Below are 72089 nucleotides of genomic sequence, written 5' to 3'. Positions count from 1 at the left end.
ATAAGTTATACAATATTATATTTATGATGGTTTGTTGGTCCAGAATTTGAAGGAATCTATACCTCAGAAGATTAGCTCAGATTCTCTTAGAAGTGGCAAAGTTGGATAGTGCTCGGAAAGAGATTTCTAATGGTATGTCGAATTCTGGAAATGGCCTTCTAGATCAGGAATTACAACCAATTGAAGTTTGCAGAAAAAAAGGTTATTTCATTAAGGACTTAGTCAAAGTCTAGCCAAGTCAGTAGGTGGGTCTAGTTGGGACCATCTGAGGCTATGCCACACAATAGAGTTTGGTAGGAGAACAAAGCCCCAACCCCTGGCCCTGACCTATGTGGCAAATAGTGTAGGTAGACAACTGGAAAAGGTGGTATATGGGCATGGTAGCGGCGAAGATCTTTTTGGTTTGTCGGTGAAAAGTCCCACTTGATATCCAAGCCCGGCAGATGGACCCTAGAAATTTTAAAGGGGCATATAAGATGAGCATCAGAATGGAAGCGTAAGGTGGATGTGGACCTAGCAGCAATAGGGAATGTTTTGATTAGCTAGCGATGGAGCCCACCCTACACGTAGGCCTAAAGGGAGTACACCGAAAATTTTAAAGTGATGCAAAGGTGAAGGGTTGGGATCATAAATAGTTAGGCAATGAAATAATAGGTGAAGACATAAAATCTTGAGTCTAGTGGTTTTTCCCTTAGAAATTTAATGAAGGAATTAGCTGCAAAATAGAAGGATTGCGACCCTTTTCTCCCTCCTCATAGCAGACATGTGGTGACATCATATTGGTTGGTGATGATGTCAGCATGATGTAAGTACAGGAGACACATGGCAGGAAGATTCAACCTTTTTGGTTGGCCTAATGGGCCAAATCAAGGTGACACATGTCACCAATCCAAAAGTGACACGTGGCATTTATGATGTTAGCATGACATCATCCTATTGGCAGGAGCCCAAAATATCTTGGAGCAAGGCACAAAGGGACCGAATGGCTGACTAAGTGTTGGGCTAACAAGGCAGCCGTTAAAGCCAACTCAACTTGGAAATCAGTTGATTGGTTGATGTGAGCTCAGGGTGGACCCCACACTACATGTCATTCCACACGGCTCGTCTCAGAGGCAAATAAGGGTGCATAAGCGAAAATAGCGAGCATACATGGCCTTGGCCCAATGTAATAGGGAACATAGCCAATGAGAAGAGGCATTGGGTAGTCCCACTAGAAACATAAGCCCTCAAGGTTTACCCCAGAGGAAACAAACAAGCGTCGGGAAATATCAACGGGGTAATAAAGCTGGGGGAGAGATTTTTCCGACATTTAACGGTCCCTTCAAATGAGAGAAGGCGCGTCCAGGTCACAGTTTTGTGAAGGTTTTGCTTATTATTGTTGCCATGAGACTTCGAGCCAAATACAAAGAAAAAGGTGTTGAGACAAGAAGGTTTGAGGCTATGGCTAGCCCATGAGTTGGTCCTATGGGTGCCATGTCACAAAGGATGTAGAGATTTATTTCATGGTGTTTAAGCCCTCAGAGCTATACTTCAAGTAAGTTCCCAGGAGCTAGTCTGCAATGGTTTTGTGACATTGTTGCATGATATTGAGACCAAGGGCCTCTTGGTGAAAAGAAAGAAAAAGAAGGAGGGATGAATTGACAGCTTTAGGATAAGACCTCCATTTTCGGTAGGTGTGCCAAATGTGGCATTGCACCATATTCATGGATAACAGAGCTTGAATGGGTCGACAGCTAGATCTGTAAAGTAGTGGCAATGGAATAATTAGTGTTAATGAGCCATAATGGGAAATTGTCCAGAACATGAAAATGAGGTTGCAAGAACCACGGTGCACAAAAAAAATTAATGAGCCTGGTTCAAATTAAACAAGACATGCTTAGTCTTTCTTGTACACCATGAAAAATTAAATGGAAAATATTGTTGGGTGTATAAGAATTGAATATAGATAAAATGAAGCATGCCTGAGCTACAAGGCTTACTTTGTGATCAATTAATAAGCATGGAGAGCCTTGTTGAAGCATGCAATCTGATAGAGAATTGATTCTTAGTATGAAAAACTCTTAGAGCCCATTATGTGATTAATGTTGTAGTAGTGTCCAATTTGACTGAGATTCAATTCTCAAAATGAAGTAACACACAGGTGCCCATTATCAGGTTTAATGTTTTTGCAGTGGCCATGTTTATGGACGTAACAACAGGATGGAGAGCCATGCTGAGAGTAGCTTTTGGAAAGAGTCGCTGATAGCTAAGATAGCATCATTCTTTAAGTAATAGAGAAAGAAAAAACCTGGATTACAACTGTACAGATGGGGATGTAGCATTTTTGTGAGTCATAGTATTGAGAGAAGTGTGAAAAGAGAGGGGTGTTGCATGTGTGTGAGTGAGCAGAAGGGAGATTGGGGCTGAGAGCTAACTTTCATACAGAGAAATTGAGGGTTGAGATCAGACCTGTTTGAGCAGTGAAGTGTGTATTGCAAAGAAGGACAGCAGAGCAGAGGGGAAGGTATTGTGTGGAGAATATAATGGGTTTTTATATTTATGGGCATTTGTATAGGCCTCTGTTTTTAGTTTGAAAATTGTATGAAAATTATAACAGGTGGCTAAAGCAGGTTGTGTCCTGCATTCATAAGAGGTTGGTTCCTCTTGGCAAGTATTGGATTGCTATCTGAAATGGGGTTGGGTCCTCCTGTGAGTGGGTTATCACAAACAAATTGATGTAATTAAGTAGGAGCTTAAATTACATCATAATTAAAAACATATTGGTGGTTTTCTCCCTTTGGGTTTCCACATATAAATACATATGTTGATATGTGCATGGTGCTCAATTGATGCATTCTATGTTCATGTGAATGGTTTACATTGCTGTATATGTATTGTATTAAGAATAATCACATAATTAATTTCCAAGAGTGAAAGGAAATTAAGAATTGAGTTTAAAGTTTAAGAACCTCAGTAATTATTGATTCACCTACCTCTCTGAGTAATCCCTTATTCCAACAGATAATGGATATCTTGGAGAGAGAAAGGTCTTGGGAAAAGGGTATTGAAACATGGGAAACTTAAGGAAGTTTTCAATTAGACTAAGAGATGAGGAGGATTAGATAATATGGTCTTTAAATCCTACAAGGGATTATGAGCCTAGAATAGTATAGAAAGTTCTTGAAGTTGAGTGTAGTTTTTAATCCTCTACAAAAATTACATGCAAAACAATTCTTAAAATAAAAAAATATACAATGGCAAGAACATAAAATATACACAAATATTTTCTCCTGGGACTAAAACCAAGAAACCAGATTGATTTTTAATTATGTTCATTTCAATGTTACAATACATTATATACATGTGGAAGCATTCATAAACCCTAATCCATTAACCTTGGATTAGAGAATAATCATAGTTCCCTTGGTCGAATCTAGAAAATACCATGGGAAAAAACCCATAATGCCCAAAACCATGAGCAAAACCATGGGTAGGTCCACCCACCATCCTTAGGTCTACCCCCCATCCTTGGGTTCACCCAACTATTATTGGGTCCACATAAAAAAAATATTGGGGCGCTTCCCTAAACCCTGTGGAGGGGGAATACTACCCCCCTGCAAACCCCCCAACAACCCCTGCGACGCTCCCACTATGCCTAACGCAACGTAACAACACCTGGGGATAGTCGTGGAAAGAATATAACACATACCCAACATTGAGGGCAATGACAAATCACAAATTTGTAAGTGAAAATATATATAGAAATGTAAATGCCCAATGAAATCCAAAATATTAATGTGGCTATTTTTGACCAAAAATGTGCTAGCTTTTGACATTCTATAGAACAAAATCTTTGAGGGCCCACGATGGTGTCATCTTATTACATCTTGCTCTTTTACCAAGCAAGGTTTCCTAGAGATAAAAGGGTTGATTGGCCTTAAAAATGCCTGGAGAGAAAATAACATAGAGGAAGACTTCAAAGAGTTTTGTTAAACAAGGACATTGAGAGGTACAAATCTCTTGCTCTAAATATTTCTTAGAGAGTTTGGTTCAGCAAGGATTCCAAAATATTTATGGAAATGGATACATTACCTTTGAAATACATATTCAGAGTTTAAACATTTACTGAGTATGGGGAAATTTAACCTACAGAACAAATTGCTAAAGAAATTATTAACAAGAAGATTCCATGGGATTTCTTTGATAGCACCTCTCAAGGAACCCTCCATAGAGGAGGGGTTGGTGGGGATTTGAGTCTTTCCTCCAACCATTACATCTATTTCAACCTAAGAATAGGACATCAACAAAAAAAAAGTGGATTAATGGCATTTAAATTGGTGTTATGCTGCCATAGGTAAATTGAGTTAATCAAGTTATTCAAATTCAAGTTTTAGGAGATTTTATTGGAACCTTGGGTTCCTTGTAATCTCATCTTATTGGAATATGGTTTACCAAGTCCAAATTTGAATTTCAAATCCACTCTTCATGAAAAATTATAATTATGTGGTCTTGTCATTATTAGTTTGGCTCATGTCTAAACCTACTTATAGATGGTCCTTTTGATCAGTCTACCAACAATTGTGATATATTGATTTTCACCCATATGGATCATATCCTTTATGCTTCAATGCAATGGTTTCTTTAGAGCCATCATTGTAATTAGATTATTTATTCTTCTTTGCTATTATTTACCTATCCCAACATGGTATTAGGGTTTTTAGGTTTGTGATTCATATTTTTAAAAGGAGAGAGATAAAGAGAATATGAGTGAGTTCCAAATCAGTGCTTTGATATTTTTTAAATATCATAGTATGTGTGTGCCTTGATTAGTCATCAATCTGGTTTTCATACTCCATGTGCTAATTCATTGATGGAGATCTACTACTCATCAAATTGCCTCTAAGGAAAAACCTATAGTAAGTTGTTCCGAGAATGATTCCCTAGTTCCTTTCCATGATCGGGATTTGTCAAACTGCCTCTAACACATGATTCTCTTTTTACTAGATTGTAACTTGATTGATGGCTGACTTATGCATTGGAATAGTTGACCTTCTTTATTTTTTTGACTAGACATTTTCTCGTTGCGTTGTGCCTTAAAATGTTATGGTTGCTTTGCATTGGAAGTGATTGAGAACATATTTCAATTTCTAGTCTTATCCTCTAGCATAAGCTTGACATGGTATGAGCCAATTAGCGTTACAACAATGAAACAAGTGTATCGACTAAATATTACTTGAACAGAGTTGCGATTGAGTTTTTACATGTCCAAAATTGTGCATCAACTAAGTTTATTTGTTGGATCAAATGACTTGTCAAATGTGCTATAATACTCAATTGAATCCGAGCATACATGCTAGTCCACCATTTGAGGTTTTTGACATAGGCATTGGCTATTCTATTGATACACGAGAATTAATAAATGGCTAATTTGCAATTCAACTAGTGGCTCGATTAAGATTTGACTAAATTTTGGTTCATTGATCGCTTATTTTGATTGAGATTGAACAAGTGTGATATGCACAACTTTCAATATATCATATCTATGTCATATTGTCTTCAACTAGATGGAAAGGAATATCTAAATTAGGCATATGGTTGATTGGGACTAGAATAATCGACTAGTGAGTCTAATGACTAATGATTGATTAATTAATATGGCTCAATGCCATCTTACTTTGTTGTTTATGGATTCCTATGACCATATGTCAAAATTGGTAGTCGACCATAATTCCCTTGTTAACAATCATATACTTGAGTTGACAAATTTTTTACCATTGACAGGAGGAGTCTACTCTGGATCCATCAACTGGGTAGCTAACTTACATGTGCCACTCAATTATTGTTCTTTGTCATGTTTCAGGTGACTTATATATGTTTTAGTTGATTAGATGACCTATGCATTAACTCTATTTTGGGATTTTCTTCCATTGAATGGTGTGTGGATAGTTGGCTTACCATGTGCTCGATTGCAACTATCTTCAACAAGTGTTTTCTATATTCGACTAATTGACTTAAGATTTGACTAGAATTTCAATTTGGTTGATTTTTTGATACCATATGTGTTTTGATGTTTTGGTTTATTAATATGGGTAAACTATTGCAATAAATTCATGAGAAAAAGGCTATTTATTAGCTTCATTAAGAGGCTAGTACCTTGAATCTTGTTGTTGCTCTATTACAGACATAGAATGGAGGACTAGAAAATTGGTTCAAAACTAAAGTTGTTTTGTTCAAAATTGTTATCATCGAAAAATATAAGATATTTTTTATCTTGGACATCATCATGGAAACATTTTTCGAAAATTTTCCAGATGAATTTGAGGAAAAGGATGACCTTGTTGATGATATGGAGGAAGAGGTTAACACTCTTCATCATGAAGATATCAATGGATTGAAGGAGGAAATTTGGAGGCTTGAGTAGACCAAATCCCAACTAACTGATGAGACTTCTCATATTTAAGATTCAGTTGATTAGCTTAGCAAAAAAAACACTCCCTTTAGGAAGATACCAATAATTTTTTTTATGAGTATCAAGCTTTAAAATAAAATCATGACTCCTAGTTGCTACAATTAACTCGGAACAATAATATTGTTTAGGGATTATTTTTTCACAGACAAAACCTTGAATAATAAATTCATTGCCTACATAGTGTTGAGAATACACTATCAAGTTTTCAAACTCACCTAATGATTATATTGTTGCTTGCATAGTTGTTTGTAAGAAAATTAATGTTGATGTTTTTGTTTCATCTCATGGTTTATTGGGCACTAAAAATGTTTTTTATGCTAGCTTTGAAAAACTCGTTATAGGTATTAGGTCTGATCTAAATATTAGTGGGGATTATAGTCTAAATTTGGATGTATAAGTCATAAAGTAATATTTTTATGTAAAATTGAACTTAATATATATGTAATTAACAAAATAAAACCTAATTAAAGTTTACTCCATCAACAAGAAACCTATAATATGGAAAAAGAAAGAGAGTGAAGGTGGGGAAGGAGAGGTTCCAAAATTAGCCTCATTGCATGTAATGATTTTTCTTAATGGAATCCTTCCTCTCCAATTCTCTCTCTCTTTTCATATTTTTTATGACTTATTTAGTTCTTATATTTTTATCAATGTTCTTGTGATTAGTTTCATGGTAGATATGTATGTTTTCTCTCTCCTCTCTTGGAATTTGTTGACGGTGTTGGAAATCCATCAACCAAGGAGGTCTCCTTGATGTGAATTCCTAATTATACCTCACACTATTTGGACTAGGAGCCCCATATCGAGTATCAACCTGACCACCATAACTCTAAGGTTTTCCTTGGCTGCAATGAATCACATAAGAGAATATGCACATAACCTTTGAAATCAATAAGTAGTTGACACCGTGAAACACCAATTGCAATGTGTAAAAGGAGACTTTCAAGAGAGGAAGGTAAAGAGTGAGTATGTAGAAGGAAAGTAATAATACTATCCTAAGAGAGGTACATGAGAGTAAGGAAAGATTCGTTAGTTATCTAGAAAAATAGTTCACATAGACACAACGAACATTAAAGAAAATACAACAGACATTCAACAAGATAAGTACTAAAGCTAATGAAGTAGTTCAATTTCCTTAGTACATGTGAACAAAACATATAGCACAAACATCTAAAGAATAGTCTTACAATATTCATGATACATGCATGAAAATGTGTTGGCTCAATGACCTTCTGATTATTGAGCAAAATATCCAAGTACACAGTTACAATGGTGAGACAATAGCTCCAATAGTGGAACATCAAGTCACTTCGTTCTTCTCCAAGGAATGGTCTTCTCTCCTATGCCAAGCTAGAGAATCCATGGCTAGCTCTCCAAAGGCTAAGCCTCCAAAAGCCCTTTGCTTGAGTTATGTGGTTTCTTTTATAACAAGAGGAATGAAATTTCATATCTTCTATGACTCTTGAGTTACCCTCATGACCCTTGGACCCCTAATGTGCCCTTTGGACTTATATATGACTTTTGGACTTTTCCTAAAGACTCTTTTGTCCATATATGACTATGTGACTTTTCACATTCCACATGTGATTCTTGGACTTCCATATATTACATTTTTACCTTTACTTTTGGTAATTACATCATTACATCCACAAATGATGTGGAAAGAGACATGGACAAACATGAAATTGTGATGACACTTGCATAAGTCACAACTTGAAAGTGATGAAATGGATTGCATGTTGAGATGGAAATTCCAAGCTGTTCTTTTGTTGCTTTGTATTTAATCTTCATGAGAGGTTTGTTCGGCACTTCATCTTCATGAAAGATCTTATTTTCTCTTCATCTTCACCCTCTAAGGGGTTGAATGATATGGAGTCTTCATGTGGTCATGATCTTTGATCTTTTTTCGTAAACTAGTGTCCCTCCATCTCCTTGCTTAATGAATTCTTCATGGTTCCCGCTTCAAAAGTGCCTTCTAGCATAGTCTCTTTCTCCTCCATTTTGACCATCATCTTGTCATGTCAAAGTATATTACCTGAAGATGAAATTTACTCATGACAAGACAAGATCAACCCATAAATATCCTAGTCTAACCATTTTATGAAAGCCATTGAATGACCTGGAACTGGGTACTGAACAGGGAAGAAGGCTCATGGATTACGTAGTGCACAATTGCAGAGGTCAGGAGTGAGTAAGTGATGCTTGTGACTATGCAATTCACAATACTGGAGGCTCGAGAGATAACACTACGCAATTGAGGGTCACATTGAGGTAGGCTTTCCCACTGTAACTACACAATGTGTAGTTCATGAGAGAGATAGGGTTAGAGGATTGCGCAGTTGTGCGGTTCAGGAAAGAATGGAGACAAGCTATTTCTTGCAACTACGCAATATGAAAAAGGAGACTAGATGAAAGTAATGATTGCACAATTATAGAGGTCAGGAGGTAGTTCTTGTGAACTGTGATTGTGCAATGTGTAGTCCTTGGAGGCAGTAAATGTGCATTGTGCATTTTCAGGAGGCAGGGATGCAAGGCTTGAGGCTTGCAACTACGTAATATGCAATTCAAGGGGGTAGAGTGAGCTTAGGTTGGTTGGGCATGAAACTTTCTAGAATTTGACTAAGTGTGGGATTAGTGAGGTAGAGATGAAACCAAGGTTGGACTTGAACATGATCACACACTCAACAAAATCGATGACACAATATTAAACAATCAACACTCAGAATCAAAATGATCCCCTTAATGTCATGACAAAGCAACATTCTCCTCCAAGTGCGACACTTAAGATATACTTTGCGATGACAATGACAACACTAGTACGACAATGCATACAAATTTTGGAATGAGTCTAATACATATATACATGATAGATAGGGCCCATTGGTATCGAATTTTATTCTTGAAATGAACCATAACTCCACTTTTACAATGTGCGACACTTCCCATGCCAAAAGATGTCACTTGCGAAAGTAAGAGAAAAGTGAAAATGAAACTTTCCCAAGATTAAAAAAAGTGAAAGAGACACATGCCAAAGCAAAGATAACATGAAAATGATACTTATTAAAGTGACTAGAAGAAAAATGAAAGTTAATGTGAAAGCGACACTTGCAAAAGCAAAGGTGCGTCAGTCTAGCGACAATTGAGAAAACTCACCGAAATATAGGTACTATTGCAATTGAAGTAAGGAATACTGTCAATGGAGGGTGTGAACTAACTATCGATATGTATTTCATAGTACACTATGCTTATAGATTGCATAGTCATTATCACTAGTGATTGTGAAAGCCTTACCTTCAAGAGTTACGCAATGCCTATCTAAGCTTGCATCGAAAGAAGTGTTTTTGTGAATTAATTGAAGACAAAACATGTGTAAACAAGTGAATTTGAAACTTAGAAGAAGACTTAATACTTTACAGAAAATTAGATGACCATGAAGTGACCATTGAACGACTGATCGTAAGATCATCAGCAGGCTCCAAAATTCAGGTGTAAGCAAAATTTTGGAGGGTGTTTGTCACAACGAAAACACTTGGCCACACACTAGTAGAACTCCAGCTTCTTTGTTTAGGTATTATCTTAAAGTGCAAGGTCTCAGTCTTTCAAGAACTATTGATTCACTGTACGAATTACCTTGGCTTTCTCATTTGACCCGGTTATGGATATAGTCTCCTCTATTCCTTTTTTCGACTAAACACATTTACAAAGCTTCCCAAATCATAATTGTTTCGATCTAGGAGAGGGCAATATATTTGTGAGTTTAAAATGATCATCGTATGAGTTTTCATATTTGGTGTTGCTTCGCTGCTAGTAGGCCTGGACAATACCTCGATAGAGTCACTACATGAACACAAGCATTGCTTCGCTGTCAGTGAGCTTGAACAATACCATGCCGAAGTTACTTTCTTCACCTCTCTACGCAAGAAGCCTTTCTTTTTTTCACCATTTATTTATTTTATTATAGAATTGTGCTTAGGCACTTATTTATTTTTATCGGAGTGGAAGAGGGGTCCTGACTTAATGAGAGTAGAAGAGGTTTTTCCTTCAAAGAAGGATATATATATATATATATATATATATATATATATATATATATATATATATATATGTATGTATGTATATATATGTGTATATATATATGTATATATATATATATGTATATATATATATATACATATATATATACATATATATACATATATATATATATATATATATATATACATATATATATACATATATATACATATATATATATATATACATACATATATATATATATATATATATATAGATATATACCTTTGATATAGATTTGCTCACTATTTATTTTTCCCTTTCCCTTCTCTACTTGATTGGATCGATAGGGAGAACACCATTTAATTACAACACCGATTCAAGGAATGAATATCCTGGAATAGATATGGGCTTTATGGTTTGACCAAAGGCTTTCTATTGGATCATATTTCCATTCAGACTTCATTGAATTTAAAGATATGTAAACCCAAGATAGAGAAGAGGATAAAAAATAAGCCAAGCATTGTTTGTCGTCACAATTTCCCTTTTCAAACTTTGCCACATTGTACTTTGAACCAACCAGAGACATCTTTCATGCAAATCCTTATTAAGCAAAACATGAAAGAAAATAAAAAAGAAAGAAAAAAGACCCAAAAGGCAACTAAATGGAGGCTAAACATAAAGCAACCTATAGACAAAAGTAAGAAAACAAAAGAAATACAAAGACTAGATGGAGAGAAAATGTAGGACAAGTGCAAAACGGGAAACTAGAATACAACTAGACCTACTCCTAACCTAACCACCTAGAAAGTCGGAGTCAAGTGTAATGACATTTCCAATGTAACCATCATAACTGCTCCTGACCTGCAAACACAAAGGTACCAAAAATTAAAATCGACATATAATGGTGTGCAAAATAGAAGATAAGAACTTGAATAGCTTAATATCGTAGGTCTTGCCGAAAGGTAGAAAGAGGTGTCATAACAACTAACCTTAACCATCCCGCAACCTTACCTTTTCGATGAGAGCAATAATCATACAAGCCTCAAAGAATTCTTGTGAATGTATCTTCATCAGTGTTTTCCTTCATAGAAAGCATCAAGAAAGATTAAAACTTATTATTATGGGCTTATTAAGTATGATGCTTCCATCTTGTCATAGATTGGATCATGAAATTCAAAAAAATCCTTTTGAAACCCCTGAAATTCTTGAGAGAATGAACTTTCAATTAGCGCACTCAAATTATAAGGAGAATCGATAAGATCAACTGATGTAGAACAACTATCATCAGGTGTACTAATGGAAAAATGATTCATCAAGTGATAGTTGTTAGGACCAGTGTTATGACCAGATTGATGAATTAGCATATGAGATTCTCCATTCTCCATTGGTTTCCTTTGTGTCCAATTCCATACCAAACTAGTAATACAAAATCTTGAGGAATTAGAAACAATTGTTGGCCTTGTAAATCTGGGAAGCCAATTGAAATAACATGTTGACAAAAGGTTAGAAGGGTATGTCAAATCAAATCTAGAATCCATATTAGCATGGTGGTTTTGATTCACTAAAATATTCAAGACTTAAATGTCGCTCAAAAGGATTGATTGGGCTAGAACAATAATGATTAGTTTAATAACATTCATGATGAAGATTAGGAGCTAATTATTTACCAAAGCACTTAACAGGTATGAATCCTTCGTCCAATGACGATCTTTATAATGATAATCAAAATGATAGGCTTTATAGATTTGTGCATTCATGGAAGATATACATTCCAAACCTGAAATCATTACAATATATTTGCATGGGGATGAATCAACTAATACATAATATTTTATCTAATCAAAACCAAATCTTGAAAGTTAGAAAAACTATATCCGAAATACCGAAAATCTTTCAAGAAAGAGTTTGTATCCAGTGAAACAATACGAAGGAAATAATTTTGCAAGGAAATCTAGATGTGACACGGTTTGAGAATCTCACTAGGATTGCGAGAACCTAACATAACCATCGATGAAAGTTGAAGTGTCACAAATTCCTAACAAGTTCCATAACTTTGAAAATAATGATAACTACATTTTCATAAGTGAGTCACATTGCAAATTGCATGTTGAAAATTACTATCAGTTAAATTATTAGGATCATTATTACCCAGATGGCATCTATCTACAAAACTGGTTTGATCATATTCTACAACCTCAACAAATAGGTTTCTTAAGTCATAAGATAATTCTAATTTTAAATCTAGATATGTATGAATTAGAGAAATCTCATGAGCAACTTGATTTAAAGAGTTGCCCAAATGCAAAACACAATATTACAAGTAATGGCATGGATGCTCAATGATTTCATTGCTTTCTTCTCCTTCCTGGATAAACTTTCTACCTTGTGTCAATTGATAATTATGAAAATTAGGTTGTAGATTCAAAGAGCATGGAATATTTTCATTCCAAGCCATAAGACACAAGGAACAATGAGCTAAAGAAGAAGTTTCCATAAGAAAATATTCTTTGACCAAAGCATATTCAAGGTCTACATCTTTCGAAACAAAATCTTCTTGAGAAATTGAAATATCAGTTGATACACTTGGGAATTTATCTTCATATACATCAATTGGATTGCCATCATCATAATGTTGGTTTCCCAAGACTTTAGCTAGATTAGGAAAATTAACTTCATTTGATTTATTGCCGAGATTAGTGGATTCTAAATTAATTGAGAATGAAGGAACATTATCTTGACATAGAGGACTTTGAAAAAGAGAAGAAACACTGAAATAATCCTCACCTTTTTCTCCTCCATTTGCGAAATGTGACTACCTTGCACTTGATCACAACTTCGATTTGGAAGAGATTGATCAAGTAGTTCAAGGGACAAGGGATCATGAGAAATATATGATAGAGGATGACAGGTATTCAAATTAGAGTTAGCACTAAATTTATGAGTGTTAATATCTTCTTCAAAATTAGAGATATTAATCTTCACCTTAGGCTTCATAAACCATTCCAAGGTTTCCTCCATCAAGTCTGATTCATTGAAAGTAGATGAAGATTGAAGAGACAGATCAACAATTTGATTTTCATATTTCCCAACTTTGACATCACAAGGAGGCACCCACATCAAGACTGAAAAAGGAGGAGGAAAAGGAATAAAAGGAATAGTAGGTTCCTCCTCTAAAGCTATAGGTGTCTCATGATTTACAAAAGTTGGGGAAGCAAAAACATCAGTGGGTTTACATTCACCATGAAAAGAGACATGAACCAAATGCTCAAACTTTTGTTTAAATAAATCCCAATCCATATCTTATTTAGGAATTCCATAACATAGGTGAAGGAATTGATTAGATAAATTCTCAATTGATTCATCAGGGCTCATTCTTAGTTGATTAATCCTTTTAAGGACATCCTAATAGTCATACTTATTGAAGGCTTAATGAAGCTCCTTGATGATTTTTTCAAAAGAATGAATGGAAGCAGGTGGTAGGGAAAGACACCATCGGTTAATTTGACCTTCAAACATGAGGAAGAAAAGAACACAAGCCACATCTTCACACTCGATTTCATAATGTTCACAAAAATTAAGAAAAAAAGATGCATGCTCGACTATGGATGTATCACCCTCACCATCAAACTTGAATTGAGACAAGTCATAAAGAAGTTCATTGAGGATAATTTTTTACCATTGGATCTATTGGAAAAACACCTTAGAAGTATGATTTGGGGATTAGCCATCTAAGATAAGAGATTCAAAATAGACTCAATAGGCATAGTGTGTCATATGACCTCCTTCTAACGCCAATTATTGATGGTGTTGGAAATCCATAAAAAAAGGGCGACTACCTAATGTGAAGTCCCAATTATACCTCACATTGTTTGTAGTAGGAAACCCATCCTGAGCATCAACCTAACCACCATAAGTCTAAGATTTTCCTTGGATGCAATGAATCATATAAGAGAGTATGCACACAACCTTTTAAATTAGCAAGTAAGTTGACACTATGAAACACCAATTGTAATGTGTAAAAAGAGACTTTCATGAGAGGGAGGTAAAGAGTGATTTTGTATAAGGAAAGAAATAGTAATATCCTAAGAGAGCCACATGAGATAAAGAAAAGATTCATTAGTTATCTAGCGAAATAGTTCACATAGACACAACGAACATTAAAGCAATGCACATTCAACAAGATAAATACCAAAGCCAATGAAGTACTTCAATTTCCTTATTACATGTGAACAAAACATATGGTACAAATATATAAAGAACAGTCTTACAATATTCACGATACATTCATGAAAATGTGTTGGCTCATCAATCTTCTAGTTATTGAGCGAAAGATCCAAGTACACAGTTACAATAGTGCGACACTAGCTCCAATAGTGGAATATTAAGTCACTTCTTGTTTCTCCAAGGAATGATTTTATCTCCTATGCCAAGCTATAGAATCCAAGGCTAGCTCTCCAAAGGCTAAGCCTCCAAAATCCCTTTTCTTAAGTTATGAGGTTTCTTTTATAACAAGAGGAATGAACTTTCATATCCCCTGTGACTCTTGAGTTACCCTCATGACTCAAGACTTCTAATGTGCTCTTTGGATATATATGACTTTTTGACTTTTCCTAAAGACTCTTTTGTCCATATATGACTAAGTGACTTTTCACATTCCAAATGAAACTCTTAGAATTCCACATATTACATTTTGTCCTTCCCTTTCGGTAATTACATCATTACATCCACAAATGACGTGGCATGATACATGGACAAAAATGACATTGTTATGACACTTGCATATGTCACAACTTAACAATGATGACATGGAAGTCATGATGAGATGGCAATCCTAAGATGTTCTTTTGTTGCTTTGTCTTTAATATTTGTGAGAGGTCTATTTGGTACTTCATCTTCATGAAATCTTTGCATTGCTCTTCATCTTCACCCTCGAAGGGGCTGAATGATATGGAGTCTTCATGTGGCGTTGATATTTGGTCTTCTATCATAAACTAGTGTCCCGACATCTCCTTTCTTGATGACTTCTTAATAGTTCCTGCTTCACAAGTGTCTTCTAGCATAGTGTCTTTCTCCTCCTTTTTGAGCATCATCTTGTCATGTCAAAGTACAATACCTACAAATGAAATTTACTCATGGCAAGATGAGATCAGCCCAAAAATATTGTAGTCTAACTTTCTTTATGAAAACCACTGGGTGACATAGAACTAAGTACTGAATAGGGAGGAAGGCTAAGGGATTACACAATGTGCATTTTTAGAGGTCGGGAGTGAGGGAGTAATGCTTGACACTTGTGACTGCACAATGTGTAGTATCAGAGGCCCAGGAGACAAGACTGCACAGTTGAGAGTCACAGTGAGGGAGGCTTGACCACTATAACTATAAAATGTGAATTTTAGGAGAGAGAGATGGCCATAGGATTACGTAGTTGCACATTTTAGGAAGTCAGGGAAACTGATTGTTGCTTGCAACTACGCAATGTCTAGAAGGAAATTGGATGGGAGGTAGGATCGCATAGTTCTGGAGGTCAAGAGGTAGTTCTTTGACACTATGATTGCATAATGTGTAGTCCTTGGAGGCAATAACTATTCATTTCACAATTTTAAGAGGCAGGGATGCGTGCTTGAGGCTTGCAACTATGCAATGTGTAGTTCAAGGGGCAGAGTGAGCTCATGTTGGTCAGGCATGAAATTTTAAAAAAATTGACTAAGTGTGGGATCAATGAGGGAGAGATGAAACCAAGGTTGGACTTAAACATGATCACACACTCAGCATAATCGACAACACAACATTAAACACTCAACACTTAGAATCAACATGATCCCCTTAATTTGACAACAAAGTAACATTCTCCTCCAACTGCGACATTTAAGATATATTTTGCGACGAAAGTGACGACACTAGTACGACAATGCATAACAATTTGGGAATGAGTTTAATACATGTCTACATGACAGATATGATCCATTCGTATCAAATTTTCCTCTTGAAATGAACCATAAATCCACTTCTACAACATGTGACACTTCCCATGCCAAAAGACGACACTTGTGAAAGTAAGAGAAAAGTGCAAACAAAACTTGAAAAATCTTAAAGAAAGTGAAAGTGACACATGCCAGAGTGAATATAACATGAAAATGACACTTATTAAAGTGAATGAAAGAAAAAAATAGTTGTGATTGTGAAAGGGACACTTGCGCAAACAAAGGTGCACCAGAGCGAAAGTTGAGAAAACCCATTGAAATAGAAGTACAATTGCAATAAAATTAAGGATTATTTCCAAAGGAGGGTGCACAGTAACTATCGATACATATTGTGCAGTATATTGTGCTTAAGGATTGTGCAGTCATTGTCCCAAGAGACAAGACTGTGCAGTTGAGGGTCATAGTGAGGTAGGCTTTCCCACTGTAACCGCACAATGTGAATTTTAGGAGAGAGAGAGGGCCATAGGATTGTGTAGTTGCATATTTTAAGAAGTTAGGGAAACTGATTGTTGCTTGCAACTACACAATCTCCAAAAGGAGATTGGATGGGAGGTGGGATTGCGTAGTTATAGAGGTCAGGAGGTAGTTCTTTAGCACTTTGACTGCATAATGTGCAACCCTTTGAGGAAATAACTATGCATTTCACATTTTTAAGAGGTGGGTATGCATGCTTGAAGCTTGCAACTGTGAAATGCGTAGTTCAAGAGGGCAAAGTGAGCTCATGTTGGTTGGACATGAAACTTTCCAAAATTTGACTAAATGTGGGATCAATGAGGTAGAGATGAAACCAAAGTTGGACTTAAACATGATCACACACTCAACATAATCGATGACACAACATTAAACACTCAACACTCAGAATCAACATGATCCCCTTAGTGTGATGACAAAGTAACATTCTCCTCCAATTGCTACATTTAAGATATATTTTGCGATGACAGTGGAGACACGACTACGACAGTTCATGACAATTTTGGAATGAGTTTAATACATGTATACATGATAGGTATGATCCATGGGTATCAAATTTTCTTCTTGAAATGAACCATAACTCCACTTTTACAACATTTGACACTTCCCATGCTAAAAGATGACACTTATGAAAGTAAGAGAAAAGTGCAAACAGAACTCGCAAAAGCTTAAAGAAAGTGAAAGCAACAAATACCAGAGTGAATATAACATGAAAATGACACTTATTAAAGTGAATGCAAGAAAAACAACTGTTGCGAATGTGAAAATGACACTTGTGAAAACAATGGTGCACCAGAGCGACAATTGAGAAAACTCATTGAAATACAGGTACAATTGCAATCAAAGTGAGGAATATTTCTAATGAAAGGTGCACACTAAATATCGATATGTATTATGTAATGCATTGGGCTTAAGGATTATGCAATCGCTATCACTAGTGATTGTCCAAGCCTTACCTTCAAGAGTTGCGCAATGCCTATCAAAGCTTGCATCGAAAGAAGTGTGTTTGTGAATTCATCGAAGACAAAACATGTGTGAACAAGTGACTTTGACACTTAGAATAAGACTTAATACTTTACAAAACATTAGATGACCATGAAGTGACCATGGATCGACAGATCGCAAAATCCTCAGTAGGCTCCAAAATTCAAGTGTAAGCAAAATTTTGGAGGGTGTTTGTCACAACAACAACAACATTCAAGCCTTCTGGAGCTTAGCCCCGAAGGTCCAGATCATTAGTATTATAGTAGGTTACCACTCCATGGGATCCATGCTTAGAAGCATATTTTGCCGCAATATCCAAACCTCTTTTGGCACCTTTGGAGTCCATTTGTTGAGCCATACACTGTGATTATCATAGTTGGTCCACAAGAATTGTAGGGTTTTCTACCCTTGAACCTTCATTCACCACCATAGGAGCATCTTTACATGGATTCACTACATCCATTGGTCTGCAACATGGAGGTTCCATGACTTCTACTCCAACCCATGTTTCTCTACAAACCATTGACATACCTTGAGGCCCTCTGCATTTAGTGTTCTCATATTCATTTTTATTGCATATTTATACAACCATGCCATAACATAAAAAATATGTATGTAAAATATAAAAGCTTAGGCAACCCCATTTCAACCATTTCTTAGATTTCCCACAATGGTATAGCCACCATAGAAGCACAATAATGGATGGAACACATGACAAAAATATCTAGTGTAATTCATGCAAGTGCCACAACCTTTAGAGAGCATTTCACAGGGTGCACAATAGATCAATTTAACACATTTTTTGTTATCTTAACTGGGGCTTTTGACGGAAATGGATTTTGTTACCAAGTTGGAGAGATATCAACAATTCAATTCACACATGTCTATAAATCAACACCACCATGTGTAACTTGAGTTTCAAGAATGGTTTTTTCACTCCAAAAATCATTATAGAGCACACATTTTATATCAATGGAAAAGTCTATTTTTAATCTCAAATGGGTCTTCAATGGAATTGGATTTCATCACCTATAACAAAATTTATCAACAAAGTTGCAAAAAGAGGTCCATTGCTAGAAAAAGTTAAAGAAAAACCAAGGTTATGGCTCATCCATAAACCCAAGGTTATGTGCAGACTAGACAAAACCCCTCTCCAAGCTTGACATTTCCAATTCAATTATGGTCATCTAGAAAACCCACGACTATGTGTTAACCACAAAAAACCATCCTCTTCATTGGCTCATAGCATATTGTAATCATGATGGTGCATTAAACATAATGGGGCCCCTCTTTTTATAACACAGGTGAATGATGGGGACCATTGATCTAAATCTTAGGGAGGGCTTATAGTATAAGTTCAAATGTATAAGTCATAAAGTTATATTTTTATGTAAAATGGAACTTGATACATACGTAATGATGGAGAAAAACCTAATCAAAGTTGACACCATCAACAAGAAACCTTATAAGAAGACAATAGGAAGAGAGTGGAGGTCTTGAAGGAGAAGTAGAAAATTTGGCTTCATTGCATGTAATGGTTTTTCTTAATGGAATCCTTCATCTCTAATTCTCTTTCTCTCTTTTCATATTTTTTTAATGTATTCATTTCTTGCATTTTTATCAATGTTCTTGTGATTAGTTACATGGTAAATCTATATTTTTTCTCTCCTCCTCTCTTGGCATTCAAGTATTCTATATCTTAGGCCCCAAGATGTAGATCCTCCTCATTAATTGCATATGATCTTCTTCAGTCCAGGAATTTTCTTTTTTATTGTAGGTGCATTTCAAACTAAGTTGATGGGAGAGTATTCCCTTACTAACTCTGTTGAGTAGATTGATGAGATGGCTAAAAATGTCTTTGTAGATGACATTTTTGTTGATATATAAGGCTCTACTCATGTTAGTGCACTAGGATTTGAGGCTTCATAACAAAAATCTCTACTATATCATCACTCTCATAAGAATCAAGGGAATTTACTTGGGAATCAAAATTCTTGGAAACTTGGTAATAATTCTTTCAGATATTTGCAGATAAGAAGTGAAAGAAAGAACTATGGGATAGCGTTGATTATCAGAATAGACTGCGGTTGGAGTGATGAATGGTGATGAAATAAGTTTCAAAAATGCATGAGGAATTCATGTCATTATGTATCATTAACTATATAGTCATACAATTCTCCTCTCAATTGTTGTTGGTTGTCTTAGCAGTGCATAATTGAGGATTGACCAAAGATAATAGTCGACTGAGTTTTGACAACGATGTTTGCCAACTGAGCTTCATTTGGTGTTTTGTTATTGCTTCCCATTTTTGTGGAGGTTTGATGATCATAGATACTATGTTTATGGAAAGATATTGTTTTTGACACTTTGTTGTCTAGTTGGCTAATCAATTAGATTGTGATATCTTGTTGTCTAGTCAACTCATCAACCAGGACTATGTATTGAAAAACGACTAGGAAAGTTGTTTTATTGGATTGGATGTTTGCATTCATAATATTTCAATGCCTAAGTTTGATCATCTGTGGTGGAAGTGTTTTCCAACTCCTTCTAGAAGCATTTCCATGTCATGCTTGATCGTTTTGTAGTTTTTACAAATTAAGGTGCAGAATGCTATGCAATTTCTTTTCCCTCCAAATTGAGTTTATAGGGGGTGTTGGAACCTTCTGTTCCTTGTAACCTCATATTGTCAAAATATTGTTAACCATGTTCAAATTCAAATTTCAAATCCACTCTTCATGGACAGTTACAACGATGTGGGCCAATGGTTGTTGGGTTCGCCCATGTTGAAACTTACTTATAGGTGACCCTTTTGATTGGTATATGAAGCATTGTGAGATCATGATTCATGTTATTATGGGCCATGCCATTTGTAATTTATTACAATGGTGTCTTTAAATACCATTATTGCACTCAAATTCTCTATGCTATTATATTATTATTTACTTGTCCCAATATATTCACTTAGTGTTATTGAATGGACGAAATGAGAATTCACCTAGAAAAAAATCACTCTAGAACCTTTGTTTCTTGACATTATAAACATTCAACAAGCTTTCATTCATATCTCTTTTGCACATGTTTAGATGGAAAAGAACAAGTGGATAATTTATCCAAAGGAGGTGTTGAGGTAGAAAAGGAACCTAAAAGTAGGAATTAATCAAATAGTAAGTGTATTAACATAGAAATTAATCAGATAAAAGTATGAATGATCTTTGATATGGGTAAGCAACATAATAATAATAATAATAATAATAATAATAATAAAGACATAGTAATGGAACCTAGAAGTAGGAATTAATCAAATAGTAAGTGTGTTAACGTAGAAATTAATTAGATAAATGTATTAATGATCTTTGATATGGGTAAGCAACATAATAATAATAATAATAATAATAATAAGTAATAGAACCTAAAAATAGGAATTAATCAAATAGTAAGTGTATCAACATAGAAATTAATTAGATAAAAGTATGAATGATCTTTGATATGGGTAAGCAACAATTTTTTTTAGCACGAAAAAAAGCTTTATGATTGTATTATATGCATCCAACAAAAAAGTACAGCAATTCATATGGGGACCATCAGATATGGCTGTATAGAGGATCATAACCACATGGAGAGAATGGATTTAAGGAGCCATATCAGATCTGGAAAAGATATGACGTATAAAGAAATATTGCTAGTAGCACCTATGCATAGAATGTTAGTTCAATTGTTGGTCCCATATGCCAAAGATATTTATGGAACAAAAAACAACATAGGAGTCAAAAGCTTAGGAAAAATAGATAGTCGTATCAGATAGAGATCACAATATAGAAAATTATGTACCCGGCATGGTAAAGTCTTGGATCTGATGAGAGATGTTGTCCACTGTTAATTGCATCCTCCATATACCCTGTGGAGATGTTAGACCCTGTTTTGATAAAGCATCTGCCCTCTAGTTTTTATCCCTGGCAATGTGGGAAATAGTGCAGTTCTTCCTAGTGCTCCACATAGCCACAACCATGTTCAGCCATACTGAGAGGTGTATATTTGTTATGATATGTTTAGACTGTATGTGATCAATGATGACTTTCGAATCTCCAAATATATGAAGCTTTTGTATTCCAAGGAAGTCACATATAGATAGGAGTCTAGCCAGGGCCATGATTTCTGCTTTATTGTTAGATCCAGCTCCACCATTCCAATGGATGTCATAAACTAGACCTTCCTCTATGATAAAGGAAACACCGCAAGCGCATGTGCCATGTTGAGCAGCTCCATCAAAATAGGCAGATGGATATACAGTGGCATCCTTGACCTGTGTCTGCCTTCCATGTCTGACTTTGGATTGGCGAGGTCGTCCAATCGTGTTATACATGCGAAGGATAGATTCAAAAACTGTTGATAGCGGATCCCTTATGGAATTGAAAATTATCCTATTGCGCCACTTCCATATGGCCCAGATAGTTAACAATGGAATGGGCCTCCACTCGATATACCTATTACTCCATCCTATGAAAGCCCCTGCGATTGAAGGAGCACTGACGATGGCGGAACCAAAATGGGCAGCTATACCAAAAAAAAAAAATGGAAATTCAAGACATAGTAATGGATGGAATCTAAACATGGAGAGGCCATACTAAGTAAATTGAACATAGAGATTGCTTCTCTTAATTATTTGGAAAGAACATATATTTGTAATTAAAAAAAGCAAGCACCGGTTATTTAAATATGATTGTAGTCAATCCATTAAACTCCCAATTCTAAAACATCTTTCCCATTTTTACAAATTCCATGAAAGTTCACATTATTTTGCATAGACAACGTCTCATTCGTAAATCATCATTATGATATGTCGTAATTTTAATGTTTGAGTCAGGGTGCAAAGATTGAATATTAAATGATAATTAAATGTTGCCTAGGAAATAATACGGAGTTGTCTATAATGCGACTTTTTGGAGATTCCAGTGACGGAATCCGGCAGAAGAAAATGAGGTTAAATCTTGATTTGTTGCAGTTAAAATGGTTTTTTAACTACATATTTGGATTCAGCACCCTCGAAAACCCCTAGGACGCTTTCATTGTGCAGAAACTAGCTATCAAACTTGCGATTCTAATAATTTCCTGCCGCATTTCGACCGGAAAAACCCGCCGGAAAGGCTTTCAAAAAGTCGCGTTATAGACAACTGCAAATAATACGGGTGTATAATTTTTTTTTCCATTATATATGAGTAAAAATTGTCTGATTCATCTTGGTGTAAAACCATTTCAACAAAAAAATTTAAATATTTAGAAAACTAATTTATTTTTGAAAAATTAAATTTTAATACTACATGCAATCCTATAATACTTCGACAGAGCCGGCCTGGGAGTTGAGTTCTCATTGTAGAGGCCACTTGTGTCTTCAACTCTGCCCAGAGGCATGGTATCATTTTATCTCTGAGAGACTCGTATCAGTATTGATACCCAAAATAAGCTGAGTGCTTGTCTCCTTTATTAGAAACCTAAATGCTCATTACGATGATAAAGTGTGCAATGAACAGGCTCCTCGATATGTTTATAATATGGATAGTTTTTATTAAGTTGTAATGGGTGTAATTAACCATATGGATAGTTTTTTTAAAAATTTTGTAATTAATATTGTAAATTAGAATGTCTTTCGGATTAGTCACATTATTAAGATTTGGTTGACATTTCGAACCAACTAATATGGTTTATCCTTAGGACAAAGATTCTATTCTATGCAATTAACAGGTTCTTGGATATGTTGATAATATGGATAGTTTCCATCAAGTTCTAAGTTAAAATGTTATGAGAGGTGAATTTGACATTTAATTGTTGATGCAAACCTAAAGCCAAATGTTTACTAAGGGAGTTAGTTTCCAAAGTTAAGATTTAATTATTGAATGCATTTTTTATAGTTTTAGAGAGAATGCGAATTATTGTAAATAGGAGAAGGTTTGAGAGTATTTTGGAAGAGTTGAGAGAATTATGGGTTTGTTGGATATTATCTAGGGATAACGGATTAGATGAGAGTTTTTATGGATCATAAGGGATATTTTGGGAGTTAGTTTAGGATCTAGAACCTACTTGGGTTCATATCCACTTGTATAGATCTAGGGGAGCCCGTGAGGCATGCAAGAAGTGTGTGAGAGTGAGGAATGAGAGGCCAATGAGTAGGCCAATAGTTTTCTTGTAAATATTTTATTTATTAATTAATTATTTCTAAGATTTTATGTACATACATAATGTGTGGTTTTCAAACTTATGTTTTGTGTGTATTTTTAAGTTGCAGGCCTTATGGCTTGTGGCGTCAACTATAAGTTTAAATTTATTGGAAAGGATTAAGGTTGAGAATAAATTGTGAGGATAAACATTATTAATAGATCATCTAAATTTGATAGAGCTTTTTACCATCTTGATGACAATGCTCATAATATTGAAATAATCATTTTTCCATTCAAGATTTAAATTAGCTCCCATATAATTCTAAAAACAATCATACAAATGTCTATTCTATTCCCTTGCAAAGAGGAGTATTCTTCTATTAAATTTTGCACACTAAAAGGGTAAAATTATTTATAGTTGTCTCAAATTGAAACCAGATGAACACTTTGTTGTTTGAGGACTATTCCTTTGTAGCATAAAATACTTCTCACCAGATGTTTTTTTTTTTTAAATGAGGGGGTAAGTCCCTCTTTAGAAGCTATATTAACCCAGAACGCAATATTTACATATATACAGAGTCAAGATGAGTACAATAGCTGCATAACAGCTCAATCATGTATCGTGAGTCGACCTTGGGTGGGGAGGCTATTAACTGGCCGTCCCATCCACGCGGGATGTTGCAATCTCAAGTGCTTGGGGTGTGTACAAAGGATTTATTATCCAATTCCATATAGCAATATATGATTTCTTAGCTGTTGACGAAGGAATCTGTAACCTTTTTCTTAAAGAAGAAATAAATCTTAATTACTAGGTTATTTATTTGTTTTTTTTTTGATGGTGGAAGTGGGTATTTATTTTTTTGGAAATTAATGTTTTGAACAAAAAATGATTTATTAATGATTTTTTTCTTAAGTAGTTCTTATTTTCAAGTTTTTGATTGAGTCTTCAAATTTGAACACTTCAAGGAATAGTTTATAAATTATCGATATATTTTAACTAGTTAATTGTTAAATATTATTTTTAATATTATAATAAAAATAAGATTTTAAAATTTTATTTTAATTAGGTTAGAATTTCAAAATAGACTTATTTGTTAAATTTGATCATTTTCAAATGGCAGTTGTCTTTAGTTACACTTTTTGGAAGCTTTTCCGGTGGGTTTTTACCGTCAAATTTCTCTAAAATCCGGCATCAATTTATTGAAATCCCAAGGTTGATAGGTAATTTCTGCACAATCAAAGCGTCCTAGGGGTTTTTCACGGTGCTGAATCCAAATATGCAGTTAAAAAACCATTTTAAATAATACAAATCAAGATTTAACCTCAATTTTTTCCGCCTGATTCCGTCACCAAAATCTCCAAAAAATCTCACTAAAAAAACCTGAAATTTTTGCAAAATTTTAAATCATGTTTAATAATATTTAATAGACAAATCACCCATAACAAACAATTTGCCCATCAAATTCCATTCTTAACCTTAACCAAATCCAAATTCACTTTTTATCCTAAAAGGATTATGCCATGTCAGCGAAAAATTAGAGTTTACACTTTCAATTCTTGACTACCGACTGTTCAATCAAAGTCAACCGGTTACTACACAGAAACTGTTCATTGATATGATTTTCATCTCTCCAGAACATAAAAAGCTTCTGAAAAGGAAACTTCAGCGTTCCCCATATCAAACGTTTTGACCGTTAGATAGCATACAGTGTTTCCACGGTTCTTTCTAGATAGCCGAGATTGCGACGCCTGGGACTTTGAGCCTCAGAAGTCTCCAATGGGCAGGCATATTCCTGCAATCCGACACGGAATCCATTACATTATAATCGACTTTCTACTCATAATGTCTGCAACTGCAAAGCAGGTGTGCGCCGTCGTCACCACTGAAAAACATTCTACCGTCACGCTTTGATTGCTGAGAAACTTCCACAAATTGTGTTCACGTTTCTACCTTTCCTGAATCGTTATATTTACCCATTTAGTGGTTAGAACCAATGGATAAGTCTTACGGGATTAGATAAGATGAGCTTTCAAAAAGACTAAAACCCCAGTTTCTCAATATAATTTTATGTCGACCGTCATGAAGTCATCCATTATAATTTTATTTCGGCTGTCATGAATTCATTCCAGAAGATTCATGGAGAGCGGTTGAGAGAAAATACTTTTGCAGTTTTTAATATAGTTTTCGTAGTTTCATAGTTTGATCCATGTAGAGTGGTGGAATGAAATTTTTTTTTAAGACCATATGAACTTAAAGTATAATAGTTTATATTGCTTATTGGGGTTTTTAATGGTGTTGCATTTATTTCTACCATTAAAAGTATGATTAAACACTCCTATCATATTTTTTGAAAAGAAAAAAAACAGAGATTTTTGACCATCCGAGTGAAATCTCGGAAATTTAAACCTATTTATATATAACTGCATTTGTGAAAATATATATATATATAACTGTATTTATAAAAAATTCTATAAATTCATGGTGAGAAAGATAAAGGATCTCGGTAAACATTTGGCTTTTGGAAAGGCAACAAATTTACAAGGACAACAGTAGCTCAAAAATTTCAACCTATTTATATATAACTCCATTCATAAAAATATCTCTAAAATCACATTGAGAAAGATGAAAGGAATTTTTCCATGACATATCTCTGGCAAACCGTTTGGTTTCTGGAAAGGCAACAAATTTACAGAGACAGGGGTAGCTCAAGGACTACATTCAATAAAAACCAGAAATTTAGGATCTATGACTATAAAAGTGGATTTTTTTTTTTCAATCGATTAATTTTTTTTATTCATATGAAATTTTCTCATCAATTTTTTATTTGGATAATGAGTTGTATTAGTATAAATGGTGCCATGTCTTCCTTCTTCAAGCCAATAGAGTGGGGTGCCTTTTATCACCCTTCTCTTTCTTCTCATTGTATAAGGACTTAGTGGATCCTTAAAGGAAACCTCAAGGTATAAATGTGGGCAACTTCTGTAATGTCAGTCATCTACTTTTTGTTGACAGCATCCTCATGTTTTGTGAGGGCTCTAAAAGAATGACTGCGAAACTTAATGAGATCATTGATTTCTTTTATTCCCCAACTAGTATGTAGATAAACTTTATCAAATCAATGATCTCTTTCTAGGGTCTCTTAGTGGTAGTAAAAACTCAAATTTCATAGTTGAATCCTTACGATATAGTTGATCTAGGTGATGGAATGAAATATTTAGGATTTCATTCGAAAGTTAACATTTATAAAAAAGGTCACTAGCATTGGTCGATAGAAAAGGTGGATAAAAATATAAATATTCAATGGAGTTATTGGATTTCTAGAGGATGTAGACTAGTATTGGTTAAAGAGGTCCTCAAGCTATCCCAGTCTATTGGATGTCTCTCACTCGGATGCCAAAAGATGTATTGGAAATAATCAAGCAATTATGGAGACATATGGAAGAAAGCAATGGTGTTGCCTCTAGGTAAAAATATTATGGTTTCAAAATCACAAGGGGGATAGAGCCTCAAGAACATATTTGTATTCTTGAAGGATATAGTTGCAAAGAATGTTTGCACACTTGTTCAAGGCTTTGGGTAAGAAAGCATCGTAAAAAGATCCCAAAACATTTCATTTCTACGAAAAGTAATTGTCTCAACATTCCCTTTAATTGGCAATTGGTTGGTATAGTCAATAGAGAAGGGAGATGAGATTTAATTAGAATTACAACCTTGGATAAAAATCAAGGATTATGTTGTCACTGCAATCAACACCCTCCAAAATTTTGCTCACACTTGAATTTTGGAGCCAACTCAGGATTTTACAATTTTTAGCTCTAACCATGATCGTTTAATGTTTTGCAAAGAATTCAAGTCTTCTTCCTAGTTTCAAATTGTCGAGTCACTCACACACACATAGCCAATGTTCGATGGGTTTAAAAGCGTGATTCCTTTATGCTATATTGAACAAACATAGCACTATCCATCAAGACAATGTTTGTGTGATGTTCAACTCATGTCGAAAGTCATTGCACACTTTTATTGACAGCTCCCCTCACTTCGTTTCATTTATACTTCTATTTTAGTGAGTTTCCTCGACTGTCGTCTTTTGTGCATTTCGCGTTCACAAGTGTTGCTTTCTCATTCGCGACTGTCGCTTTTGCTTATTTTCGGTTGTTCGATCTGGCATGTGTTGCTTTCAAGGTCGTTCACATTTTGCAAGTGCCATCTTATGTTTTCCTCATGTCGCAAGTGTCGCTTTTGTGATTCTCACTCATGCATGTGTCACACTTTTGCACATGACCAAAGTTAGTTTTGGCACACTCTTCTGCATTAGATGGTCTTATATATCATTAGAACATGTGCTAGACACATTCCTACAACTTAGCACTCCTTTTCACCATAGTTGGCACAATCCTTGTAACTTGTGTTTTAAGTGTTGTAATGTGTCATTTCAACTGTCGCACTTAGACATAAGTGTCCCTCTGTTGTTGTCTTGAGGTGTGATTGTCATTCATGAGTCCTGTGTAGTCTACTAGCTTGTATTGATGGTTTTATGTGTGTGATCCAAGTTTGAGCCATGTCTAAATGCATTTCCCTCTTTTACTCTATCGATCCCACACTTCATCATTTTAGAGCCCTTCTTAGTCCTTTAACCCAATGAAAGTTGTGAAGCGTTTAGCCCTCTTATTGAGTGTGAATCTCAACCTATCCATAGGCCTCAATTATGTAATATTACTCCCAAAGGTTGGTGCAATAAGTCCCTCTCAAGATTACCCCAAATTTATTACATATTATGATCCTCCCAAGGGAAGTAACTTAACACTTCTTGCTCATACTGACTCACTACATTGAATTTTGGTGAATTTTTCCATACATAGCACGTAGAGCACTCCTAGCTAGAAGCATGGACCTCTTTTTATAACACGGGTGAATGATGGGGACCATTGATCTAAATCTTAGGGAGGGCTTATAGTATAAGTTCAAATGCATAAGTCATAAAGTTATATTTTTATGTAAAATGGAACTTGATACATACGTAATGATGGAGAAAAACCTAATCAAAGTTGACACCATCAACAAGAAAACTTATAAGAAGATAATAGGAAGAGAGTGGAGGTCTTGAAGGAGAAGTAGAAAAATTGGCTTCATTGCATGTGATGGTTTTTCTTAATGGAATCCTTCATCTCTAATTATCTTTCTTTCTTTTCATATTTTTTTCATGTATTCATTTCTTGCATTTTTATCAATGTTCTTGTGATTAGTTACATGGTAAATCTATATTTTTTCTCTCCTCCTCTCTTGGCATTCAAGTATTCTATATCTTAGCCCCCAAGATGTAGATCCTCCTCATTAATTACATATGATCTTCTTTAGTCCAGGAATTTTCTTTTTTATTGTAGGTGCATTTCAAACTAAGTTGATGGGAGAGTATTCCATTACTAACTCTGTTGAGTAGATTGATGAGATGGCTAAAAATGTCTTTGTAGATGACATTTTTGTTGATATATAAGGCTCTACTCATGTTAGTGCACTAGGATTTGAGGCTTCATAACAAAAATATCTACTATATCGTCACTCTCATAAGAATCAAGGGAATTTACTTGGGAATCAAAATTATTGGAAACTTGGTAGTTATGCTTTCAGATATTTGCAGAGAAGAAGTGAAAGAAAGAACTATGGGATAGTGTTGATTATCAGGATACACTGCGGTTGAAGTGATGAATGGTGATGAAATAAGTTTCAAAAATGCATGAGGAATTCATGTCATTATGTATCATTGACTATATAGTCATACAATTCTCCTCTCAATTGTTGTTGATTGTCTTAGCAGTGCTTAATTGAGGATCGACCAAAGATAATAGTCGACTGAGTTTTGACAACGATGTTTGTCAACTGAGCATCATTGGGTGTTTTGTTATTGCTTCCCATTTTTGTGGAGGTTTGATGATCATAGATACTATGTTTATGGAAAGATATTGTTTTTAACACTTTTTTGTCTAGTTGGCTAATCAATTAGATTGTGATATCTTGTTGTCTAGTAAACTCATCAACCAGGACTATGTATTGAAAAGTGACCAGGAAAGTTGTTTTATTGGATTGGATGTTTGCATTCATAATATTTCAATGCTTGACTTTGATCATTTGTGGTGGAAGTGTTTTCCAAACTCCTTCTAGAAGTATTTCCATGTCATGCTTGATCGTTTTGTAGTTTGTACAAATTAAGGTGCAGAATGCTATGCAATTTATTTTCCCTCCAAATTGAGTTTACAAGGGGTGTTGGAAACTTCTGTTCCTTGTAACCTCATCTTGTCAAAATATTGTTAACCATGTCCAAATTCAAATTTCAGATCCACTCTTCATGGACAGTTACAATGATGTGGGCCCATGGTTGTTGGCTTCGCCCATGTTGAAACTTACTTATAGGTGACCCTTTTGATTAGTATATGAAGCATTGTGAGATCATGATTCATGTTATTATGGGCCATGCCATTTGTAATTTATTACAATGGTGTCTTTAAACACCATTATTGCACTCAAATTCTCTATGCTCTTCTATTATTATTTACTTGTCCCAGTATATTCACTTAGTGTTATTGAATGGACGAAATGAGAATTCACCTAGAAAAAAATCACTCTAGAACCTTTGTTTCTTGACATTATAAACATTCAACAAGCTTTCATTCATATCTCTTTTGCACATGTTTAGATGGAAAAGAACAAGCGAATAATTTATCCAAAGGAGGCGTTGAGGTAGAAAAGGAACTTAAAAGTAGGAATTAATCAAATAGTAAGTGTGTTAACATAGAAATTAATTAGATAAAAGTATGAATGGACTGTGATATGGGTAAGCAACATCATCATAATAATAATAATAATAATAATAAGAAAAAGAAGAAGAAGATAATAGAACCTAAAAATAGGAATTAATCAAATAGTAAATGTATTAACATAGAAATTAATTAGATAAAAGTATGAATGATCTTTGATATGGGCAAGCAACATATACCCAAAAATAAAAAAATAATGGAAATTCAAGACATAGTAATGGATGGAATCTAAACATGGAGAGACCATACTAAGTAAATTGAACATAGAGATTGCTTCTATATCATGTAGTCAGGTAAAATAGAGCAAAGATTATCTTTCAATTTAAACATTCTCTTAATTATTTGGAAAGAACATATATTTGTATTTACAAAAAAGCAAGCACCGGTTATTTAAATATGATTGTAGTCAATCCATTAAACTCCCAATTCTAAAACATCTTTTCCATTTTTACAAATTCCATGAAAGTTCACATTATTTTGCATAGACAACGTCTCATTCGTAAATCATCATGATATGTCGTAATTTGAATGTTTGAGTCAGGGAAAAGATTGAATATTAAATGATAATTAAATGTTGCCTAGGAAATAATACGGGTGTATAATTTTTCTTTTCATTATATATAAGTAAAAATTGTCCGATTCATCTTGGTGTAAAACCAATTCAGCCAAAAACAAAAAATTTAAATATTTAGAAAACTAATTTATTTTTGAAAAATTAAATTTTAATACTACATGCAATCCTATAATACTTCGACAGAGCCGGCCTGGGAGTTGAGTTCTCATTGTAGAGGCCACTTGTGTCTTCAACTCTGCCCAGAGGCATGGTAACATTTTATCTCTGAGAGACTCGTATCAGTATTGATACCCAAAATAAGCTGAGTGTTTGTTCCAATCCTTTATTAGAAACCTAAATGCTCATTACTATGATAAAGTGTGCAATGAAGAGGCTCCTCGATATGTTTATAATATGGATAGTTTCTACTAAGTTGTAATGGGTGTAATTAATATGTTTCTGGATAAGTTTATATTAAAATTTGGTAATTAATATTGTAAATGAGAATGTTTTTCGGATTAATCACATTATTAAGATTTGGTTGACATTTCGAACCAACTAATATGGTTTATCCTCAGGACAAAGGTTCTATTCTGTGCAATTAACAGGTTCTTGGATATGTTGATAATATGGATAGTTTCCATCAAGTTCTAAGTTGAAATGTTGTTGTTGTTGCTTTTTTTTTTTTTTTCGTTAAAACTATTCTATTATATACATAAACAGAAAACAGTTACATCATTTCAAGACAGAAAGAACTAGTTGCCTTTAATGGCAGCTTGGAACAGCTGAGACTGCAATGTCTGAGGACTTAACCAGACCAAAAATAAACCAGCCCTCGCAGGGGCGCCAGCTGAACATCAGAGAAATCCCGCGCAGGGGAGACAGACACTTCCCAACCATAGAAAAAAGATCCCGGTACCCAAGACCCAAACATAGACAGTATGCCATCATAACATAAACATAAAGACCAAAACATGATCAAAACAGCGAGAGAGGCTGAGAGTCCTAACAGATGTGCCGCAGAGACCTGGAATGAAGGCGCCACTATTCATCTGGTTCCTCCTCAACCACCTGGCACCACCCGTATTCCTCCACCTCCGCTGCAGAGGGAGCAGTTTCCATGTTGACGTCTTCGCCTTTGCTGATCATCGCCTCCTGAGCCAGAGGGCGATTTGAGACATTCTCTGGTTCTGCCACAGGCGTCTTCATGACTTTCTCTGAGCCGTCAGCTGGCTGCTTCCCCCAGTTGTCTTGAGTATCGCCACCATCCAGGGAGTCTTCGATGAAGAGAATCGACACATGGGCACTGATTCGAGGGCAGTTCAGAGAACTGTTGAAATTAAAAATGGCAGAGCCAAAGGCGGGCGAGGAAGCAGAGTCTCGAGCGCTTGAGTCCAAGAATTGACTAGACTGAAGGGGGTTGGCTTCTAGGGTACGATGGCAATTGCAATGGCAGCAATGGGGATAGGTAACATCTACAGGAGGGCGTGAAGACCCTCCACGGGAGGTGCCTCGACGGCTGAGCATTCGCTGTGGAGGCCTGACCATAATTGCAGGGTCCAGATGGATAATGCGCAGTGCAAAATTGAGTATCAAACCAGTCCCGGGGAAACCACAAACAGACGGCGAATTGGCCCAGAAGGAGAGACAGCCTCTTGGAGCTGCTCGCAGCTCCAGAGGTTGCATAAACATACCCTGAGGAAGAACCATGAACAGACCATGAACCGACGCAGTGAGACCCAACCCACCATTGCTTTTATCATAACTGCCTCCACCTCGAAACCCGTCCGCCATTACTGCAGCCTCCATGCGAGCCGAAGAGCCGGACAGAGCATTTAAGCTCTTCTGGAAAATATCGAACATATCACTCCCGCGCGGCCGAAGACAGGCCTGCACCCATGTGTTTTCCTTGCGACGGCGCATGGCTGGCATGTGGCCGCAATTAAACGCACGTCCCATCCAAGCTATCACCCGCATCCGGGGGAGCCGCATCTCTTTGGACCAGACGAGTGCATTCCTGTGCCTGATCATGATTTGATATAATATCCAGTTTTCCTGTGAGTAGAGTATTCTCATTTTCCACCCCTATATTGGCCAGGAGGTCAGCGACCTTGTTGCCTTCCCTTTTTATGTGATTGAAGGTGATGGCCCTGTTACTGTGGAGCGCTTGTTCTATGGCTTCCAGTCTCTCTTCGAGCCTCCAACTGGTGGCTATTTTCCTTGCATGAGATCCATTTAAGAGATGCTTGGCCATATTTATAAGGATCTGGGAGTCTCCTTCCACTTCCAGGGGTTGGAAGTTGTGTTTCCATGCGAGAAGGAGTCCTTGCCAGAGTCCCTCTAACTCAGCCGAGTTATTGGTATCCCACCCAATGTTCCCAAAGTATAACAGCAGGGGTGTGCCCTCGTGATTCCTTAAAATTCCTCCAAAGCCTGCATTTCCAGGATTTCCTTTTGAGGCACCATCAAAGTTGAGCTTGAAGGTATGCTTTGGAGGGGCAGTCTAGGAGATTTTTTTTAGGTTGCTGCCATTAGAAGGGCCTTTATTGTGACATCCCTTGGGAAGATGCACTTGCCAGTTTTCTAAAATGGCTTTTTCATTTTCTAGAGCTGGGAAGTCCTCCTCAGTCCATGAGCGAAGCATCAGCGTCTCTTTGAGATTCCCACAAAGCTTACTCCAGATACTATCTATCGGGGAGCACTGATCTTTGAATATGTGTTTGTTCCTTTCCTTCCATATGCTCCATAGGAGGAGCCCGGGGATTATGTTCCATAAATGGTTGAGAATTTCACTTTTGTAAGGATTTTGTTGCCAATGACGTAAAGAGTTGGTGATGTCGTCCTCAAGTCTGCATCTTCTTTGACATCTGAAGCTTGCCTTTTCCCATAGCTGATTGGCTAAGGGGCAAGAGTCCAGGAGGTGTTGGAGAGTTTCCTCATGAGAATTGCAATTAAAACAAATGGAGGGGCCATGAAAATTTCTGCGTCTGAGTTTATCCCATGTGAGGATTCTCTGATGTCCTACCAACCAAAGGAAGTAGGAGACTTTGGGCCAAGATCCGAACCCCCAGATTTTGCTCCAAATTGGGTCAGGGGGAGCAGGGTTATTGCTTATGATTTTGTAGGCCTCGATTGTGGTGAAGGCGCCTTTAGGCTGGTACCCCCATCGAAGAATGTCTCTGCCTTCGTCATGTCTGATGCTTCTTTTGTGAAGCTTCCTTTCCAGCTCCTCAACGATTTGGTGATTTTCATTTGTGATTAACTGGTTACCCTGTTTCCATTTCCTGAAGCCTTGCTCTGTCTCCTGAGTCCAATATTGCCGAATCTTTTCTTGCTGCTGCTCCTCCCCAATGAAGTTCGGAGGTGGGTTAAGAATGCGGCTGAGCTGTGGCATTTGGTTCCAGGCATCTGTCCAGAATCGTGCAGTTCTGCCATTTCTTACTTCCCAAAAACTATGCTGTTGTATCAACTGGAAGTGTTGTTTGGGCGCATTCCAAATTAGTGAGCCTTTTTCATTGGGAGTGAACCTGATGAGCTCCTCCTGGGGTCTGTGATTGGCGTATTTGGCCGTCCAAATTGTGGCCCAAGGTTTTTCTGGGTTAGAGAGCCATTGCCACCAGATTTTTGTGCTCATGATGGTGTTGCTATGCGTGGGGTCTCTCAGGCCAATGCCCCCTTTTTCTTTGGGCGTGCATATAGTGGTCCATTTTACCAGGGCCCATTTGCGATTTGTTGCCGTGTTTCCCCAGAGGAATCCTCGCTGAAGATCCCTAATTCTTTTTAGAACCCATTTTGGCGCCGCTAGGATTGAGAATAAGTAGAGCGGCATTGCCTGAAGAACTGACTTTATGAGCACTACACGACTGGCCAAGTTCAGAGCTCTGTGCGTCCAGAGGTTGAGACGAGATTCGAGCTTCTCAATGAGAGTACGCCAGGAGGAGTGCTTGATGGCTGAGGCAGAAAGGGGGGCTCCAAGGTATTTGGAGGGGAGAGTTGCAATGGGGAATCCCAGGATTCGAGCAACAACAGTCTTAACGACAGGAGGGGTGTGAAAGAAAAAGATCTGCGATTTGGAGCTATTGATGCTGGTTCCGGAGGCTTCAGAGAAGTCATTGAGCAGGGCTTTAAAGCAGGAGGCTTCCTGGACAGAAGGGTAGCCAAAGAGCATGGTGTCATCAACAAACTGCTGATGAGATATAGCTGGGGAGTGGTGAATGGAGAGACCTTTGAGCTGTTGAGAGAGGAGGGCTTGTTTAATGTGACGACCCAGGCCTTCAGCCATTAAAACAAAGAGGAAGGGGGAGAGGGGATCACCTTGCCTGATTCCACGGGAGGGTTTGAAGGGGCGAGAAGGGATCCCATTCACGAGAATGGAAAAGAAAGAGGAGGATATAAGACTCATGATCCAACGGATCCACATGGGACAGAATCCAAAGGCAATTAGCATTTGCTGAATGTAGGTCCAACTGAGCTTATCAAAAGCCTTAGAAAGATCAAGCTTTAGAATCATACCTGCCTGATTGGACTGCTTGAGGGAGTGTATGATCTCATGCGAGAGGATAATGCCATCCATGATCTGTCTCCCTTCCACATATCCAGATTGTTCCGGAGAGATGAGCAGTGGCAAGAGGGGCTTTAACCTGTTGGCGATAACTTTGGAGATGACTTTGTATATGACGTTGCAAAGAGCAATCGGCCTGAATTTGTCCGGGGTGATTGAATCCGCCTCTTTTGGTATAAGGGCAATGAAAGTTGAATTGAGTGAGGGAAGCAGCCAATGAAGAGCTCTCGATTCCTCTACAACTTGCCATACCTCCAATTTTATCAGCTCCCAGAAAGTGTGAAAGAAAGTTGTGGTGAAGCCGTCCGGGCCAGGGGCTTTTCCTTCCTTGAGCTGGGACATGGCCGTATCCACCTCCTGAGTAAGTATAGGGCGGAGGAGAAGTTCATTATGTTCCTCCGTGATTAACTTTGGCACATTATGTGTAATTCTATCTATTGCAGGTCGCCTGTCTGCATCGGGCTCTAGATGAACTTGCTTGAAGTGATTAAGGAACTCCTCCTCAATTTCCTCATGCTGTTCTGCTTTTGCCCCTCCTTGTTTTTGAATGAAAGGGATGTTGTTGTGCATTCTTCGTTGAACAATGGTTCAGTGGAAGAATTTGGTGTTTCGTTCGCCCTCTTTCAGCCATCTGATCCTGGACTTTTGCTTCTAATATATCTCCTCCTGCTTTCTCCTCTCCTCCAGCTGGTTGTGGATGCGCTTCTCCTGCTCCAGGGTCCCCTCAGTGTGACCCCATGTGCTTATTTTTTGTTGGAGTTCCGCCATTTCCTTATTTAAGTCATGTTGCGCCTTAAAGATGTTTCCAAAGGTCTCACTGTTCCAACGCTTTAGCTGGTTTTTTAAATATTTGAGTTTCTGTTGGAACTGGAACATCTTGGAGCCTTCTGGCGGAGTGAAGGTTGTCCAAGTTGTTTTGACAAAGTCTTTGAAAGATGGATGGGTGAGCCAGAACTCTTCGAAGCAAAAGGGTCTTCTGGTGGAGTTGCCTGGTCGTTGCCACTGGAGGGCAATTGGCCAGTGATCCGAGCCTGAGTGGGGAAGAATGGCAGCTGTTATGTCTCCTCCTAAGTGAACCGAATTATCTGATATGAGGAAACGATCCAGTTTGGAAGCGATTTGATGCTTTCCTGCTCTTCGATTGCTCCAAGTGAAAGTGCCATTGCAAAAATGCAAATCTATAAGAGAGGTGTTCTGGATGAAGTCTTTGAAATGGGTGTTTTCTTGTTCCAATTTAGTTCTTCCCCCAATCTTTTCCTCTAACTTAGTGATCATGTTAAAATCCCCTCCAATAATCCATAGTGGATGCCTCCTATTGTTATTTAGAGCTTCTATGGTGTTGAGAAGAGCTATTTTGTTTCCTGCTTCCTGTGGGAAATAGATATTTGAGATATTTCCATGAATATTGGTGCCTAAAATGTGGAAGGCAGCCTGGATGAGGTGGTGAGAAGCGTGGAAATCAGAGAGAGTAAGCGCTTGTGTGTTCCATGCAATGGCAAGCCCCCCTGATGCACCAGATGCATCCACTGCCACCGATTGACAACCTGGCCATGCTTTAGAGAGGATACTGCCTAGTGTTGATCTGTTACACTTGGTTTCCTGGAGAAAGCATAGTTGCGACTTTTCCATTTTTATCATATTCTTTAACATTCTGAGTTTTCCTGGGCTGTTGAGCCCCCTTAGGTTCCATGAAATGAGCTTCATGATTCACTATTAATAGAGGGTTTATAGTACTTCGTCAGTTTAGCATACCTGCCTGAGTCCACCAGGATTTTCCCTACCGCTATTGTTCGCTTGAGATCAGTCCTTCTTCCCCTCTTTTTTGAGTCTTTTGGGGGTAGGCCTCCATCCCATTGACTTCCTGGCTGGATGCCTAGCTGTTGCCGCTGATAAGCCCTAGAGATGACCACTTCCAGTTTGTTGAGCTAAAGCTCTGGGATACTATCGTAAGCCTTCTTTTTGCATGCTAATTCTAGTTCTAAAATGTCTAGTTTGTTCAGATCTATACTTTCTGGTTCTTCATCCATCTGTTGCACCTGGCTATTTCCCTCAGTGGAAATATCTAAGCTTTGGAGGGGATCTGGAGTTCCATCTACGTCCATTTCATTGTCTTTTTCTGTAGGTTCCTTTCGACCTTCCTTAGGGTTCGCCAGTGTGACTTTGGGGGTTTGATGTTCAGAGGGGGGGCTGAAGGAGGAGGCTGGGAGGAGGAGGAAGGGGGTGCGAAGCTGGGCTTGGAGATCGGGATTTGCTCTTCCAAGGTTTGAGCTAGAATTTCAAAGCTGTTCCTTAAAGCAAGGCCGGGAGCATTGTCTTTCTGGGGCTTTTTCCCGGTTGAAGGTTTTTTGTGTGCTCGTTTGCGGCTAGGAGCTTTGGTGAAGCCATCATGGGTCAAGGAGTCTGAGGGTTCAGGAGCATTAGCTTTGGCATTTAGGGGACAGTCCCTGAATAGATGCCCGAGAGCGTGGCATTTTCGGCAACGAAAAGGGACATGTTCATAATCCAAGGGTTGAATCCATTCATTGTCACGGTGAGAGAGACTTACCGATTCTGGCAGGGCTTTGTCCAGGCGCATAAAGACGCAGATGCGAGCATAGGATGTGTATCTACGCATTTTTGTTTCTTCTGCCGCTTTTATGTATTCCCCTAATCCATTTCCTATGTCTTTGAGAATATCTTCATCCCAGTACTCATCTGGAAGTGAGTACATTCTGATCCAGACTGGCGCCCAGGTGAGGTCTTCCTTGTCTGGATTAAATCTTGCTATCCATTCCCTTAAATACAGACCAGCTGAGTTGAAAAAGTAAGGCCCTTCACCCAGGATTCTGTATTTGTCTTCAAGGCAAAAGAAAATCGCAGTAAAGAACCCTTTCGGCCCTAGCTGCAGAGTCACGTCTCCTTTGGGTTTCCACTTCGCTGCAATCCAACCATATAGGGTTTTTTCTGTCGGCCAGAACCCTATAAATTTCCTGATGAGGGCATGATCCCTCATGTATTGGATTCGTTCTTCAATCTTCTGTCCCAGCAGCTCTATTTTGGGTCGTTCGGTTGCTATTGGTTTGCATGTAGTCGAAGAGACCTTCGAAACTTCCTCTGGTTTGTCCTTTCTTCCGGGTGTGACACCGGTCTTATCCCCCTGACTTCCTGTCTCATTGTGCCCGTATCGTTGCGGGTTCTCCTTGTTTATCATTTCCTCATCAAGAGAACCAAACACAATCGTCCGTTCAGGTCCTTGCTACGAGGCGTTTGCGTTGGGGGAGGGCGTTGACGCCCCCCCATGGGGAGAGTCCATTGCCCTGCAATAGAACCCTGAATTGCTTAGTCAAAACAAAGCTAGAGGTCAGGCCCGTGATGGTAACCTAATCTGTGCAGACTGCGCCGTCTGAGTTGTGGTCAGAACCCTAGCAGTTGAGAACTCCAATTTTCAAGTTCTAAGTTGAAATGTTATGAGAGGTGAATTTGATATTTAATTGTTGATGCAAACCTAGGGTCAAATGTTTACTAAGGGAGTTAGTTTCCAAAGTTAAGATTTAATTATTGAATGTATTTTCTATAGTTTTAGAGAGAATGTGAATTATTGTAAATAGGAGAAGGTTTGAGAGTATTTTGGAAGAGTTGAGAGAATTGTGGGTTTGTTGGATATTATCTAGGGATAACGGATTAGATGAGAGTTTTTATGGATCATAAGAGATATTTTGGGAGTTAGTTTATGATCTAGAGCCTACATGGGTTCAGATCCACTTGTATAGATCTAGGTGAGCCCATGAGGCATGCAAGAAGTGTGTGAGAGTGAGGAATGAGAGGCCAATGAGTAGGCCAATAGTTTTCTTGTAAATATTTTATTTATTAATTAATTATTTCTAAGATTTTATGTACATACATAATGTGTGGTTTTCAAAACTATATTTTGTGTGTATTTTTAAGTTGCAGGCCTAATGGCTTGTGGCGTCAATTATAAGTTTAAATTTATTGGAAAGGATTAAGGTTGAGAATAAATTGTAAGGATAAACATTATTAATAGATCATCCAAATTTGATAGAGCCTTTCACCATCTTGATGACAATGTTCATAATATTGAAATAATCATTTTTCCATTCAAGATTTAAATTAGCTCCCATATAATTCTAAAAACAATCATACAAATGTCTATTCTATTCCCTTGCAAAGAGGAGTATTCCTCTATTAAAATTTGCACACTAAAAGGGTAAAATTATTTATAGTTGTCTCAAATTGAAACCAAATGAACACTTTGTTGTTTGAGGACTATTCATTTGCAACGTAAAATACTTCTCGCGAGATGTTTTTTCTTTAAATGAGGGGGTAAGTCCCTCTTTAGAAGCTATATTAACCCAGAACACAATATTTACATATATACAAAGTCAAGATGAGTACAATAGCTGCACAACAGCTCAATCATGTATCGTGGGTCGACCTTGGGTGGGGAGGCTATTAACCGGCCGTCCCATCCACACGGGATGTTGCAATCTCAAGTGCTTGGGGTGTGTACAAAGGATTTATTATCCAATTCCATATAGCAATATATGATTTCTTAGCTGTTGACGAAGTTATCTGTAACCTTTTTTTAAAGGAAGAAATACATCTTAATTACTAAGTTATTTATTTGTTATTTTTTGATGGTGGAAGTGGGTATTTATTTTATTGGAAATTAATGTTGAATAAAAAATGATTTATTAATGATTTTTTTCTTAAGTAGTTCTTATTTTCAAGTTTTTGATTGAGTCTTCAAATTTGAACACTTCAAGGAATAGTTTATAAATTATTAATATATTTTAACTAGTTAATTGCTAAATATTATTTTTAATATTATAATAAAAAACAAGATTTTAAAATTTTATTTTAATTAGAGTAGAATTTCAAAATAAACTTATTCATTAAATATTATCTAACTCATTTTCACGATTAAAAAAAAAACCCGAAATTTTTGTGAAATTCTGAATCATATTTAATAAACAAATCACCCATAACAAACAATGTGCCCATCAAATTCCATTCTTAATCTTAACCAAATCCAAATTCACTTTTTATCCTAAAAGGATTGTGCCATGTCAGCGAAAAATTAGAGTTAACACATTCAATTCTTGACTACCGACTGTTCAATCAAAGTCAACCGGTTATTACACAGAAACTGTTCATTGATACGATTTTCATCTCTCCAGAACATAAAAAGCTTCTGAAAAGGAAACTTCCGCGTTCCCCATATCAAACGTTGTGAACGTTTAGATAGCATACAGTGTTTCCACGGTTCTTTCTAGATAGCCGAGATTGCGACGCCTGGGACTTTGAGCCTCAAAAGTCTCCAATGGGCAGACATATTCCTGCAATCCGACACGGAATCCATTACATTATAATCGACTTTCTACTCATAATGTCTGCAACTGCAAAGCAGGTGTGCGCCGTCGTCACCACTGAAAAACATTCTACCGTCACGCTTTGATTGCTGAGAAACTTCCACAAATTGTGTTCACGTTTCTACCTTTCCTGAATCGTTATATTTACCCGAACCTTCCCTGAATCGTTATATTTACACATTTAGTGCTTAGAACCAACGGATAAGTCTTACGGGATTAGATAAGATGAGCTTTCAAAAAGACTAAAGCCCTAGTTTTTCAATATAATTTTATTTCGACCGTCATGAAGTCATCCATTATAATTTTATTTCGGCTGTCATGAATTCCTTCCAGAAGATTCATGGAGAGTGGTTGAGAGAAAAAACTTCTGCAGTTTTTAATATAGTTTTCGTAATTTGATAGTTTGATCCATGGAGGGTGGTGGAATGAATTTTTTTTAAGAGAATTTGATCTCAAAAGGCAATAATTTATATTGCTTATCGGAGTTTTTAATGGTGTTAAATCTATTTCCACCATTAAAAATATGATTAAACACTCCTATCATATTTTTTTGAAAAGAAAAAAAACAGAGATTTTTTACCATCCCAGTGAAATCTCGGAAATTTAAACCTATTTATATATAACTGCATTTGTGAAAAATATATATATAACTGTATTTTTATTATAAAAAAATTCTATAAATTCATGGTGAGAAAGATAAAGGATCTCGGTAAACATTTGGCTTTTGGAAAGGCAACAAATTTACAAGGACAACGGTAGCTCAAAAATTTCAACCTATTTATATATAACTCCATTTATAAAAATATCTCTAAAATCACATTGAGAAAGATGAAAGGAATTTTTCCATGACATATCTCTGGCAAACCGTACCGTTTGGTTTTTGGAAAGGCAACAAATTTACATAGACAGGGGTAGCTCAAGGACTACATTCAATAAAACCCAGAAATTTAGGATATATGACTGTAAAAGTGGATTATTTTTTTTTTTTCAATCGATTAAATTTTTTTATTCATATGAAATTTTCTCATCAATTTTTTATTTGGATAATGAGTTGTATTAGTATAAATGGTGCCATGTCTTCTTTCTTCAAGCCAATAGAGTGGGGCGCCTTTTATCACCCTTCTCTTTCTTCTCATTGTATAAGGACTTAGTGGATCCTTAAAGGAAACCTCAAGGTATAAATGTGGGCAACTTCTGTAATGTCACTCCTCTACTTTTTCTTGACAGCATCCTCATGTTTTGTGAGGGCTCTAAAAGAATGACTGCGAAACTTAATGAGATCATTGATTTCTTTTATTCCCCAACTAGTATGAAGATAAAATTTATCAAATCAATGATCTCTTTCTAGGGTCTCTTAGTAGTAGTAAAAACTCAAATTTCATAGTTGAATCCTTACGATATAGTTGATCTAGGTGATGGAATGAAATATTTAGGATTTCATTCGAAAGTTAACATTTATAAAAAAGGTCACTAGCATTGGTCGATAAAAAAGGTGGATAAAAATATAAATATTCAATGGAGTTATTGGATTTCTAGAGGAGGTAGACTAGTTTTGGTTAAAGAGGTCCTGAAGCTATCCCAGTCTATTGGATGTCTCTCACTCGGATGCCAAAAGATGTATTGGAAATAATCAAGCAATTATGGAGACATATGGAAGAAATCAATGGTGTTGCCTCTAGGGAAAAATATTATGGTTTCAAAATCACAAGGGGGATAGAGCATCAAGAACATATTTGTATTCTTGAAGGATATAGTTGCAAAGAATGTTTGCACACTTGTTCAAGGCTTTGGGTAAGAAAGCATCGTAAAAAGATCCCAAAACATTTCATTTCTACGAAAAGTGATTGTCTCAACATTCCCTTTAATTGGCAATTGGCTGGTATAGTCAATAGAGAAGGGAGATGAGATTTAATTAGAATTACAACCTTGGATAAAAATCAAGGATTATGTTGTCACTGCAATCAACACCCTCCAAGATTTTGCTCACACTTGAATTTTGGAGCCAACTCAGGATTTTACAATTTTTCGCTCTATGATTACTCCATGATCGTTCAATGTTTTGCAAAGAATTCAAGTCTTCTTCCTAGTTTCAAATTGTCGAGTCACTCACACACACATGGCCAATATTCGATGGGTTTATGAGCGTGATTCCTTTATGCTATATTGAACAAACATAGCACTATCCATCAAGACAATGTTTGTGTGATGTTCAACTCATGTCGAAAGTCATTGCACAGTTTTATTGACAGCTCCCCTCACTTCGTTTCATTTATACTTCTATTTTAGTGAGTTTCCTCGACTGTTGTCTTTTGTGCATTTCGCGTTCACAAGTGTTGCTTTCTCATTCGCGACTGTCGCTTTTGCTTATTTTCGGTTGTTCGATCTGGCATGTGTCGCTTTCAAGGTCGTTCACATTTTGCAAGTGCCATCTTATGTTTTCCTCATGTCGCAAGTGTCGCTTTTGTGATTCTCACTCATGCATGTGTCACACTTTTGCACATGACCAAAGTTAGTTTTGGCACACTCTTCTGCATTAGATGGTCTTATATATCATTATAACATGTGCTAGACACATTCCTACAGCTTAGCGCTCCTTTTCACCACAGTTGGCACAATCATCGTAACTTGTGTTTTAAGTGTCGTAATGTGTCATTTCAACTGTCGCACTTAGACATAAGTGTCCCTCTGTTGTTGTCTTGAGGTGTGATTGTCATTCATGAGTCCTGTGTAGTCTACTAGCTTGTATTGATGGTTTTATGTGTGTGATCCAAGTTTGAGCCATGTCTAAATGCATTTCCTTCTTTTACTCTATCGATCCCACACTTCATCATTTTAGAGCCCTTCTTGGTCCTTTAACCCAATGAAAGTTGTGAAGCCTTTAGCCCTCTTATTGAGTGTGAATCTCAACCTATCCACAGGCCTCAATTATGTATTCTTACTCCCAAAGGTTGGTGCAATAAGTCCCTCTCAAGATTACCCCAAATTTATTACATATTATGATCCTCCCAAGGGAAGTAACTTAACACTTCTTGCTCATACTAACTCACTAAATTGAATTTTGGTGAATTTTTCCATACATAGCACATAGAGCACTCCTAGCTAGAAGCATGGACCTCTTTTTATAACACGGGTGAATGATGGGGACCATTGATCTAAATCTTAGGGAGGGCTTCTAGTATAAGTTCAAATGTATAAGTCATAAAGTTATATTTTTATGTAAAATGGAACTTGATACATACGTAATGATGGAGAAAAACCTAATCAAAGTTGACACCATCAACAAGAAACCTTATAAGAAGACAATAGGAAGAGAGTGGAGGTCTTGAAGGAGAAGTAGAAAAATTGGCTTCATTGCATGTGATGGTTTTTCTTAATGGAATCCTTCATCTCTAATTCTCTTTCTCTCTTTTCATATTTTTTTAATGTATTCATTTCTTGCATTTTTATCAATGTTCTTGTGATTAGTTACATGGTAAATCTATATTTTTTCTCTCCTCCTCTCTTGGCATTCAAGTATTCTATATCTTAGCCCCCAAGATGTAGATCCTCCTCATTAATTACATATGATCTTCTTTAGTCCAGGAATTTTATTTTTTATTGTAGGTGCATTTCAAACTAAGTTGATGGGAGAGTATTACATTACTAACTCTGTTGAGTAGATTGATGAGATGGCTAAAAATGTCTTTGTAGATGACATTTTTGTTGATATATAAGGCTCTACTCATGTTAGTGCACTAGGATTTGAGGCTTCATAACAAAAATATCTACTATATCATCACTCTCATAAGAATCAAGCGAATTTACTTGGGAATCAAAATTCTTGGAAACTTGGTAGTTATGCTTTCAGATATTTGCAGAGAAGAAGTGAAAGAAAGAACTATGGGATAACATTGATTATCAGGATACACTGCGGTTGGAGTGATGAATGGTGATGAAATAAGTTTCAAAAATGCATGAGGAATTCATGTCATTATGTATCATTGACTATATAGTCATACAATTCTCCTCTCAATTGTTGTTGATTGTCTTAGCAGTGCTTAATTGAGGATCGACCAAAGATAATAGTCGATTGAGTTCTGACAACGATGTTTGTCAACTGAGCTTCATTTGGTGTTTTGTTATTGCTTCTCATTTTTGTGGAGGTTTGATGATCATAGATACTATGTTTATGGAAAGATATTGTTTTTGACACTTTGTTGTCTAGTTGGCTAATCAATTAGATTGTGATATCTTGTTGTCTAGTCAACTCATCAACTAGGACTATGTATTGAAAAATGACCAGGAAAGTTGTTTTATTGGATTGGATGTTTGCATTCATAATATTTCAATGCCTAAGTTTGATCATTTGTGGTGGAAGTGTTTTCCAAAATTCTTCTAGAAGTATTTCCATGTCATGCTTGATCGTTTTGTAGTTTGTACAAATTAAGGTGCAGAATGCTATGCAATTTCTTTTCCCTCCAAATTGAGTTTACAAGGGGTGTTGGAACCTTCTGTTCGTTGTAACCTCATCTTGTCAAAATATTGTTAACCATGTCCAAATTCAAATTTCAGATCCACTCTTCATGGACAGTTACAACGATGTGGGCCCATGGTTGTTGGCTTTGCCCATGTTGAAACTTACTTATAGGTGACCTTTTTGATTGGTATATGAAGCATTGTGAGATCATGATTCATGTTATTATGGGCCATGCCATTTGTAATTTATTACAATGGTGTCTTTAAACACCATTCTTGCACTCAAATTCTCTATGCTCTTCTATTATTATTCACTTAGTGTTATTGAATGGACGAAATGAGAATTCACCTAGAAAAAAATAACTCTAGAACCTTTGTTTCTTGACTGATGCAGGAGCATCTGGTCGATAGGGCGAAGACCGAGAAGGGACCGAGAAAGTTTCTGAAGAAGATTGGGGTTGATGAATATTTCGTTAATCTGGACAGCAAGCCTGTCAGAGCTATTGTTGTTTTTTTTAATTTATTTTCAGGATCAATTACAGCACCAAACAATGTTGTTTTAATTCATGTTTAGTTTGTCTTAATTATTGTAATAGGATTTAGTTAAAAATGCTAGATACAGAATAGTGTCAAAAGTATGTAAACAAACGAATAATAAAAGAAACATGTGCCTGAGCAACCGTATAAACTGCAAGAGCATAACTACCAGGCAGTTAACCAACTGTCCAAAACCATTGTACAAAAAGGCAAATGAAACGACCCAGAGGGGTTCAGTTGAGCAGCAGCATATGTAAAAGAGATTATCAGTAATACAGACAATATTCTTCCTTCATCAAATACAGTGCACAATTAAATATTTATTTCTATGAATTACGTCCTTTGAATTCAAATGTATTTTCATATTACTGTGTAGTAAATTCATTCCAGATAAGCCGAATAGCAGAGTTCTTTTTACAAGTCTAAGGAGTCTGTCAACCAGTCAAGACCGAGACCGAGCACCAGACATTAAGGCGCAGAACCAATACAGTGGAACAACAAACAAACTACGGCCAAACCGGTAAGCAACCAAAAAGCCATTTACAACAAGTTTATATATTATAAAGTGTTACATTGTATGCCTGTACAAATTCAATAACATAGAAACCGTGCACGGAGGGTTCGTGGTCCCGAGCTATCCAAAGCTCACAGCAAAACCCAGTCACGGCCACGGGTTGGGAGAACCCAACACACAAACAGACTCGTTTAAAGACACAAGTTGCAAACAGCAAACAAGCAGATTCAACCAAGAACCGTTGAGAGAAAGTAGAAGTGAAGACAGAGCTACCCGAAACAAGAAGGTTTGTAACCCTTGCGCATCCACGGGAGCGGCCACACCTGCAAAACCAGAGTAAGGCAGAGTTAGGGTTTGAAAACCATTTATAAAGACTGCACAGGAAATTAAGGCATGAATGTGCAAACGAACCCGCGAAACAGAGTATGAGGGCACAGAGGATTCATACCTGAGGTGAGCCGAGACCCAGGCCTACAGAATCCAAAATTATCCCTGCTCACGAAGGAGCTGAGGAACGTTAGTTCCGGAACAAATAGAGGGCGAAGACATAAAGCATAGAGTGAAACCTTACCTAATATACAGAGCTGAACGCCGGAGGGAAGCCGAACAGGGGAGCATTCAAACTGTGAACTCGACCCACGAGCGAAACTATAACCATTTTCGTTACCAGAAATCACCAATAAGATTAACGGAAAGGCCATACGAACGACTTAACCCAAGCACAGAACAAACAAGCTCATTCCATCATAAAACTCAGTCGAATGTACAGAGAGGAACCGAAACTTACCAGAAAAGCCCGAAGCAAACACGACAGTGCCCATGGTAATGTATTGACAGTGTTGGAAGACATAGTTTCGCCATAAGGTAACAGCAAGAGTTCAACAGGGTTGCCTCACTAGCAGCATAACCAGAAGCGGCCGAGACCAAACAAACCACAGAGCCAGTTTCCAAGGGTAAAATGACCGAGCGGATGCGAAAAGGTGAATGTAAAGCGCGGTAAAGAGATTAGGGTTCGTCAATCACGAGGAGGGCAGGTGTCATAAGGAGGAGCCGGGAAGGTACCATGACATTAATACCAATCAACCACCAAACTTAAATCATTTGCAATCACATAACACAGTAAGGTTCAGTGTGAGTCCACGTAGTTTGAGTCAGCGTGGGACCACGTGGGCTGGCCCCATCATTGACATTATAAACATTCAACAAGCTTTCATTCATATCTCTTTTGCACATGTTTAGATGGAAAAGAACAAGCGAATAATTTATCCAAAGGAAGTGTTGAGGTAGAAAAGGAACTTAAAAGTAGGAATTAATCAAATAGTAAGTATGTTAACATAGAAATTAATTAGATAAAAGTATGAATGATCTTTGATATGGGTAAGCAACATAATAATAATAATAAAAGGTAATAGAACCTAAAAATAGGAATTAATCAAATAATAAGTGTATTAACATAGAAATTAATTAGATAAAAATATGAATGATCTTTGATATGGGTAAGCAACATATATAAAAAAAAAAAATAATGGAAATTCAAGACATAGTAATGGATGGAATCTAAACATGGAGAGACCCTACTAAGTAAATTGAACATAGAGATTGCTTCTATATCATGTAGTCATGTAAAATAGAGCAAAGATTATCTTTCAATTTAAACATTCTCTTAATTATTTGGAAAGAACATATATTTGTACTCACAAAAAAGCAAGCACCGGTTATTTAAATATGATTGTAGTCAATCCATTAAACTCCCAATTCTAAAACATCTTTTCCATTTTTACAAATTCCATGAAAGTTCACATTAATCATTATGATATGTCGTAATTTTAATTTTTGAGTCAGGGTGCAAAGATTGAATATTAAATGATAATTAAATGTTGCCTAGGAAATAATACGGGTGTATAATTTTTTTTTCATTATATATAAGTAAAAATTGTCCGATTCATCTTGGTGTAAAACCAATTCAACAAAAAATTTAAATATTTAGAAAACTAAGTTATTTTTGAAAAATTAAATTTTAATACTACATGCAATCCTATAATACTTAGACACAGCCGGCCTGGAAGTTGAGTTCTCATGGTAGAGGCCACTTGTGTCTTCAACTCTGCCCAGAGGCATGGTAACATTTTATCTCTGAGAGACTCGTATCAGTATTGATACCCAAAATAAGCTGAGTGCTTGTTCCAATCCTTTATTAGAAACCTAAATGCTCATTACGATGATAAAGTGTGCAATGAACAGGCTCGTCGATATGTTTATAATATGGATAGTTTTCATTAAGTTGTAATGGGTGTAATTAACATGTTTTTGGATAAGTTTAATTTTGTAATTAATATTTTAAATGAGAATGTTTTTCGGATTAATCACATTATTAAGATTTGGTTGACATTTCGAACCAACTAATATGATTTATCCTTAGGACAAAAGTTCTATTCTGTGCAATTAACAGGTTTTTGGATATGTTGATAATATGGATAGTTTCCATCAAGTTCTAAGTTGAAATGTTATGAGAGGTGAATTTGATATTTAATTGTTGATGCAAACCTAGGGTCAAATGTTTACTAAGGGAGTTAGTTTCCAAAGTTAAGATTTAATTATTGAATGTATTATTTATAGTTTTAGAGAGAATGCGAATTATTGTAAATAGGAGAAGGTTTGAGAGTATTTTGGAAGAGTTGAGAGAATTGTGGGTTTGTTGGATATTATCTAGGGATAACGGATTAGATGAGAGTTTTTATGGATCATAAGGGATATTTTGGGAGTTAGTTTAGGATCTAGAACCTATTTGGGTTCAGATCCACTTGTATAGATCTAGGTGAGCCCGTGAGGCATGCAAGAAGTGTGTGAGAGTGAGGAATGAGAGGCCAATGTGTAGGCCAATAGTTTTCTTGTAAATATTTTATTTATTAATTAATTATTTTTGAGATTTTATGTACATACATAATGTGTGGTTTTCAAAATTATGTTTTGTGTGTATTTTTAAGTTGCAGGCCTTAGGCTTGTGGCGTCAATTATAAGTTTAAATTTTGCTGGAAAGGATTAAGGTTGAGAATAAATTGTGAGGACAAACATTATTAATAGATCATCTAAATTTGATAGAGCTTTTTACCATCTTGATGACAATGTTCATAATATTGAAATAATCATTTTTCCATTCAAAATTTAAATTAGCTCCCATATAATTCTAAAAACAATCATATAAATGTCTATTCTATTCCCTTGCAAAGAGGAGTATTCTTCTATTAAATTTTGCACACTAAAAGGGTAAAATTATTTATAGTTGTCTCAAATTGAAACCAGATGAACACTTCGTTGTTTGAGGACTATTCCTTTGTAGTGTAAAATACTTCTCGCCAGATGTTTTTTTTTTAAATGAGGGGGTAAGTCCCTCTTTAGAAGCTATATTAACCAGAACACAATATTTACATATATACAGAGTCAAGATGAGTACAATAGCCGCACAGCAGCTCAATCATGTATCGTGGGTCGACCTTGGGTGGGGAGGCTATTAACCGACCGTCTCATCCACGTGGGATGTTGCAATCTCAAGTGCTTGGGGTGTGTACAAAGGATTTATTATCCAATTCCATATAGCAATATATGATTTCTTAGCTGTTGACAAAGGAATCTGTAACCTTTTTTTAAAGAAATAAATACATCTTAATTACTAGGTTATTTATTTGTTCATTTTTTGATGGTGGAAGTGGGTATTTATTTTTTTGGAAATTAATGTTGAACAAAAAATGATTTATTAATGATTCTTTTCTTAAGTAATTCTTATTTTCAAGTTTTTGATTGAGTCTTCAAATTTGAACACTTCAAGGAATAGTTTATAAATTATTAATATATTTTAACTAGTTAATTGTTAAATATTATTTTTAATATTATAATAAAAAATAAAATTTTAAAATTTTATTTTAATTACGTTAGAATTTCAAAATAAACTTACTAATTAAATTTGATAATTTTCAGAACTTTCTAACTCATTTTCACGATTTAAAAAAAAAAAACCCAAAATTTTTACAAAATTTTAAATCATATTTAATAGACAAATCACCCCTACCAAACAATGTGCCCATCAAATTCCATTCTTAATCTTAACCAAATCCAAATTCACTTTTTATACTAAAAGGATTTCAATTCTTGACTACCGACTGTTCAATCAAAGTCAACCGGTTACTACACAGAAACTGTTCATTGATATGATTTTCATCTCTCCAGAACATAAAAAGCTTCTGAAAAGGAAACTTCCGCGTTCCCCATATCAAACGTTTTGACCGTTAGATAGCATACAGTGTTTCCACGGTTCTTTCTAGATATCCTAGATTGCGACGCCTGGGACTTTGAGCCTCAAAAGTCTCCAATGGGCAGACATATTCCTGCAATCCGACACAGAATCCATTAGATTATAATCGACTTTCTACTCATAATGTCTGCAACTTTAAAGCAGGTGTGCGCCGTCGTCACGCTTTGATTGCTGAGAAACTTCCACAAATTGTGTTCACGTTTCTACCTTTCCTGAATCGTTATATTTACCCGAACCTTCCCTGAATTGTTATATTTACGCATTTAGTGCTTAGAACCAATGGAAAAGTCTTACGGGATTAGATCAGATGAGCTTTCAAAAAGACTAAAGCCCTAGTTTTTCAATTTAATTTTATTTCGACCCTCATGAAGTCATCCATCATAATTTTATTTCGGCTGTCATGAATTCATTCCAGGAGATTCATGGAGAATGGTTAGAGAGAAAAAAACTTTTGCAGTTTTTAATATAGTTTTCGTAGTTTGATCCATGGAGAGCAGTGCAATGAAATTTTTTTATAAGACAATTTGATCTCAAAGTATAATAATTTATATTGTTTATCAAGGTTTTTAATGGTGTTGAATCTATTTTCCACCATTAAAAATATGATTAAACACTCTTATCATATTTTTTAAAAGAAAAAACAGAGATTTTTTACCATCAGAGTGAAATCTCGGAAATTTAAACCTATTTATATATAACTGCATTTGTGAATATCTATATATATATATATAATTGTATTTATAAAAAAATTCTATAAATTCATTGTGAGAAAGATAAAGGATCTCGGTAAACATTTGGCTTTTGGAAAGGCAACAAATTTACAAGGACAACGGTAGCTCAAAAATTTCAACCTATTTATCTATAACTCCATTTATAAAATTATCTCTAAAATCACATTGAGAAAGATGAAAGGAATTTTTCCATGACATATCTATGGCAAACCGTTTGGTTTTTGGAAAGGCAACAAATTTACAGAGACAGGGGTAGCTCAAGGACTACATTCAATAAAAACCAAAAATTTAGGATATATGACTGTAAAAGTGGATTTTTTTTTTCAATCGATTAAATTTTTTTATTCATATGAAATTTTCTCATCAATTTTTTATTTGGATAATGAGTTGTATTAGTATAAATGGTGCCATGTCTTCTTTCTTCAAGCCAATAGAGTGGGGCGCCTTTTATCACGGTTCTCTTTCTTCTCATTGTATAAGGACTTAGTGGATCCTTAAAGGAAACCTCAAGGTATAAATTTGGGCAACTTCTATAATGTCACTCATCTACTTTTTGTTGACAACATCCTCATGTTTTGTGAGAGCTCTAAAAGAATGACTGTGAAACTTAATGAGATCATTGATTTCTTTTATTCCCCAACTAGTATGAAGATAAACTTTATCAAATCAATGATCTCTTTCTAGGGTCTCTTAGTGGTAGTAAAAACTCAAATTTCATAGTTGAATCCTTACAATATAGTTGATCTAGGTGATGGAATGAAATATTTAGGACTTCATTCGAAAGTTAACATGTATAAAAAAGGTCACTAGCATTGGTCGATAGAAAAGGTGGATAAAAATATAAATACTCAATGGAGTTATTTGATTTCTAGAGGAGGTAGACTAGTATTCGTTAAAGAGGTCCTGAAGCTATCCCAGTCTATTGGATGTCTCTCACTCAGATGCCAAAAGATGTATTTGAAATAATCAAGCAATTATGGAGACATATGGAAGAAAGCAATGGTGTTGCCTCTAGGGAAAAATATTATAGTTTCAAAATCACAAGGGGGATAGAGCCTCAAGAACATATTTGTATTCTTGAAGGATATAGTTGCAAAGAATGTTTTCACACTTGTTCAAGGCTTTGGGCAAGAAAGCATTGTAAAAAGATCCCAAAACATTTCATTTCTACGAAAAGTGTTAAACACACATGGACAGCAAACAATGTGAAAGATAAATCATTCAGTACATATTTTTTATTAACATCAGATATACATTTATAGTACAACATATGACTCTTGGGTTTCAGATCCCAAGGTCTCTTGGACTGCTTAGTCTTTTCGGCTTCCACACTAACCCTTTAGGATTAGGTGTCCAACATTCCCCCCCTTAATCTGAAGGGTTATGTATGAGTCCAAGAAAAGAGCTGTAATACAAAATGTGCACAAATGCATGGCAGCACTAGGCTGAATGTGCTCTATGAAATGTTGGTAAAAAGGGCAGTGGTTTAAGGATGACCACCAACACTGGAACGCTTAGTGCAGTTCCCGGAACTCTTCCAAAACTGGCAAGAAACTGAAGTTTTCTGCTAGAGGAAGTGATCCTATTGTTTTAAAGAGGGAAACCTTCAACCATAAAAGGGAGATCTCACCCCACATAAAAGGTAAAACTTCAACCTGAAAAGGGAAGTCTCAACCTGTGATGGTTTAAGGATAACCAACAACTCTGGAATGCTTAATGTAATTCCTGGAACTCTTCCAAAACTGGTAAGAAGCTGGAGTCTTCTGCTAGAGGAAGTGTTCTTAATCTGTGATGGTTTAAGGATGACCAACAACTCTGAAGGCATGTTCAGGCATCTTGTCTCTGGCTACAACTCTGAAGCTGGTGTGGCAGGTTGTGGCTCAGGCTCGCTTGATGTGGCTTTGAAGCTTGTAGATGACCATCATTTCCCCCCCTGTCAGGTACAAGGTGAGAAAATGGAGAAGACTCAACTGCAAGACTGTTCAATATTCTGGAACAAGTTCTGACATGTGTTTGGAATATCTTCTTGGTTGTTGATGCCCATTGCCAAGAAGCGATCCATCCAAGATGAATCTTTGTTCTTGCAGGACGTTTGTTTTTGAAGCATCTGTTTGAAGAATGACTGGTTTTATGACAGTGCTCACATGGATGAAGATCAAAACAGTGATCTTTCAGATGGCCAACTCGGTCACAGTGTTGGCATTTCACGATCTGTTGTTTTTGTTGTTGTTGTTGCTGTGGAAGAGGGGCAGAATCTGGAACAGCTGGAGGTGAATTGTCATGAGGAGCAGGTGAACTGTCATGAAGAGCAGGTAAACTGTCATGAAGAGCAGGTAAACTGTCATAAATGAATCCAGCACTCTGAAACTGAATGGGCTTTGAGTAGTCTGGAATATGAAAGGACAAGTCCTTATCATATCCAAGACCAGTTCTGTGCTTGTTGTGGACAAGCTGTTCCCAAGGTCTGATGATGGGCTTGGGAAGTGCAGACTGAGTTTCTGCATCTGTATGTACAATTGCTGCTTTATTGGGTACTGGATCTGAATGAACTTGAACAATATTAACATGCTGTTGATGGGTGGTTGTCTCAATGTTCTGAACAAAAACAGGTTCAGAATGGTGTCTATTTTGATGTAGCTCTTCTTGCTGTAGCTGTGATTCAAGCTGCAAAAAATCGATCTTTTCTTGTACATTTTGCAAACAACTATGAATATCGGTGAGAAAATCCTTGCTGATTTTGACTGTATTATTCATACTAGAGAGTATTAGATTGTCCACTAACTCTAATATTGCACCGATTGGAGCCATTTCTAACCTCAAAAGATAGTAAAACAATGAGGAAAAGATGGACACCAAATAAACTTATGGCAACAATCTTCAAATCGATCAGCTTGCAATAGATTCAACATACAAAGAATGGTGATATCCAGAAAACAGACTCCTCATTCAAAAAATGAATTTTCTTCAATTCACCTGAGAGTTTAACTTCCAACAAAGCATGCTCCACTCTTCAGCAGGATCCAACTGGGCACTTTCTGTCACTATAAAGATCTGAGTTTATAGCAAGCTTTTATAGTATCAGCAGCAAGCTTTTGGAGTTATATCCAGGAAGCTATAAAAGAAAACAGCTGATACATAACCACAGACAGAAAAATGTCCTTACAAGCCTGTCTGTGGAACACTCATTAATCTTTGTATCTAAAATGATTGCTCTATAGGGATTCTCAAAAGATATACACTTTTGGCTGCAAATGACACTTCCTCATGAAACAATTACTGATTTGATTCGGTGTACAACTGTGAGCCGATACAGGCACTCGTTACCCTCCAATCTAAACAACAAATACAGTGCTCTTGCTAGCCACAAGATCTTATTACGAGGCTACACATTCAGTATTGATTTTACACGGCAATAAAAAGAAAATAATCTACAGTCTACAAAATGTGGCACACTGATGAGAACGTTGGGTGCCAGAGCTGTATTCTATAAAACCACGAGTCTCCAAAATGACATGTATACAGGTTACTTTTTCAAATTGTTACGTGAAAGAATTCGCTTGCCAAAAGGACTACTGCGCAAAGTTGGTAAATGTGGCCGAATTGCATCAACCAATTGTAGAATGAAGAGAACCCTTTAACTCCTTTAGAGCACACTGGAATTGAAGAGGGACGATCCTCTGCAAAGCGCAGGGAGTTAAATTTCAATATATACAGAGATCCGAAGAAGTCAAAATCGACGAATCTGAGAGGATGGGTGATTTGAGGAAGAGATCCGTTTCTACTACTGCAAAATCCGCCATTGCAGAGGTTACACAATCCAGTTTATCCTCAGATGGAGGTCCACGAATTCAACCCAAATACAAACAGATACTGGCTATTGGGTTGCTCTGCGTCTGCCCATATTTATATATGCTGGTTTATCATTATAACATAGATGACGAGTTGAAAAAATCTATTCTAATTAACTGAGCAGAGAGAATCAAAACAACTTGACCGGAACTGAACAGAAGTCGACTCCAGCCACTGGAAGAGTAAATTTATATGAAACTGCTGCATCCTCTAAAATTTAAATCATTTTGAGTGGTTGCCAGAAATTTGGGTCAAGCCATTATTGTTGGGAACCTCTAACCGAGCTCGTGCAGCCAGCCTCACGCTTCCACATTTTCGATGTCCAACGAACCGATATCTTAATTTGTTAAGCAAAGCATGTACTGTATCGTAGGCGTGATGATTTAAAGTCCAGGAGAATCTGCTCTCTGAGATTTTCCTGACGTGGATGGACAATAAGACGGTGCACTGTGAGCGGCAGCCGGAGGGGCTTTTTCTATGAAAGTGGGCCTCAGAAATCAGTGTCGCTTCGCGTTTCAATCTCAGAGAGTTTGAAGGCCTTGAGAATACGATATTGATCGATGAGCATTGTAAGCGAGGAGAGTTGCAGGAAGCTGTGAACCTTATGGATCATATGGAGGAGAATGGTTGTCCAATCGTAGACATTACATACAGTGTAGTTATTGAAGCTTACTGCAGAGAGGGCAAGATCAGCGAGGCCGTGAGCTTGTTGGATAACACGGTTGATAGAAAGATGATACCCAACCCGAGCCTGTGTAGTAAGGTTATTGATGGTCTCTGCAATGAGGGTGCAGTGGAAGATGCCGGAATGCTGTGGAAGAGATTGCTGAACAAGAATTGTACACCGGATAATGTCGTTTACAGAACACTTATCTATTGGCTTTGCAAGAAGGGTGATGTTTATGGTGCAAGGAAGCTTTTCGACATTAAATATAAATAGTCCTGAACAATCTGAAGATCAAAACAGTCAGAGGATGATTGTTGGAGCTTTAAGAAGCCAAGGGCTCACCAAACTTCCGCTGCGCCACTTCCGCTGGCTCACCAAAGGGGTGTTGAAATCGTTTGCTTTCCACGCCACATGCGAAGCGCTGGACTGTTGATTCAGTTTTAATTCTTCAAAAAACTAGAAAGAGCCCATCAAATTTTGAAACGGGAGCGAAGATGACAGACAAGTATGGTAAATCATTTCATAGGGCCGCGATCAAACCCGCGGACGTCCCAGATTTGAATGGAAAAAATGACAGACAACCGGTCTACATTCAAATTCTACATCTGCTAAATAACTGAAAGGATCTCGGCGGCAGGCATTTTAATTAAACACATAATATACTTTTGCATTCTCCAGAAAACTCACTGTTCATTAATTTTGGAATTCCGACCAGGAGCAGGGACTGTATGTTCACCTTCTTTGTTATCTCTCGGCTGAGCAAAACACGTTCAGATGCATGTAACCCGAAAATAGTGTTCAAACGCTTCAACGGATGTATAGTGCGCAGTCTTCATGACACCTCTGTCCTGATGACTGAGCGCAGCAGAAAACGGATGCGCAGAGATTCAATGAGGTGCAGAGAATCAGGCAGAGGACAGAGCGCTAGGAGGTGCAGAGAATCACGCAGAGGACAGAGCGCTGGCAGAGGTAGAGGACAGAGCGCTGGGAGGTGCAGAGAATCACGCAGAGGACAGATGCGTTATATGGCAGAGGCAGCATGTCAGGAGCGCTGGAATTTATGGGAGAGAACGTTTCGATTCTAGAACTGATAGAATGTTTTGATTACAACAGCCACTGAATGGTCTCCAGCAGCGTAACGCACCATTACACTCATGAACCGCACCATATACCATTCAAATGATTTAAAAACAAGGCAATATCAAGCATCAACCATTCAAATGTTATTATTCAAAAGCATTCCAACGAACATATATACCAGCATATAATCGGTCTTCAAAATATATTTGCCATCACCATCTTACATATACAACCAGTGTATAATCGATGCGTAGGTTTACACAGGCCACAAAAAACAAGTGGCTCACAAAGGATTGAGCAGATTATGAACGTACTGGCTCTGATACCATGTTAAACACACATGGACAACAAACAATGTGAAAGTTAAATCATTCAGTACATATTTTTTATTAACATCAGATATACATTTATAGTACAACATATGACTCTTGGGTTTCAGATCCTAAGGTCTCTTGGACTGCTTAGTCTTTTCGGCTTCCACACTAACCCTTTAGGATTAGGTGTCCAACAAAAAGTAATTGTCTCAACATTCCCTTTAATTGGCAATTGGCTGGTATAGTCAATAGAGAAGGGAGATGAGATTTAATTAGAATTACAACCTTGGATAAAAATCAAGGATTATGTTGTCACAGCGATCAACACCCTCCAAAATTTTTCTCACACTTGAATTTTGGAGCCTACTAAGGATTTTACAATTTTTAGCTCTATGATTACTCCATGATCGTTTAATGTTTTGCAAAGAATTCAAGTCTTCTTCCTAGTTTCAAATTGTCGAGTCACTCACACACACATGCCCGATCTTCGATGGGTTTATGAGCGTGCTTCCTTTATGCTATTTTGAACAAACATAGCACTATCCATCAAGACAATGTCTTTGTGATGTTCAACTCATGTCGAAAGTCATTGCACACTTTTATTGACAGTTCCCCTCCATTTCATTTATACTTCTATTTTAGTGAGTTTCCTGGACTGTCGTCTTTTGTGCATTTCGCGTTCACAAGTGTTGCTTTCTCATTCGTGACTGTCGCTTTTTCTTATTTTCAGTTTTTTGATCTGGCATGTGTCACTTTCAAGGTCATTCACATTTTGCAAGTGCCATCTTATGTTTTCCTCATGTCGCAAGTGTCACTTTTGTGATTCTCACTCATGCATGTGTCACACTTTTGCACATGACCAAAGTTAGTTTTGGCACACTCTTATACATTAGATGGTCTTATATATCATTATAACATGTGCTAGACACATTCCTACAGCTTAGAGCTCCTTTTCATGATAGTTTGCACAATCGTCGTAACTTGTGTTTTAAGTGTCGTAATGTGTCATTTCAACTGTTGCACTTAGACATAAGTGTCCCTCTGTTGTTGTCTTGAGGTGTGATTTTCATTCATGAGTCCTGTGTAGTCTACTAGCTTGTATTGATGGTTTTATGTGTGTGATCCAAGTTTGAGCCATGTCTGAATGCATTTCCCTCTTTTACTCTATCGATCCCACACTTCATCATTTTAGAGCCCTTCTTGGTCCTTTAACCCAATGAAAGTTGTGAAGCATTTAGCCCTCTTATTGAGTGTGAATCTCAACCTATCCATAGGCCTCAATTATGTAATCTTACTCCCAAAGGTTGGTGCAATAAGTCCCTCTAAAGATTACACCAAATTTATTACATATTATGATCCTCCCAAGGGCAGTGACTTAACACTTCTTGCTCATACTGACTCACTACATTGAATTTTGGTGACTTTTTCCATATATAGCACATAAAGCACTCCTAGCTAGAAGAATGGACCTCTTTTACCCTTTGCAGACGTAAATCATGTAATGAAAGGATCCTCTTATCATCCTAGTGCAGTGAAAACCCTCCTGAGCAAAGTGGTTGCATCCCTATGGCCTCCATCAATGAAAATCGCACTCCAAATGGTCAAACACCCAATGTTGGGTCAAATTGCACTAGCCTAGGATGAAATGTGCACTAAAAAGCAAGAGTGTCCCCTTCTTGAAGAGAACTACGCTCTCTCTCAAGCCTCCTCTTCCTTTGAGCGCATGGTGCACTCTCGAAGGTTGAAGCTTCAACCTTCCCATTTCCCCAATGCGCTCTGTGCCCAAGGTTGGCCTAATTCTTCCTCTAGAGTGCATGGCACAGTAAGCAAGGTTGAAGGGAGCCTCCTCTTACCTTTGACTAGTCAAACTACACCCTCTTTGAAGACACCTTTCCCATTGAGCGCATAGCAGTCCTGAAGGCTAAACCTTTCACCTTCCCTCCTTCCCAATGCGCTCATGCACACTAAGCCTTCAATTGACCCCTCCTTTGAGCACATGGAAGAGTAAGGAAGGCTAAAGGAAGCCTCCTCATGTCTTTGACTAGTTAAAATTTTCCCTCCTTGGAGTCTCCTTTCCCATTGAGCGCATAGCGGAGTCCTAAAGGTTGAACCTTTCACCTTCCCTCCTTCCCAATGTGCTCATGTCCCCTAAGCCCCTCTTTGTCTCTTCCTTTGAGCACATGGCATAGTAGGGAAGGCTGAAGGATGCCTCCCCTCACCCTGACTTGTCAAACTATGCCTTTAATCTTTCCTCTCTTTTCTTTCGAGAGAATGGTGCAATCTTGAAGCATGAAGCTTTCCACCTTGTCCCTTCAACTTCCCTCTCTATGTTGGACCAAGGAGAGCTCTTCCTCATCGTGCATGGCACAATAAAATTGAAAGTGGAACCCTCCTAATAGCCTAATGAGTTTGACTATGCCCTCTTAATCAAGCCTTCCTCTTTTAACCCTCTCACGGGTCTATCATAAGAAGATCATTCCATGGGATAGGTAGTGACAGGATAGATGTTTTACGACTAATATTGCTCCGTCATGAATGATTGGTATTGACAAGACTACCTTCCAAGCATGAAAAGGTGATGCTCATGAGCAGATGGTGAGGAGAAAGCATGAAGAAGCACCTATAGAGAAGAAGCACTAAGAGAGATACCATGAGAACTTGAAGTAGATCATGGACCGAGACAGAAACAAGACACTATATGATGACTCAAAGGATTTTGATATTGATCAAATCCCCTTTGGAGGGTGAAAATGAGCAACAAAGTGGAATTTTCATGAAGATGAAGTGTATATTAGATCCACCATTAAGAATGTGTTATGAAACCAGCTCAAGAAAAGATAGAAAAGATAGATCAATGCCTTAGAATTCAGCCTCTTCGAGGGGGCAACCTCCTTTACATTACATAAATGAACAATTCTTGGATGATACAAATGAAAAGACCTCCTTTATATATATAGGAGTCTCAGGGGTCATAACATAATCAAAGCTGGCATGACAATAATAATGTAAGGGCACAATAATAACAATAGTGGGCTTCTATGGGGCACAATAGTAACAATATGGGCACTACATGGGTACATCAATATAATAAGTGGGTTGTAATAATAACAATAAGGGGTTACACTAGTAGTATAAGGGCCTAACATGCCCCTCTCCTTCAAAAAGCGTTGTCCTCAACGCTTGAGTAGTTCTTGATGCTTCTGTATAAAAATTTTGTCCTCCCATGTGGAATCTTCAGCAGGTAAGTTCTTCCACTTGATGAGATACTCTAAAATTGATCGATTTCGTAGCTGTCGGGTTCTTGTTTCTATGACTGCTCCAGGTTCCAATATGATTTTTCGTTCCTCTTTAATTTCTGGCAATATTGTTTGAATTGGGATCTTTTGCAACTTTTGAATAAGTGGCCATACTTCTTCGTCCTTCTTCCATTCATCCCTTGCTTCATTTATCCAATCTGGTTGGATAATAGAAATAACACAAAACAATGCTTCCACATCCTCATCCTTGAAGAGTCTTCCCATTCGGTAAGGTCGCCATTTTTTAAGTGCATGTAATATTGCCAACATTTCCTTCTCATAAATAGCTTGCTTGAGATGTAGCAGTAAAAATACCCAATCCCCTACATCAAAACATTTTTCACTGATCTACCTGTTGTTTCGTTTGATTTGGTACCGAAGTGGCGTTATCCTTTAAAATTTGGAGAACTTGTTGTTGATGCTTGATGTGATATTTCACTGCTTGAACCTTTTTCTTCTTGATATTTCCTTCTATCTCTAGAGTTTGAGAAGTGGTAATTTCTTCCAATCCTTTACAAGATATGGTCGGATTCATTTCTTGATGCTCGATGTGATCTTGCACTTCTTGAACATTTTTCTTCTTTATATGTGCTTCTATCTTGATAGTTTGAGGAGTGGTAATTTCGACCAATGAATTACAAGATATGGTTGGATTCATTTCTTCTTTCTCGATGTGATCTTTCACTTCTTGCACCTTTTTCTTCTTAATGTGTCCTTCTATCTTGAGAGTTTGTGGAGTGGTAATTCTTGCCAATGCTTTACAAGATATGGTCTGATTCATTTCTTCTTTCTCTGGGGCGGGGTCCTGGAGTATAGCTTATTCTTTTGATGTTTCTTGATCCTTTTCTTGATCCTCTTCATATTCTATGTAAAATAATTTCTTCTCAGCACACTTATGACTTTTAGTGCATTCTCTATCATAATTGTAACAAAGCCCTTTTTCTCTTTTTTCTTCCAATTGTTGTGGTGTAACCCTTGTAGGTTGTGGAAGGCTAGGAGAAACAACATTTCCATCTTTATAGTTGTAAGGGGTATGCTTCCTGGTTTCCATAATTTTGTTTTACACTATGTCACAAATCCCTTTTACTCTTTCCAATTGTTGTGGTGTTGCTCTAAAGAAGGTGTTGCTCTTTGTAGCCTCATAATGTGCTATCATTTCCTCCGTGAAAATTGACCACATAACAAGTTGTTTACGAGAACAAAGTCCTTCATACCATAAAAATTGATCCGGTTCTAAATATGAAGATGCAATACATACCTTTTGTAATAGTTGTACACCATGTAGATCAAAATATTGCTCCATTTGAAGTATCCAATTTACCGGATCCTTGCCATCAAACCTCCTCATCTTGCTTTTTTCTTGATTTTAGGAGCTCAATCTTGAAACGAATGTAACTCTGTACTTTCAGATCTTTAAGTTCTGAAATTGCAATATATAGTTTCCCTCTATGTCCTCTTTCCAATGCCACCAGTCTGACCCAATTTGGATTCTCCAAGGAAGAGTTATGTGAAATCTCCCACAGTGACTTTCTTATAGACTAGTTCAGTAGAGTGAACTTGTACGACGTGCCACGAGTCACTGTTTCAATATTTGGATCTGAATCATGCATAAAAAAAACTAAAGTCCGTCCCCTTTCTGTACCTTCTTACGAAATTTCAATCTGATCCCCAGAGAGAAAGTTATGATGATTTTCCCCAGGTCACCTGTTTTGAATATAATTCAGGAGTCTGCAAAAAGACCAGCTTCCTCAGATCATATCTCCGCAAATATCACGCAAAAAGCTCTGAAATTCGGACCCAATGTTCAACACAATTTCTTCTAAAATGGGTTTTTCTTGTGACTTCTGAAACGTCACAGAAAAAAAGTTATAGCGAAAATTCCACGATGACCTGTTTGGAGCAGCGAAACCCTAGAATCCAAAGCTCTGATACCAAATGTTATGAAACCAGCTCAAGAAAAGATAGAAAAGATAGATCAATGCCTTAGAATTCAGCCTCTTCGAGGGGGAAACCTCCTTTACATTACATAAATGAACAATTCTTGGATGATACAAATGAAAAGACCTCCTTTCTATATATAGGAGTCTCAGGGGTCATAACATAATCAAAGCTGACATGACAATAATAATGTAAGGGCACAATAATAACAATAGTGGGCTTCTATGGGGCACAATAGTAACAATATGGGCACTACATGGGTACATCAATATAATAAGTGGGTCGTAATAATAACAATAAGGGGTTACACTAGTAGTATAGGGGCCTAACAGAATGCAAGATGAAGCAAAAATCAAAACAACTTGGCATTGCCACCACATCATGAAGTCCATGTCACTAATGTTGAGTTGTAAATTGTACAAGTGTCATCATAATGGTCAAAGTGTGTCCATATGTCATGACACATCATCATGTGGAACGTAATCATGTATATTCAAAGAAAATGACAATATGTAATGTGTGGAAGTCCAAGACTCATATGTGGAATATGAAAAGTCACTTAGTCATATATGGACAAAATGCCTTTAGGAGAAGTGCAAAAGTCATATAAAGAAGTCCAAAGGTCATTTATAGTCCAAGAGTTGTTTAGAAGCCCAAAGGACATAATGGAAGTCAAAGAGTCATGAGGATAGTCCAAGAATCATGAGGATATGAAAGGGAATTCCTCTTATTATAAAAGGAACCTCATAACTCAAGGAAATGTCTTTTGGAGGCTTAAGGTTTGGAGAACTAGTCTTGGCTTCTCTACTTGGCATAGGAGAGAAAAATATTCTTTGGAGAAGTAATAAGTGGTTTAATGTTTCACTATTGGAACTAGTGTCTCATCATTGTAACTGCGTACTTGGATCTTTCACCTTATAATTGAAGCTCGATGAGCCAACACATTTTCATGCATTTATTGTGAATATCTTAGGACTATTCTTTGGACATTTTATATATATGTTTTGTTGATATGTACTAAGGAAAATTTCTTTGGTGGCCTTGGTACTTATCTTGTTGAAGGTGTGTTGTACGTGGTTTAATGATCATTGTGTATATGTGAACTATTTCACTAGAAAACTCATGAATCTATCTTTTCTCATGTGTCTCTCTTAGGTTAGTACTATTACGCCCTTCTAGAGGCTTTCTTTTTGTCTCCCTCTCGTGAAGGTCTCCTTAAGACATTGCAATCAATGTTTCACAATTTCAACTTCCTTGCTTATTCAAGGTTTATATATGTAATCTCTTATGTTATCCCATGAAACCAAGACAAACCTCACAGTTACAGTGGTCGGGTCGATACTCTAGATGGGACTCCTATTGCAAACGATGTGAGGTCTAATTGGGACTTCTTGTTAGGAAGACCCCTTGTGATCTAGGTGGATATTGGTGGCCACCAACCAATTCCACTTAGACCCCCACCATTGCTTCTTTCAGTTTTTCAATTTCCTTAATTGTAGCATAGTTTACTATTTTTAGCAGTTTTTCGTGTCCTAAACTTTTGGAGCCGTTTTGAGGCCCTAAACGACGTTTTTTTGGAAATCTACTATCAGCAATTTTCTGTCCAAAATTGTCATTTCCATTGTAGTCCTCGGAAAGATCTTTCCAACGGGCTATCATGAACGTCAAACGGAGATAATATGACCAAGTCACGACCTCGGGAATTTGGTTGTCCAACTCACCCCAACAGGGCCCATAAACTCTTGGTGTTACATCTCCTCGGGTTAGGATTTTGGTTGTTTAGGGTTTGCACTTATTGTTCAATAATAAAAAGGCCCTTGAGCCTCATTGTAAGGTAGTTCAGAGGCATGTAGCCGCCACATCTCTTCTTAGAGATAAGCTACCATCACCCTAGCTGGTTTATTTCCATTCCTGTTTGTAAGCATATTTCAGTATTTTACCATTAATGAAATGAAGTATTATTTTTGTTGCATCTTTGTGTTTATGGTTATCTCTATAATTTGTTGCGTTCCTGTTTAAATCCGGATCACCTTGTATGTTGGCGGTATCCAACATCGTCAACTTTGGCACTAGAAGATTTAGAGAGCTAGCCTTAGCTTATCTACTTGGCATAGGAGAGAAAACTACTCTTTGGAGAAGTAAGAAGTGACTTAATGTTCCACTATTAGAACTAGTATCTCATCATTGTAACTATGCATTTGGATATTTAACCTTATAATTGAGGTTCGATGAGCCAACACATTTTCATGCATGTATTTTGAATGTCTTAGGAATATTCTTTGGATGTTTGCTATATATGTTTTGTTCACATGTACTAAGGAAATTGAACTATTACGATGGCCTCAGTACCTATCTTGTTGAAGGTGTGTTGTATGTGGTTTAATGATCATTGTGTCTAAGTGAACCATTTCACTAGATAAATAACGAATCATTCCTTTCTCATGTGTCTTGCTTAGGCTGTTACTTTTACTTCCTTATAGAGGCTTACTTTTGTCTCCCCCCTCATGAAAGTCTCCCTTTACACATTACAATCAATGTTTCACAATGAAAACTTACTTTCTTATTCAAGGGTTATGTATATAATCTCTTATGCTATTCATTTAAACCAAGACAAACATTACGGTTATCATGGTCAACTGATACTCTAGATGGGGCTCCTACTCCAAATGATGTGAGACCTAATTGGGACTTCATATTGGGGAGACCCCCTGTATGTTGGCAGTATCCAGCACCGTCAACATTTTTGGCGCTAGAAGGAGGGCCAGATGACAAGATGTGCCCTTTGAGTATGTTTTTAATCTCTTATCTTTAATGGCTAATCCTAAAATCATACTCCTAGGGTTATTCTCTAATTTACCCATTGGTCAACTTTTAATCCTCGATGAACCTCTTATGTCTTGTCTCAATGGAAATTTTATGGTGGGGATGGAACATCCATAACTGAGCACATTTCTAATTTTCTTAATTTTTTTGAATATTATTAAATCAATGATCAAAATATTGCATGTGTGCTTTTCTTCCTTACCCTTGAAGGTCGTGTTAATCAATGGTGTCATACATTACCATCTACTTCCATTCATTCTTTTGATCATTTGCTCAAGGAGATTCATCAAGATTTTGATAGGTATGATTACTAAGATGTTGTCCTGAAGATGAACCACACTAGTTGGTTTGAAACACGTCGATGAGATTTTCTCCTAGGTGATTTTTATCGGAATATTTTTTGTCAAACAGATTATGGATCATAGAAGTCTGAATTCAAAAACTTAGAATGAATCCTAATGAATCAATTGAGGATTTTTCTAATATATTCCTTCACTTATGTTGTGAGTTTCTTGGGGAAATTTTGGATTGGGATTTCCTTAAAAGGAAGTTTGAAATTTTGGTTTGGATATATTTACACGGAAAATCTAAACCCCCTGATGTTTATATTCCCCCAACATTTGTAAATTGTGAGGTACCTCTAATTCCATAGGAGGAACCTACTATTCCTTTTGTTCCTTTTCCTCCTCCTTTTCTAGTACCGATTCGTGTGCATCCTTGTAATAATGTTGATGTTGGTAAATCTAGAAATAAATTCCTAATCCATCTTCCTAACCTTCTCCAACTTTCCATGATTCATATCCAATGGAGGAAACCTTGGAATGGTTCATGGAGCCTCATGTGAAGTTTAATCCTCCTATTCCTCAAGATGATATTAGCACTCATAACTCTAGCCTTGAATCTGATTTGAATTCATGTTATCCTCGATCATATCTTTACCATGAACCCTTGCCCCTTGATTTGCTAGATCAGTCCCTTGCTGTGGAATTTCAGTTTTCTAATCCAAACAATGATCAAGTGAAAGGGAGTCACACTTCATAGGTAGATAAGTAGGAAAGTGATGATTCTTTCAATCTTTCTTCCCTTTTTCAAAATCCTCCATGTCCAGATAATGTCCTTTCATCCTTGGTTGAATTTGAATCAAGGAATCTCAGTGATGAATTAAATAAGGTTAATCTTCTTAATCAATCTGAAGACTTGGACAACCTTATTTCTCTTGACCTCAAATCTGATTCAGTCCATGAACATTTTTTATGGAAACTTCCTCTTCACCTCATTATCCCTCGTGTTCTACTTTTTGTAATGAAAATACTCCATGCTCTTTATGTCCACCATCTAATGAGTTGGATTTTGAATTGACACAAGGTAGTGAGGTCATCCATGATGAAGAAAAAGATATGCAATTAGAAGACTCTTTTGACTTGGGTAATATGTTTATTGAAGATGTAAATTTTGACCAAATCAGTGATGCAAATGGTTGCCATCTAGATAGTAGTGATCTAGTTGAAAGTATAGATGGTAGTTGTCCACATACCATGCATGATCTGATTTAATTATCAACATGAAATTCTATAATTATTAAAACTTCCAGGACTCAAGAGGAAGTGGAGGCACTTCAACTTCCATTGATAATTATGTTATGTTCTTGTGAATCTAGTAAGATCCCTGAGCTAAGTTAGATATGGATTTTCTTGCATGATTCTTTTATTTGCATGGTTTGACTGGATGTAAATTCCTTTTTGAAAGATATTTTTTATTTTAAATATGGCTCTTTCAACTTTCAATATCTCATTTCTCGATGGATTGAAGATATTGTTTCAGTTAGTTCATCTTCATGCAAATCTCTTATATCGAAATCAATTTTGGAATGTATACCTTTCATAAGTGAGAAAAGTTGTGAAGTTGATTATGATAATGATTACCTTTGACCGACAGATTCATACCTATCACATTCTTTTGAAAGTAATCAACTGTTAATCCTTCTTGTGAATATTATGATACTATTTATTTTCTTCATGGCACCAGATATCCTCTTCAGTGTCAATGAATTCTTATGTTATGTGTTGAATAAATTTCCTATTTTTCATCCACTACATCTTGATTGGTTTCAATTTCTTTCCATATTGGCATTCCTTTTTAATGATTATGATGTCAATCTAGGTTGTAGCCAGTCACAAGTAGATGATGTGCCACATTCAACATATGAGGAAAATTTTTATTTTGTTTGAAGCATTTGTAAATTTGTGAAAACTAATCTATCTTTGATGTCTCCTAACTGAGAATATTATGCCTTAATCATCCCATCTAATCATGGTGCTTGTTCTAGAAACTTCCTTTCAATTGATCATTTTCCCACTCTTGTACATAATGATGGTTGTCTTACATCATCTGATCTTTATGGCTTATATCTCAATATTTAGATAATTTTCAAACAGTTGAGGCACTTTAGCCTTTGTTGGTGGTTATGTCAGACCCTCACTATCTTAACAAGATTTCTAAATATTATTAGATTTATTTCCCCTTGCAAGATTCTCATCTTGATCCCACACAATTAATTGAAAATTCTTTTTCCCAAGGATTTTAAGATTTCCAAGAGGATTGTTTTGAGTTTCATGATCAAATCTATCATTAGTTAGAAGCATATTACTTAGCAAGCCCATTTGCGAAAAATCAAGTTCCGGTATCTCTTGATGTTTGCTAAGGAAGACAATACAAGTGCAAGTATATTCAGAAGGAGCCACCAAGGTTTTTCTGCTTATGATTTTCAATGAAAGGGTAAGGTGGCAAGTTGGGTAAAGTTAGGTGATATGACACAACTTTCTTCCTTTAACCTTCAATGTTTTGTGCAAGGTTTTTAAGCTTTTATATTTTCTGTTGCACATTGTTATATATCAGTTGTAGTTCCTCTTATCTTTGTGTTTGTAGGTTAGCACCAATTACTGTGGCTTCATTGGAAATATCATTATACTTATCCCTGACCTTCTAGCCTATTACGTTAGGAGTACGCTTAGTTACATTTAGTTTCCCTTGCATTGCATCCACTCTCTATCATGCTCTTGATTGACTTTTTTCATTTCTTTATTTTTCACATTGTTTTTATGTCTCACCTCCATTGGCTTTGTTCTTCTGGTTTGTTTTGTCATTTTTTCATGCTTTTCTTTTGTCGTTTTTCTCAATAAGACTAAATTGTATGAAAGATGTTCCTGCTACGTGAAAAACACATGGAAAAACTTGAAAAGGGGAAATTGTGATGTGAACCGTGCTTGGTTAATTTGTTACCTCTTCTCTATATTGGATTTATTATCTTTAAAGTCAATTATGTCTGAATGGAAAATATATTCCACTCGAATGGAAAGCCTTTGGTTGAACTATAAAGACTACACGTATTTTAGTATCCTCATTCCTCAACTTGGTACTGTGAGTAAATAGGGTTTTTCTTGCTGATCCAGTTGAGTAGAGAAAGGATAAGGGGGAAATCTATAGTGAGAAAACCAATATCATAGGTTACATAAATCCCTCTCTGAAGGAAACCTCCTCTACTCTCAATAAGCCAGGATCCCTCTTTCGCATGTTGAAAATAAATAAGTGTCGAAGCAAAATCCTATTAAATAAATAAATAAAGGGTGAATGAAGTGAAAGGCTTCCTACACAGGGAGGTGAAGCAAGTGAATTTGTCGGGGTGCTGTTCAGGCTTGCTGGCAGAGATGAAATACTTGTGTTCCTGTAGTGACTCCTTTGAGGTACTGTCAAGGCCTACTAGTAGCGAATCAACACAAGAGATGAAACTCACACTCCGAATATCTTAAACTCGACGTGCATATTACTCTTTCCTAGATAGAAACAATTTTGATTTGAGAAATCTTGATATGTGTATAATCGAGTAAGGGAATGGAGGGAACTATATATCTAACCGGGTTATGTAGGGAAGGAGAGGTAATACACAAAATGAATCAATACTTCCTGAACAACTGAGACCTTTCACTTAGAGAGTTAAACCTAAACAAAGAAGTTGGCATTCTACGAGTGTGCCACCAAGTGTTGTCGTTGCAATCAGCACCATAAAAAAAATTCTCATAGTTGAATTTTGGATCCTACCGAGGATTTTACGATCTATTTCTCTATGGTTACTCTGTGATCATTTGTTCTTTTGTAAAACATTTAAGTCTTCTTCCTAGTTTCAAAATGTTGATTCACTTGCACACACATGCCCAGTCTTCGATGGGATTATGAGTGTGATTCCTTTATGATAGTTTGAATGAGCATAGAACCATCCATCAAGATAGTGCATGTGTGATAGTCAAATCATGTTGGTATTCAATGCACACTTTTATTGACCATTCCCCTCACTTCATTGCATTTATACTTCTATTTTGGTGAGATTCCTCAACTGTCATCTTTTGCACATTTTCGCCTTCACAAGTGTCACTTTCTCATTCACGATTGTCACAATTTTCATGTTATATTTTCTCTGGAATTTTTTTTCTTTCAAGGTTGTTCACATTTTGCAAGTTTTGTCTTATGTTTTCCTCCTGTCGCATGTGTTGCTTTTGTGATTTTCACTCCTGCATGTGTCATACATTGCCATATGTGCCTTTTGTGTGTTTTACACATTATTGAGATCGAAGAATTACTCCATCTATAATATCCATGTTGCGGGATCCTTGCCATCAAACTTCCTCATATCGATTTTTGGAATATGGTGGGTCTTCGATCCAACATTAGAGTTGGAATCATGATTAACATTTTTGTTGTTCTCATCATGAGTTTCCTTTACTACCGTTTCACCATCAGTGACCCTTTCTTGTAGCAACTTCTTCAATTCTTCCATGTTTGTCTTCAAATCTATCTTTAAATCGTCCATCTTAGCTTCTACACCTTTATTTAAACCATCCATATTATCTTCTACATCTTTCTTTAAACCATCCATCTTAGATTCTGTTCCTTTTTGTGCAAGTGACACTTGTTGCACTTGGTCTCGTAATTTTGCTATATCATGTTGCATTTCTTCCTCTTCTTCATAAGTCATGCTAGAGCTTTCAGGTTGCTTACTAGGTGTTTGCATTTTTTTTTCTCGGGGCACCAATTACCGATAATAATGCTTTACTATGCCCTTTGAATTCCTTCAAACCAATCTTACGCAAAAATAAAAAAACTACACACCTTTTTTCACTTTGTAGAAGCCTGATATTGAATCTGATGTATCTCTGTAATTTCGAATCATCCAGTTCTGAAATGACTTGTAGTAGCCTTCTATGTCCTCTTTCCAATGCCACTAGTCTGATCCAAATTGGATTCTCCAAGAAAGAGTTATGCACAATCTCCCGCAGTGACCTGATTGTAGAGTAGTTCAGTAGAGCGAACTTCTATGAAGTGCCACGTGTCACTGTTTCGACCTTTGACTCTGAAAAATATCTACAAGAAAACTACAGTCCGTCCTATTTCTGTACCTTCTTTTGAAATTTCAATCCGATGCTCAGAAAGAAAGTTATGACGATTTTCCCCAGGTCACCTGTTTGGAATGTAATTCAGGAGTCTGCAAAAAGACCAACTTCCTCAGATCATATCTCCGCAAATATAGTGCGAAAAGATCTGAAATTCGGACCCGAGGTTCAACGCAATTTCTTCTCAAATGGGTTTTTTTTTCAACTTCTGAAACGTTGCAGAAAAAAAGTTATAGCGAAAATTCCACGATGACCTGTTTGGAGCAGCGAAACCCTAGAATCCAAAGCTCTGATACCAAATGTTATGAAACCAGCTCAAGAAAAGATAGAAAAGATAGATCAACGCCTTAGAATTCAGCCTCTTCAAGGGGGAACCTCCTTTACATTACATAAACGAACAATTCTTGGATGATTCAAATGACAAAACCTCCTTTCTATATATAGGAGTCTAAGGAGTCACAATATAATCCAGCCGACCTAACAATAATAATATAAAGCCACAAAAATAATAATAGAGGGATTCTATGGGGCACAGTAATAACAATATGGGGGCAATAGGGGCACAACAATATTAATAAGGGGTATAACTACAATAGTAATGGGGTAATCACTAGTATTATGGGGACCCAACAAAGTATGATTTGGGGATGATCCATCTAAGATAAGAGATTCAAAATAGACTCAATAGGCATAGTGTGTCATCTGACCTCCTTCCAGCGCCAATTATTGATGGTGTTGGAAATCCATCAAAAAAGGGCGACTACCTAACGTGAATTCCCAATCAGACCTCACATT

The sequence above is a fragment of the Pinus tabuliformis genome, chromosome Q, assembly GCF_031772625.1.
Source record: "Pinus tabuliformis cultivar Carrire ecotype Pingquan chromosome Q, CPIR1, whole genome shotgun sequence".
Taxonomy (NCBI): Eukaryota; Viridiplantae; Streptophyta; class Pinopsida; order Pinales; family Pinaceae; genus Pinus; species Pinus tabuliformis.
The sequence above is the reverse complement of the archived record's forward strand: the minus strand, read 5'-3'. Positions refer to the sequence as shown.